The sequence below is a fragment of the Adiantum capillus-veneris genome, unplaced genomic scaffold, assembly GCF_014529385.1.
Source record: "Adiantum capillus-veneris isolate H3 unplaced genomic scaffold, ASM1452938v2 Hic_scaffold_839, whole genome shotgun sequence".
Taxonomy (NCBI): Eukaryota; Viridiplantae; Streptophyta; class Polypodiopsida; order Polypodiales; family Pteridaceae; genus Adiantum; species Adiantum capillus-veneris.
In genome coordinates this window covers 1-71,516 of record NW_028221818.1, presented here as the reverse complement: position 1 = coordinate 71,516, position 71,516 = coordinate 1, and the positions used below count along the sequence as shown (strand labels likewise).

Genomic DNA, 71,516 nt, shown 5'->3' with positions numbered 1-71,516 from the left:
AATCCCAACTGCACAGCGCGAGCAGGTCTTCATACAGCCCGAGCAGGTCACCTTGCTGCCCCTGCCTCTGTTGGACCTGCCATCACTGTCTCCACCCTTGCTGTGTTGTGTTTGTTGCGCAACTACAACTGCTGCTTGCGCGTCGAGAGAGAAATGAAATGAAATGTTATATTAAGGTCTTCAAAAGGCCAAAGTGACCAATGAGACCAGGAAGTTACAATGTGGTGTATCTGATACCAAGTCAGATTAACAAAATAAATTAAACTAGGAATCCTAAACTAAGAGAGAGAGAGAGAGAGAGAGAGGAGAGAGAGAGAGAGAGAGATGAAAATGAAATGAAATGTTATATTAACGTCTTCAAAAGGCCAAAATGACCTATGAGACCAAAAAGTTACAATTGGTGAATCTGATACCATGTCTGAGTACGGAAATTACAAAGTTACAAAGAACTAACACTAAAACACTGAGGAGAAAGGAAATAGAGTGGGGGGGGGGGGGGGGGGTTTGGGGTCCGGATGAAATCTCTCATCGGTCGCTGTCGGATCTCATCGGCCTCCTCCATGGTCAGTACTCTTGGTTGGGCCTCTTGCATGTCGAGCTAGAGTGATCTCTATCTTCTGTTGCAGCCTTCGTTGGTAGTGGGAGACCCCCCGAGGTCGTGGGCGTCTGGATTTGCCAAGCTCAAGGGCTTGGTCAAGCAGCGTACCTCTAGTATGAGTAGGCTTTGAGATCTGCTGTAATGACTGCTCCGTTGGCTCTCCTCTGGCTGGTGTAAGGAAATCTGTGATTCGTCTATGAGACTGTCGTTCCCTGATGTCCTCAGCAAGCTCTCCCTAAGTCTGCGCAACTCTAGCAGGAACAATGCGAGACATCTTTGATCCTTGTATCTCACGACTCTAGAAAAAGGTCCAAAACCTTCTCTAAACAGGCAGTGGAAGCAGCCGCGTATCTCATAGTATGCCGGGCAGTGACATGTGTACTGCAGCTCTGTCTCTGGATCTAAGTTACATAGGTGACATATCCTGGCCCCTGCTGGCACTCTCGAAATCGGCCAGTCTGGATCTGGAGCTGATGTGAGGATGTGCGTATCTGTCCAATAGCGCATCTTATCTCATGAGATAAGTGTGTATCCATGTATGCAGGCCTAGTCACAAAGCCGTCCTCTGTGAGTTGGAGAAGATGCTCTCTGTAGAAGGCCATCTTCGTGCCCAACTCCTGTGTCGGCTGTATCCATGTGCTCCTGGTATCTAGCTGAATCAGATCCTGACGTATGAGTCTGGTGATCTGTAGCCTGCTACAGTGTCACTTCACAGGACAGGCAGTTGGACAGTTAGCTACAGTTGGTTTGGTTCACACTGGACGGACCCTTTGGGCTGGGAGTGACACGTGGCAGGGTACCTACGGTGGTCTGGTGGACATCGTGGCCAGGTCACCACCACCACTCAGTTTGGAGATAGACTTAGCTGGCTGGACATTTATGGGCTGTTGGTGGCTCTTATGGTGGGGCATATCAGTAGTCGTTTTGGGCAGTTCTATCTTATCTTGCACGTAGTTGTCTAGAGGAAGTCTTACACAGAGCACTGCTTCACCATCCCTGGACATCTGAGCCTCGACACCCCATTTGTACCTGTGAGTCCTGGGCTGGAGCTGAGTGTGCTGCCACGCGAGAGTCTGTACATGGTTCTTTGAGCTAGTCGAGTCCACATGTTCTGGTCCCCTGTTGTGTCTCTGTTGTTATCCATTGTTTCTGTGTTGTTTATCCGTTGTTTCTGTGTTTCATTCTGTTTGAGAGAGTTTTCATTTGTTTGAGTGAGATTGTCACGCACATTGCACTGAGGGGCACCCACACTGTAGAGAGCACGACACATTTTCCACGCTACAGGTGCTCTCATTTTGGCGATCACGGTGGGACCTCAACTGAAGTCTCACTCTGTTGAGTAGCTGGTTTCTTCGCTTCGCCTGTGCAGTCTAAGTCTCTCGCCTTGCTGGTTTGGTCCCCTCTCGCCCTGGTCTAACTTGCCCTTGTCTCTGGTCTAGACCCCCTCGACCCTGGTCTAGATGGTCTAGTCACTTGTCTGGTCTAGACCCTGGTCTAGTCCTCCTCGTCCCTGGTCCAGCTGGTCTAGTCCTCCTCGTCCCTGGTCCAGTTGGTCTAGACACTCGTCTGGTCTAGTAGAGTCTAGACCAGTCTTCAGCCAGTTCAAGGTTTTCTTGCCCAAAGCTTGGTTGGTTTGGAGGTCACTGCATGACACATACAAGGAGGTCAGTTGAGCGTCAAAGCCCACTACTGAGCCCTCTGAAGTACTATCACAGAAGACGACCTTTGACACCTTGTAGAAATCCTTCAACCTCATCACCTATACCTCCACATATCACATCACCCATTCCTTCATCAGGTTCCCCATCTTCCCGATCACCTTCTCCAGAAAAGCTCTCACCCGTTCCTTCGTCATCAGGTTCCCCATCTTCGCGATCACCTTCTCCAGAAAAGCTCTCTCCTATTCTGCTACAGCAAGCTATTGTGCAACAGACTCAGCAAGGAATCATGGAGCCACTAGCTAGTGTTTTGGCCAAGGTGAACATCAAGTTCCCTACCTTCAAAGGGCTGTCTTCAGAAGATGCTGACGACCATGCAAGAAGATTTGTATCTCTCTGTAGGGGACGTGGGCTGAACAGAGAAGATGCTTACTTGGTACTATTTCCATCCACCCTGGATGGCCTAGCAGATAAATGGTACAGCCAATTTGCAGAGAACCATTTTGCAACTTGGGCAGCCTTAAGACAGCAGTTCTGTGCAACTTTCAGGCGGTGACTACCAGGAGAAGGTGTTGGATGAGTTGGCCAACATGGTGCTCAAGCCTGAGGAGACTTTTGCGGAGCTTATGACGAAAACTAAGTCGCTGGTGGCCAAGCTTCCCCAACAACCGGTGAATTCATGGTTAAAAAGTGGGTGGAGAAGGCGCTTCCCAAAACTTCTCAGCAAAAACTCCGAGAGAGTCTCCGACCCGACGCCACTCTCGACGAGTTCATCACAGCTGCTACTAGAATAGAGGGAGCTAGGAAGCTCTTCAATAACTCTCCTCAAATAGATACTCCCTCTGTGTTCTCGGAAGGTAGTCCTACTGATCCTTTAACTTCTTTACGTAGGGAACTGGAAGCCCTAAAGCTACAACGAGCTCTTCAGGAGGAGAGGTCCTTCTCTCTTAGACAAGAGAAGCCTACACATAATGAGGCATTGGAACAGATTAAGCACGAGTTAGAAGAGCTCAAGTGTCAGCAAGAGACTAAGGCTATGGTTTGGTGTAGCTCATGCCGTTCTCCAGGGCACCCACCACAGGAATGCCCCCTTCGGGTTTACTGCCACTTCTGTGAAGAATCTGGACATGAGGATAAGGATTGTTACTACCTCAAGGGATTGCGTCAAATACAGCAAAATCTTGGTCTTTCTCTCCAACAAGGGCTAGCACCTGCATCCAACATGGTCTCACCCTACGGCCATCAAAACCAGTTGCCTCCTCTGCTGACAACACCCCCTATGCAGCAAGGTATGCACAACAACTTTGCACCCCACAGTTTTTATCATGCCAGTACTCCTCAGTTCCCCAAAGTTTCTACACCTCAGCCTCAAATTCCATGCAGCAACCACCTCGTCCCCCGTTTCGTCCTTCCAATCGGCCCATACTCTGCTACAGATACGGAGAATATGGGCATTATCAGAGCAAGTTTCCTTTACCCGAGGGGTCCCCTCCTTGTCGTCATTGCCCTGATTCGAAGGATCACTACAGTAAAGATTGTCCCAAGCAAAGGGCATCCACGTCTTCAGGCTCGACTCAGAACCAGCCCGAATTCACCTTTCCAAAGATAAATTTGATTACTGTGAACACCGTGCCTCAACCTTCACCTGCTACTCATGTGGTTAAGCCTCTGCAAAAGGAGGAGCCTGCTGGTGTCCTTACTCGGGCACAAAGAGCAGCTCTTGGTCTCAGTCTACCCACAGGTCCGCCTCGCCAGTCTCCACTTCCTCACTTTGGTCTACCTGACCCAAAGGACAAGTCCTTCCCAATTGCTCAGAGCAAACCAACTTCCTTGTTATCTGACATTGATGGAGCCTTCTTAGAAGCAGTGGCTGACTTGGAACAGATTAAGGTCACAAAGGAGCCCAGTTCGAAGGCGCCAAGCCCACAGCAGAAGCCATCTTTAAAAATACTTTTCAGCAGGTGTCACTATACGACATGCTAAGGCTCGATGCAACACTTAGAAGTGACACCCTGTCAGTCATTCAGTCTCTGTACCCAGGGGCTGGGCCTAGTAGCGGGCACCTCCTTGTACAGCCCTCAGAGTCCTATTTGATTTCCTATCCATTTGCTCCCCTCACCGATTATAAAAGTCCTCGCCTCACTGTATCTATTCATGGGCACCAGCTATCCGGCATCATCGTTAATGGAGGATCTGGAATCAATTTGATGCCCGAATTCACTATGATGGCCTTAGGTCTAAAGCCTACCCGACCTGCTCCTTTCACTGTTACATTGGCTGATCAGAGAACAGTCTACCCAGTGGGCATAGTCGACAAGGTGCCTCTGAAGGTACAAGATTTCATTTTTAACTTGGATTTTGTGGTAGTTAATCTTCCCCAGGTAGAGGGAGGTTATCCCTTGCTGATTGGTAGGCCATGGCTGCGACATACGAAAGCACTTCACGACTGGGGAACCGACGCCATGTGGATACATACTCCTGGCTCTCCAATGCAACAAATTCGTCTCGAAGGAGGTATGGATCCGGTCGTTCAGCATAGCTCTTTGTCAGTAGAGTCCAACCCTGACTTGGAACAGCCGGTCCCTCTTGATGGGTCCGATGAAGACCTACTGCAGTGGTTAGAAGCTACATCTTCGATGCCATGCTACGTAGTCTCTCTTCAACCCTTGACAACAGATTCACCCTCTTCCCCTGATCCTACACTTGAAGCCAGTAATCCCAGTCAGCCAAGTGCGCCAGAACCATGTGGGCCAGTCTCTGATGACCATCCTTCAGAGGGTCCATTGATTGAAACCATCGGCCTGGTGAGCCTATAACCCACCATAGAAGGGGGAAAAAGTCTCCCTTGCAAGAGTTGGCCAACACCCCACTTCCCTCCTTAACCTCCATTCCATTTGAATCTCCACCCATGCCGGAGCACTTTGAGGTATCTGAGGACTTACCATTCGCAGAGCTTCCATCAGGATGGTTGCAGGAAAAGTATGCTGATTTCAACATTGATCAAACGCCAGCTCATAATGTCCAGAAGCTCACAGAGGCGGCACGGTCTTCTATCCTAACGCAGCCTCGCCCACTGCACTGCCTGACCCAGTCAGAGAGGTCAACCTAGGCGGCCCTGACAACCATCAGTCCATCTTGTTAGCCGCTTGGTTATGGGATCATCCCGCTATACTCGACCAGGTAATCTCTTTCATGCACTCTTTCAAGGATGTGTTTGCCTGGTCTTACCACGATTTGGAGGGAATTCAGCAGAGCTAGGAGTCCACACAATTCCTCTGGTTGAGGGGGCTAAGCCAGTCAGAGGACGGGCTTACAAACTGAATCCCAAATATGCAGAAGCAGTCAAAATCGAGTTGGAGAAAATGCAAGAAGCAGGTATTATTGTACCAGTAGAGCACTCAGAATGGTTGTCTCCTATGGTTATTGCCCCAAAGAAGCAGTCTAACAAAATTCGAGTTTGTGTCGACTATCGGGCTCTAAATAAGGTCACAATCCCGGATGGATTTCCGACACCTTTCACTGAGAGAGTCCTCGACGATGTCGCTGGCCATGTACTGTATAGTTTTATGGACGGGTTCAGCGGCTACAATCAGTTAGGAATACATCCTGATGACCAAATCAAAACAGCTTTTGTGACTCCCTGGGGTATTTTCATCTACACTAGAATGTCTTTTGGGCTTAAAAATGCACCGCCTTCTTTCAATCGCATAGTATATCTCATCTTTTATCCTCTGCTTACTGATCACCTTCGCATATTCATGGATGACTTTTCCACCTTCTCGGGTGCTCAATGTTCGACCCCAGTAGAAAATCTAAAGGAGCATCTTGCTCAGCTCTCTGCAGTCTTCCTCAGGTGCAGAGAGGCACGTTTGAAGCTCAATCCGAACAAATGTCATTTTTTGGTCACAGAGGGCACACTGTTGGGCCATGTGGTGTCTGCTTAAGGTTTGGCACCTGACCCAGAGAAGATAGTGGCCATCTTGAAGTTACCTCCTCCCATAAATCCCAAAGGTGTTCAGAGCTTTGTGGGCCACACCGGCTATGATCGCAGGTTTATACGTATGTATGCATAGGTGGCTCAACCATTGACCCGGCTCACCAGTGCTGCTGTTCCCTTCGGTGGTCAACGCCTGAGGCCGAAGCATTTGCATACCTCAAAAAACGTCTCACTGAAGCGCCTATTCTAGTTGCCCCGGATTGGGCCCTACCTTTTCATGTGCATACAGATGCCAGTCTGCTGGCTGTGGGTGCTGTGCTGACTCAGCCCAGCAAAGAGTTCGACTTGGATCGCCGTGTACATTATGCAAGTCGCCTGCTCACCAAAGCAAAGCGAAACTATAGCACCACAGAGAGGGAAGGATTGGCTATAGTGTATGCTCTACACAAATTTCGTCACTATTTGCTAGGGGTCCACTTCACAGTTATCACTGATCACCATGCCTTGCGCTATCTGCTTAATAAGCCACAGGTTGCAGGTCGAGTATGGCGATGGCTCCTCCTATTCCAGGAGTTTGATTTTGAAGTGGTACTCCGTCTTGGTAAGCATCATGTAATGGCTGACCACCTCTCTCGCATTTACACAGGCGAAGAAGCTACTGGGATTGCGGATGACTTTCTAGATAGCAGTCTTTTTAAAATAGATACAACACCGGAATGGTACAGCGAGGTCCTACATTTTCTATCTACTGGGCTGTACCCAAAGAGGGAATCCCCACTGCAAAAGAGGAGATTGCTGTTGAAGTCCAGGCCTTTCACTCTGATTGGGGGCCAGCTCTACAAAGCGGGACCAGATGGTGTTCTGAAGCGTTGTCTCTCGCCTCATGAGGTGGAGCATATTCTGGAGGATGCCCACAATGGTCCCACTGGTGGCCATTACCCTGGTCACATCACTGCTCAGAAGATTCTACAGAGTGGTCTGTGGTGGCCCTACATTTTTAAGGATGCAATAGCATATTCTAAGGTTTGTGATGTGTGCCAGAGATGTGGGCCGAAGCCGAGTAAGCAATCCAACCGTCCTTTGCAGGTCTCGATGGCGTGGCTACCTTTTGAGAGATGGGGTTTGGACTTTGTGGGACCAATATATCCCCCGGCTCAACCAGGTAATCGCAAATATTTGCTAGTGGCTACAGACTATGCAACAAAGTGGGCAGAGGTACTAGCGACAGTAGATTGCACTGGCAATACAGTGGCCAAATTTTTATATGAAAATATTTTATGCAGATTTGGATATCCCTTAGAGATCACCAGTGATAGAGGCAGTCATTTTGTCAATGACATGATCTCAAATTTGCTGGCCAATTACAAGATTTTTCACCGCAAGTCGTGCTCCTATTACCCTAGAGCCAATGGGCAAGCCGAGAGCACCAACAAGGTTCTGATCGCCCTACTACGGAAAGCATGTCATCTCCATCCAGCATCTTGGGCTCAAGCTGTGCACGGTACCCTTTGGGCATACCGCACATCTTTCAAAGCAACAACTAATCACACGCCTTTTCAATTGGCTTACGGTTTGAAAGCCATAGCTCCTTTTGAGTTCAACTCCGGATCCCCTAGAGTGGGCAGTCTGCGTGCAAGTTCGGGTATGGAATGTGCTTCTATATCTCGTCTCACCTTATTGGAGGAAAGACGCCGCTTAGCTTCACATGCTCTGCAAGCGGAGCAACTTCGTCGCAAAGCGTGGCATGATCGCCACCTCAGAAAGCCGAAAATAACGCAAGGCACACTAGTGCTGCTCTATCAGGCAAAATATTTGAAAAAAGCAAAGAAGTTGGTTCCAGCTTGGCAAGGGCCCTTCAGAGTACAGGAGATTTTGCCACAGGGGGCCGTCCAGTTAGTCACTTTGGATGGCGTTTCTTTGCCATTGGTAAATGGCTCCAGAATCAAGTGCTATTACTCCTCTGAGTAAAGGGTCTGCAACTATTCCGCCATCTGTAGGTTCTATGTCCCATCTCTCTACTTCCCACTAGCTTTCCACCAGAATGAATCTGTTACTGTCTAGGGTTCTGCTATCTGTAAGTTTCCGCCTTTCCTCTAAGATATCTTTTCTCCACTAAGTCCTGGTAATTGGGTATTATCTGGAACTTCTACAGTTCAGTCACTCCTCTAATTGTTTCTATCTCAGTGTTATTTGCGGTTAAGTATCAAGGTCCTTCCAGTTAAGCTTTCAGTCAAGCTTCTCGTAGGAGTGGGTTTGTTCAAACTTGGGTTTGTTCAGTTTGAAAAGTGGAACCTGCTTGGAAACTTTGCTTAGATGGCGATTTTTACAGTGAACAAGGTGTAATAAAGAATTTGATGAGACTCCCAATGCACTACTGTCTGTGGGAGGAATATCAAAGACCTCTTGATTCCAATAGCAGCAAAAACCTTTGGTGCCATTAAAATTTCAGTTTTGCTGCAGGGACCTTAATCTACTAATACCCTTCTTTATTTGGAGTCAAAATTTTCCCTCTCTATGTATCTGCTAGAACTTTGTACCTGCAAAAAAAGTATCCTCTCGTTGTATCTACTAACACTTTCGACCTTCTCTTCGCATTTTTTAAATTGTCAACACTTTGTACCTGCTCACACTCCTAAGCCGTTAACCGACCAGTCTCTCAAACCCTCGCCCTACCTACCCCTTGATGCTCGCCCCTCTCCTCTCCCACACCCCTCTCGCCCCTACCCTGTACCCTCACTTAAAACCCCCTCTCGCCCCTATCCTAACCTCTATCCTCACCTCTCGCCCCCTACCCTCTCCTACATCCCCTCTCGCCCCTACCCTAACCTCTCCCCCCTACCCTCTCCCACAACCCTCTCGCCCCCTACCCTCTCCCACACCCCCTCTCGCCCCTATCCTCTCCTCTCGCCCCCTACCCTCTTCCACAACCCCTCTCGCCCCCTACCCTCCCCTCTCGCCCCTACCCTCTCCCACACCCCCTCTCGCCCCTATCCTCCCCTCTCGCCCCTACCCTCTCCCACACCCCCTCTTGCCCCTATCCTCCCCTCTCGCCCCTACCCTCTCCACACCCCCTCTCGCCCCTATCCACCCCTCGCGCCCCTACCCTCTCACCACAGCACCCTCTCGCCCCTAACCTCCCACTTTCGCCCCTACCCTCTACCCCTGCCCTGCTCTCGTTCGAATTTACCCTACCCTAAATTACTCGCCCCAGCCTAACGATTTAGCAGAAGAAATCCAACTTGGTCTGCATCCGATTGGGAAATTTTGCAGGGAAATCTAACTTGGTCTGCATCCGACTGCTTTCCCATCACTTGGCTACTCAGTGCTTTTCCATCACTTGGCTACTCAGCGGCTTTGTTTGTCATCCGTTGTCATCCGACCTCACCAGGGCAGGGGGTAGCAAGCAGGAGAGAAGTAGCAAGAAGGAAAAGAAAAGTAGAGTTGAAGAGGAGGAAAGCTCTGGTTGAAGAATCAGAGAGCGAAGCAGATGAAGTATCTGCAAGCAGCAGCAGCCATGACATAGATGACTTTACCTCCAGTGATCCAAGTGATGAGAGCTACAAAGCAGACTCAGCAGCATCTGATGATTCAGATGTAAATTCCGAGTCAGGTGCTTCCAGTGATCAGGAGGAGCACTCAAAGGTGGCTCAGAAAAAAGAAAAGCAGCAAATCATCACTCATGAAATCAAGAGGCCTGCTTCTTCAAAAAATCGCACAGCATTTTTGTTACATTTTCATATGCAGCAACCTCGACCATCTCTCAGTGAGGTACTTTCGTCTGCTCAGCTACGGACTCTGGGCCTCACAGCATTGGCTGATGCAAATTTACCTGATACTGTTCCAACAGAATTGATACATCAATTGTTGAAAAACTTTCCAAAGGTCCGGGGTCACAAGCCAACAGCTACAAGGCTTTGCCATGCCATGGGTATGACCAACTTTCCAGCTGTGAAGTCTACTACTCGCACTTTCTCTTTGTTGTCCAAGGATGCGACAATTCAAGCATGTTAAGAGCTATTTAGCTCGGATCACCCAAATTATGAGCGAAACATACGGCTTCTCGCAATCTTCAGGTATTACTTTCTGGCTCGGGATGCCAAAGAAGACAAGGTTCAAACAGATATTCTCACTACATTCTCCCACTGCGACGGGCTATACTGTTTAATCCACACTATCCCATGTGGATTCCACCAAATTCTCTTCAGCTCTTTGCAGTCTAGGGCTAAAAGATTTCGGGCCCAAGTGCAGTCTGTGCAGTTAACTTTTAGATGTTTTGCGGCACCTCTCTTGGCATGGATCATAAACATACCTATTAACATAAATGAAGTGGATGAGGAACAGGGAACCTCGAAAGGGATAAGGAAAACCGTGAGCATGCAGGTTGACCCCACAGTCACCAAGAAAAAGAAGATCAAGGCGAAAGTGATGAAGGATACAGTGAAGTCTCTACTCTCCTTGCCAGTTTCTGAGAGCCAGCAGACTAGGGTACATCTTCAGCGTCATACGTCTACTTCTACACCTGGTTCTGCTGTGCCGGCACCAATGTCTACTGTCGCTCCTCAGGAGAGGATGGTCACTTCACCCCTACAGGATCCTCTTCCTTCTTCTCCCATCTTCACTCATACACCGGTCAACATATCACTCGCTCCACCTACAACAACAATCTCGGAGGCACCTACTACACCAAGTGTCCCTACTTCTAGCTCCCCGGCTGTGCCACCAACTGCACCTACTTCTAACTCGCCGGCAGCGCCACATGTGCGTCCTCCAGCATCACATCCATCTGAGGGATCTTCAGGTAGCACCAACTCAACTTCTCTGTTTCAGCTTTCAGAGAAGTTTTTTCAGGACTCCAGAGCTACTATTGCCACCATCGAGCTAGGCGCGGAGCAGCTAGCTGCAACCCACCAGCATCACTCCGCCACATACGCAGCGATGGAGGGATCTCTACGAGTTGCCGAGAGTGCCATCGCAGATCGAGATGCAACGATTTTTGCACTACAGCAGGCATTGAAGATAAAGTCGAGGATTATTGATGACCTAAAAGCACAGGTGCACGGATTTCAAGAAATGCTTATGTATGATAACAGGCCTACCAGGCTCCTGTGAGATATGGATGGACTAGGCCAGGGATACAGGTCCAGAATCCAGCTACCTTTGCAGCGCCAGCAGGTCCCTCTCAGCCCTCTCAGCAGTTCATGGGACACTATCCACAGCCCCAGGTCCAGTACTTCACTCAGCAGGGGTCTCAGGTCGAGATTTCACACATGCAGAGCCAGAGTGTTCCTTGCTGTGACGGTGTTGCTTGTGCACACCGCCATGGGTGCGTTACTAGGCGTCCGGAGTTCACTTCAGGACAGGTGCTCCCATCCGCTGTGCAGCAGATGGCTGCTACAACCACAGGAAACCAGGTTATGCAAAGCACAGTACAGCAACCGCATAGTTACACTATCGATCTGATGGCTCCTCCCGATCCGGATACTTCTGGAGCAGTAGTGGGGACGACACTTTCCCTTGGGTGACAGGACTGTGCTCTTACCTCATCTTTCATTGTACATATAGTTACTTTTGCAGTTTCATTCAGTTTTGGCTCACCGAGACGGTGACCAGTCTTGTGGCGGGCAACCTGTAGCCTGCTACAGTGTCACTTCACAGGACAGGCAGTTGGACAGTTAGCTACAGTTGGTTTGGTTCACACTGGACGGACCCTTTGGGCTGGGAGTGACACGTGGCAGGGTACCTACGGTGGTCTGGTGGACATTGTGGCCAGGTCACCACCACCACTCAGTTTGGAGATAGACTTAGCTGGCTGGACATTTATGGGCCGTTGGTGGCTCTTATGGTGGGGCATATCAGTAGTCGTTTTGGGCAGTTCTATCTTATCTTGCACGTAGTCGTCTAGAGGAAGTCTTACACAGAGCACTACTTCACCATCCCTGCACATCTGAGCCTCGACACCCCATTTGTACCTGTGAGACCTGGGCTGGAGCTGAGTGTGCTGCCACGCCAGAGTCTGTACATGGTTCTTTGAGCTAGTCGAGTCCACATGTTCTGGTCCACTGTTGTGTTTCTGTTGTTATCCATTGTTTCTGTGTTGTTATCCGTCGTTTCTGTGTTTCATTCTGTTTGAGAGAGTTTTCATTTGTTTGAGTGAGATTGTCACGCACATTGCACTGAGGGGCACCCACACTGTAGAGAGCACGACACATTATCCGCGCTACATGATCTCTATCCGTGTGAGAGAGAGGGAGGGTGCATCCAGGGAGTATTGAAACGGAGGTAATCTATCCATGTTGAGACCATGCGATTGAAACCATGCTGTCATCTATCCATACCAACATGCTGTATCGCCTTGTAGAGCTAGTTGTCGAGATGACTCCAGGGCAAGCTGAGCGTATCTGTCCCTGTGGAGATCCCATAGACCGTGTATAAAGGATACTGATCTAGTCAATGCCTCCACCACGAGGGGGGGTGGGTGGGGGGGGGGGGGGGGGGGGGGGGGGGGGGGGGGGGGGGGGGGGGGCGGCTAGCTCGGCTCGGATAATCTCATGTGGTTTTGAGGCCTTAGTCCGAACTACCCGAGCGATCATAGAGACCAGAGGCCTCTCCATACATCTCCATCCATCTGTGTTGCCAGATCTCCCATGGTGGTCTACTGAGGGTCCCCATACGTGAACTCCATAGAGGATAGGTGGAGTCACTAGAGTGTCAAAAAGCCAGAGCTTTGTTCGCGGTTCCTGAAACTGAACCTGCGAACACATCCTCTCCAGTCCTCCCAAAGCTGCGTACGCTCTCGTCAATCTAGTCTCTGATGCTTTCGTTAGCTAAAACACCTTTCCACCAAAGACTACCCCAAGATAAGTATATGTATCTGTGTACTCCACTGTCTCCCAGCCATACGTAAATGTGGGTGCCGACCTCCTGATCCACTATAGTGTGGTGTTGAACACCATAACCTTGGTTTTCCCCATATTGACAGACAATCCATTGTCACGAGCAAACGTATGTAGAGCATCCTAATGACGCTGCATCCCCTCTGGATTGTCAGAAATCAACACAATATCATCAGCATATAGTAACAGCGGAATTCATGTCCCTGTTAGCTGAGCCCCCCTGTCCCCTGACGCTCTACATAGTCCGAAAACTCATCCACATACATCCAAAAAGAGTCGGGGATAGGGGGTATCGCTGCTTTACTCCAATATTCGAGTGGACCATGTCAGACATTCCCTCAGTGGTGCGTACCGGCCTGATCACTATCCTGTATAGAGCCAGAATACCCCATATCAGCTCTGTAGGCACACCCATGTCCTGTAGTCTGCGTATAAGTCTCGCTCTTGGCACTGTATCAAAAGCTTTGCAGACATCCATAAAGCTACAGTAGATCCTCTTGCCATGGTGTCTACCCTCCTCAATAATAGCTCTGAGTGTCGGAATCTGGTCAAGAGTGGAAAAACCTCTCCTGAAACCTGCTTGCCTTGGTGCTCTTATACCTTCTCTCTCTGCCCATCTACTCAGCTCCTGCTCAAGAACGGATGCATACAATCTAGCTAATGTGTGACCAACCATGACGGTGCGATAATTCGTGGGAATCATGGGATCTTCTGACTTGAAAATAGGCACAATCGTAGACATACTCCAAGTCTCCTGGAAGCCTTTATACATGGCTCGATTAAACATCATAGCCAGGAGGTGCAAGCATATCTCTGGCATGGATGAAGTGCTCTGCTACTAGGCCATCATGATCATGTGCTCTCCTTGTCTTCATCCTGTCAATGGCTTTCCTTACCCTCTCGGCAGTAAAGAAAGAACATGTCTCCGAGCATGTCTCTAGTGGGTCCGACAGAGATGGTTGCACTGATGCTGTGTAGAGAGATGTGGCATATTCCCCCCATGTCTCAGTGGAGGTGACCGCTGGTGGTGGTGAATGCTCGTGGAATAGCCTCCATGCTTCGCCTGAGTCTTAACTTATAAAGAACTGATACAGATCCCGCTCTAGCTGAGATAGATAAGCCCTTTTCTTTCGTCGCAATAGGCGGCGAAAGATAATCTGTGACTGTCTATGTGTGGTAATACCCATGAGCACTTCCCTCTGTAATTTGATCCTCGTCTCTCTACACTCCTCATCATACCAACTGTTCTCGGGCATGCTCCCAGATCGTCTGTGTGGGTTGGTTGTGGGGGTATGCCTCTGATGCTGCATCATGGAGCGTCTTTGTCAGTATTTGAGTGAGTTCATCTAGTGGCCGTCCACGTTCCCGGCTCCTGGGTGCATACTACCTGTATATCTGATCCATATAGACAGAATCCGTCTCCCTCATGAAAGTATACCGAGTGTGTGTGGGGACCTCTCCTAATGGAGCTATGCTGAACTAAAAGGTCAGGGTGAGAGACAAGATAGCATGATCAACTGCTACTCCAACTGGCCTAGTACCCACCATGAAATCCTGAAAGAATGGAATGAGACTTCACTGGACCATAACATAATCCACTGTATTGGCACCATGTCGGTGTGGAAAGCTACTAAAACTCCAGCTGTCGAAAATCTTTGTAGGACATTCACAATGGCCAATCTATGTGCGGTTCCCATAAATATCTGCCATATTCAGTGTATTCCTTATATTTTGATAGTCTCGATAGACCCATCTCTGTGACGTCCAGCTCCCTAAGCATCTCCTCGGAAGTATCATAAAATATTGTCTGGTGGTGGGCAGTCCTAGCATTGAAATCCCCTAGTATGATAATGTTACCATCCTTGGAAAACTCCCATATGTCATTATCCAAAATAGCAAAGGGGGATTGTCCTCTAGGGGATGCATATACTCACGTACTAGGAGGGAAGTAACAAATAGCAATGTAGAGGTATCTGCCCGTCTTTGCCCTGAGCCTCACCCACATGTACCTAGCTTGTTCATCCTTGCGTGCTATATATATCAGTGTTTGCAACTCTCCCTGAATAGAACCACCACTTCCCCTGAGTCCCGTCCTCAATGCTTTGATCTGGTTTCCTGTCTGCAGGTTGTCCCCCATCTATATCCTCTCACTTGTCGCATGGATTGCCCAGGTGCTTGATGCGTCTTAGAGTAGAAAATGATCTCTCTCCCCGTGAAGCTATCCTCAAGGGCCCCTACATCAAGACGGATTGACCCATTACAATTCCAGTTTGCCATCTTTAGTGTGGTCCCATAGGTCTCGCACCGTCATGCGGGGCGTCGCTCCAATGTCACCACCTTTCCATCCCTGTAAAAAGCAATCTTCCCCTTTTCCCTTGCTGCTCTAATTTTCGGCATTACTTCTTGCATATGATCAATCTGCGAGAGGGTGAGGTCGTCTCCAAGAAAGATGCCAGTCTTCTTTAGAGTCGGTCTCTTCTTCAAAAAGTCCTTCGCTTCCATGGAGGGGAATCGGAGAATGAGTGCCCTTTCCTTCGAGGTTTCTCTGTTGCTCCCACTTTTCTTAGTGCCCACTCTCGAAGCCCTCGTATGCGTCTGCTCGTTGATCCCCACCAGAGTCATGAGTTCTTTCACCTCTTTATCCACATTATCTTGGTCGTTGATGCTACATATCCTTACGTGTAAGGCCCGCATACGTCTCCTTTGCTCCTCTTGTAGTGTCAAGTTGATGATGGTTGGTGTTGGGGTGTGGGTTATTTCCTTGCCTTTTCCTTTCTTCACAATCTCGATCCATTTTTCAGCCTTTTTTGCTTTTTGTTGGGTCTTTGTGATGACATCTACCCACGAGGTTGTCATTTCTTTTTGTTGCTCCCCACCTTCTTTGATGGCCCGTACTTGTTCCTTAATTGTGTTAAGCTCTTCAATGACAGAGGGTTGAAGCTCTCCCTCTTCGAGGACATTCTACGATCGTGCCTCTGCAAGCTCTTTCTTGAGTAGTGCAATTTCCTCATCGTGGGCCTTCACACGATCCTGGAGTGTATGTAGCGTGCTTTTCTGTGCTGCCACGTGTGCGTCGAGTCCGTTAATAGTACCTAGGAGGTGGCGGTTGATCTTGTTGATGGACTTGCTCAATTCTTCTTTGCATTTTTGAATGGCATCCTCACCGGGTCATCCTTGCCATTTTGCTTTCTCATGATTGGAAGGCGGCAACAAGAGATAGAGAGGAGTGAAGAAGAGGTTTTTTCTATTTTTTTATTTTTTATTTTTAATATAATTTATCCCTCTCTCTCTCTCTCTCTTCTCTCTCTCTCTCTCTCTCTCTCTCTCTCCGTAGGGGATGCAACGTCACTTGGATGCTTTGCATAGGTTTGCCCAGGAAAGTGGTCTGTCTGTCAACCTTGGTAAAACCAAGGTGATGGTATTTAATACCACCCCACAGTGGATCAAGAGGTCAGCGCTCGCATTCACATACGGCCAGGAGAAGGTGGAGTATACAGATGCTTACACTTACCTTGGAGTGGTATTTAGTGGGCCAGCATTTTCATTGAGAAGGGCAGCAGAGACTAGATTGACCAGAGCCCATGCAGCATTGGGTAGATTGGAAAGGATGTGTTCACAAGTTCAGTTTCAGGAGCCTCGGACGAAGCTCTGGCTCTTTGACACTTTGGTGGCTTCTGCATTGCTTTATGGAGCTGAGATTTGGGGACCTTCACTGGATCATCACGGGAGGACTGGCCGCAGTGATGGATGGGGGGACATGGAGAAGCCTCTGGTGTCTATGATCTCGCGGCTCATTAGAGCCAAGGCTTCAGTACCACGTGCTATTGTACGAGCATAGCTAGCTCCCCCACCACTAGTGGTTGAGGTGCTCACCAGATCTGTCTCTTTCATACACCGCATGTGGGAACTTCCCCAGAGATAGATATGCACGCCTTGCTCTTGAGTCCTCTCGACAGTTAGCCATGCAGGGGAGATGACATCATGGTTTCAGGTGCATGGTTTCAGCATAGACAGATTGCCTCCCTTCCAGTACTCATTGGATGCGCCCTCTGTGACTCTCACATGTCCGAGATCACTAGGCTCATTCGCTAGGACTTGACTCAGCTAGACACCAAGAGGACATGGATACAGCCAGCACAGGAGCATCTACAGAGAGCATCTCCTCCAGCTTACAGAGGAGTTTCTACAGAGAGCATCTCCTGCAGCTTACGGAGGAGTTTCTACAGAGAGCATCTCCTCCAGCTTACGGAGGATGGTTTTGTGACGAGGCCCAGATACATGGACACCCACTTGTCTCATGGGATACGATGTGCTATTGGCCAGATATGCACATCTTCACACCAGCTGTGGATCGAGACTGGGAGATACAGCGGAGTACCAACAGAGGCCAGGACATGTCCCCTGTGTGACATCGAGCCTGAGACAGAGTTGCACTACACATGCCAATGCCCCGTCTACTGCGAGATACGAGGCCGCTTCCATTGCTTGTTCAAAGAGGGCTTTGGACCATTCTCTAGAGTCATGCGGTACGAGGATCAAAGATTCCTGGGTCTGTTTTTGCTCAAGCTGCGCAGACACATAGAGAGCCTGATGAAACGAGAGGCTAGCCAGTCTCAGAGACAGATCACGGACTTCTTTAGAGCTGCCATCGGACACCCGGAGGAGTTACTACCATAGCAGAGCTCGTCGCCTTACACCAAAGGCACAGTGATCGACCGAGCGACTGAGCTGGGGAGATCTAGACGCCCACAACTGCGAAGGACTACACAGCGTCGACGGAGGCTACATCAGAGGATTCGGGTCACTTTGGCTTGACATGCACGACGCCCAGTCAGACTACTGACCATGAAGGAGATTGATGAGATCCGCCAATGACCGATGCTGGATCTCCTGTGATCTAGCTATCCCAGCTAGCTGTTTAGTTGCTTAGTTCACACCTAGCAATTTAGAATTCATACTATTTTATTTTGTCATTCTATCATTTTGTCATTCTGTCATTTTGTCATCTTGTTACTCTGACTTTGTATCAGATCCACCACATTGTAACTTTCTGGTCTCATAGGTCACTTTGGCCTTTTGAAGACGTTAGTATAACAGTTCATTCATCTCTCTCTCTCTCTCTCTCTCTCTCTCTCTCTCTCTCTCTCTCTCTCTCTCTCTCTCTCTACGCGGACAAACTCTCTCTCTACCCTCTCTCTCTACGCTATTCATCTGTTATTCTTCTTTTTAAAACTATTTCTCTCTACACTTCTCACTTCTCTCTCTCTACGCTCGCAAACTTTCTCTCTCTATGCCACTCACTTCTCTCTCTCTCTCTCTCTCTCTCTCTCTCTCTCTCTCTCTCTACGCTTGAAATATCAACTCTTCTCTCTCTAGCTTCTTTTTTCCCTCTTACTCTCTACACAAACTTTCCCCCCCTCTCTCTCTCTCTCTCTCTCTCTCTCTCTCTCTCTCTCTCTCTCTCTCTCTCTCTATACGCTAGGCAGCAAGGGGGGAGTGGCACTCTCTCTTTCTCTACGCACGGGAGCGCGGCACCTTCCCTCTAGGCACGGGCAATAAGGGGGCGGAGCGAGGGGGGCAATAGAGAGGCAGAGCTAGAGGGGGAGGGGGGTGGCTGCAGAGCGAGAGAGCGTGAGACGGGGAGGGGGGGGGGGGGTGTAGAGAGAGTGCACGCGACGGGGCAAGGCGGGGGCAGGGGAACAGCAGGGGAGAGAGAGCAGCGAGCAGCACGGGAGCAGGCGAGCGAGAGCAATAGGGGAGCGGGAGCAGCGAGCAGCAGGGGAGAGAGCGCACTCAACACAAGGATATCGACGTTGAGAGAGAAGAAGAAGAAGAAGAAGAAGAGAATTTTTAACGTCGTGGGAAACTATCCCAAGAGACCCCAAGGATCTATTCGACGAGAGTTGAACTCAAGACTTGTTATTCAAGAGGGAAATGGCATAACCAATCTACCGCACTTGGGTGAGAGAGAGAGAGAGAGAGAGAGAGAGAGAGAGAGAGAGAGAGAGAGAGAGAGAGAGAGAAGAAATGAAATGATATATAAACGTCTTCAAAAGGTGAAAATCCTGTGAGACCAATTTGTTACATACTGGTGAATTTGATACCATGTTTTGAGTACAAAAAGAAAACATACTAGCTAGAATTGTGTGGGTATGACGGCGTTGTCCACTGTTTGCCGCCGTGGTTCACAACCAAGACGTCAAGGGGTTCCTGCAAGGCTGCAAGGCAGCGTTTTACAACGCCATAGCAAAGAAGGGGAGGAGGTAAACGGTGCCGGAAACGCCAACTGTTCTTCTCTGGGCCGCCTTGCTCGCCCAAGCTCATAGATCACGCCGCTGTGATACCATGTCAAAGTCGGCGATGCAGAAACGTAGAGACAAGGGGAGAGGGAGAGAGGGGAGAGAGAGAGAGAGAGAGAGAGAGAGAGAGAGAGAGAGAGAGAGAGAGAGAGAGAGAGAGAGAGAGAGAGAGAGAGATAAAATGTTATATTAACGTCTTCAAAAGGCCCAAGTGACCTATGGGACCAGAAGTTACAATGTGGTGCATTTGATACAAAGTCAGAGTAACAAGATAACAAAATGACAGCAATGACAAAATGACAAAATAAAATACTATGGAATCATGAACTGTCAGGTGTGAAACTAAGCAGCTAAACAGCTAGCTGGGATAGCTAGATCACATGAGATGAAATGAAATGTTATATTAACGTCTTCGAAAGGCCAAAATGACCTATGAGACCAAAAGTTACAATTGGTGAATCTGATATCATGTATGAGTACGGAAATTACAAAGTTACAAAGAACTAACACTGAAACTAAAACACTAAGGAGAGAGGAAATAATTCTGAGGTTGATTCGGGATTGAGACGAGATAAGGGGGGGGGGGGGGTTGGTGGGTTCAAATGAAATCTATCATCGGTGTCGGATCTCATCAACCTCTTTCATGGTCAATACTCTGGTTGGGCGTCTTGCATGTCGAGCTAGAGTGATTTGTATCTTCTGTTGCAGCCTTCATCGGTGGTGGGAGACCCCCGAGGTCGTGGGCGTCTCGATCTGCCTAGCTTAGTGGCTCGGTCAAGCAGCGTACCTCTAGTATGGGTGGGCTTTGAGATACGCTGTAATGAGTGCTCCTCTGGCTCTACCCTGGCTGGTGTAAAGAAATCTGTGATTCGTCTTTGAGACTGTCTTTCCCTTGATGTCCTCAGCAAGCTCTTCGTAAGTCTGCGCAGCTCTAGTAGGAACAATCCAAGACATCTCTGATCCTTGTATCTCATGACTCTAGAAAAAGGTCCGAAACCTTCTCTGAACAGGCAGTGGAAACGGCCCCGTATCTCATAGTATGCCGGACAATGACATGGGTAGACACACAGAGAGAGAGAGAGAGAGAGAGAGAGAGAGAGAGAGAGAGAGAGAGAGAGAGATGAAATTTAAATGTTATATTAACGTCTTCAAAAGGCCAAAATGGCCTATGAGACCAAACTGTTACAAAATTGTGAGTCTGATACCATGTCTGGGTACAAAAAGACTAAAACAAAAATACTACTACTACTACTAGAATCCATCCTCATCTGCACTCTAAACGTCGAGAGAGTATGGCTCGAATCCTCTGCTGTAGTCTTTGTCGATGCTGTGTAGCCCCTCTCCTCAATTGTGGCCGTCTGGATCTTCGTAGCTCTAGTGCTCGGTCGATGAGAGTGCCGGTAGTGGACGAATGAGTGTGGGCAGAGCTCTGCAGTGATGGCTGCTCCTCTCGCTGTCCCATATCTAGTGAAAAGAAATCTGTAATCCGTCTCTGGGACTCTCTCTAGCTCTCCCCAGTAAAGCGTTTTTATATTTGTGTCATTCAAGTAGATATAGCCCAAGACATCTTTGATCCTCATAACTCATGACCCTAGAGAAAGGACCGAAACCCTCTCTAAATAAGCAGTGGAAACGGCCCCGAATCTCATAGTACACTGTACAATGACATATGTAATGTAGCTCCGTCTCTGGCTCTAGCTGGCATAAACAGCATATCCTGTTGTCTGCTGGTATCCCTTTGAATCTACCAGTCTCAATCTCCAGCTGATGCGAGGATCTGACCAATGCCACACCGCAAACCATGAGACATATGTGTATCCATGTAGCTGGGTCGAATCACAAACCCATCTCCTGTGAGGTGGAGAAGATGCTCTCTATAGAAAGCCATTTTCGTGCCCAACTCCTGTGGCGGCTCTATCCATGTCCTCCTGGTATCCAACTCGAATAAGTCTAGTTATCTCCACCCGTGTAAGAGACATCGAGGGTGTCTGAAGAGAGTCCTGGAAAGGGGGCAGCCTGTCCATGGTGAAGCCCTGCGTTTGAAACCATGATGTCATCTGTGCTTACCAGCATGAAGTGTCCCCCTGAAGAGCTAACTGTCTGGAAGACTCAAGGGCCCGTGTAGCATATCTGTCCCTAGTAGTGTCCCACAAGTTGTGCACAAAGGAGACTAATCTGGTAAGCGCCTCAATCTCCATAGGAGGGGTAGCTAGCTCTGCTCGAATGATAGCGTGGGGTACGGAGGCCTTGGCTCTAATCAGTCGAGAGATCATAGATACCAAGGGCCTCTCCATACGTCTCCAACCATCTTGGCCTACAGAAGGTCCCCATATCTGCACCGCATACAACATAGCTGAGGCTACTAAAGTATGAAAGCCCGAGGTTCCTGGAACTGAACCTACGAAGACATCCTCTGTCACAAGGCGGGCACCACGTGCTAGTAGAAAAGAATAGACTGAACAGACTTTTAGCACTTCAATAACAACTAAACTGAAAGAGAGAGACGACACGCGACACGGAGTGGCGGGATTCCACCCCAGAGAGTATTGGCTCCAAACCTTGGCGCCCCTTTCGGTATTTCTTTATATTGCATCATCAAAGTACAAGCCGGTACTCTAGACTTTGCACCTTCTCCAGGAAGCATGCCAGAGAATGAGCCCTAGCCTCATATTTAAAGGCCCTTGGCCTGAAAAGCAGTTATAGTGAAAAGCTTCCAAAACTCAAAAGCTTCTGGTCCAAAAGCAAAGCCAAAAAGCTACAAGCATAAACCACGGAAATCCGTACAGCCTGCCACGTCATCATGCCAGCGCAATTTTCGAAAATCAGCAACGCTGTTGCAGTTTTAGGGTTAGGGTTTTCAGAATTAGGGTTTGCAGGTTTTAGGGTTAGGGTTTTCAGAATTAGGGTTTCAGTAGTTAGGATTTCTGGAATTAGGGTTTTAGCAATTAGGGTTTCTGGCAAAAATTAGGGTTAGGGTTTTCTGCTCTCGGACAACCACGTCATCACTTCGTGACACTTCTTCTGTTACTTGTTCTTCTTAGGGTTTAGGCTCCTCGGCCACATCTGTAAGTTGGTTGCATTCTTTAGGCTTTGACACGTCAGCAGTTTGTTACATCCTCTCCATGCCTCCCAAGGCCGCATAAGCTCTAGTTAGTCTAGTCTCTGTTGCTCTTCCCAAAGAAAAGCTCGGCCCAGTGAAGACAACCCCAAGGTAAGTGTATGCATCTGTATCTCCTGACCATATGTGAAAGTCGGTGCTGATCTCGTGATCCAATGTGGTGTGGTGTTAAACACCAGAACCTTGGTTTTACCAAGGTTTATAGGCAATCCACTATCCTCTGCAAAACTGTGTAATGCATCCAACTGTCGGTGCATACCCTCTGGTGAGTCAGAGATCAACACAATATCATCAACATATAACAACAATGGGATCCACGTCCCTGCCAGCTGGGCACCTCTATCACCCTCTCTGTCAATGTAATCAGACACCTTGTCAACATACATACCAAATAGAGTAGGAGACAATGGGCAACCCTGTTTCACCCCAATGGTGGAGTGAACCAAATTAGATATCCTCTCCGGGGTGCGTACATGTCCCATCACTTATCTGTATAGAGCCATAATCGCCCAAATCAACACTATGGGCACCCCATCTCTTGCAGTCTGTGCATCAATCGAGCTCTGGGTACCATGTCAAATGCTTTGCGGAAATCCACAAAGCTACAATAAATCCGTCTCCCATGTGACCTGCCCTCCTCAACGATGGCTCTAAGTGTCAGAATATGATCAAGGGTGGAGAAACCCCTCCTAAAACCGGCCTGGCCCTTTGCTCGTACACCCTCACCCTCTGCCCAATTACTCAACTGCTGCTCAAGAATGGATGCATACAACCGTGCCAATGTGCCCAACCATAATAGTGCGGTAAGTCCAAGGCTTTGTAGGATCACCTGCCTTGAAGATAGGCACAATAGTAGACAACCTCCAAGTCTCAGGTAACCCCTCACATATGGCACGATTGAACAACACTGCAAGAACCTCTACCAACATATCTCCAGCATGTATAAAGTGCTCTGCTACTAGACCATCATGATCATATGCCTTGCTGGTCCTCTTGTCAATGGCTCTCTTTACCATCTCAGTGGTAAAGAAGGTGCTAGTAGGTGGGCATGGCTCCATAGGATCTGGAAGGGGGTCCTGTCCAGGAACTGTATATAATGATGTCGCATACTGGCCCCACTATTGCTAAATTGGCTTTATCTGATATAAAAATAATTCTAAATGAATTATTGGATTTATAAGTGAGGGTTTTCTCGCTTGGAACACCAGGAAAAATAATTCTAAATGAATTATTGGAATTCTAAGTGAAAGTGTTTTTCTCAGTGGAGACATCCGAGTACAGAATATTCCTAGTGCGGCATTCAGAGTAATGACGGGAGCATTGTGAAAGGGAATATCTGTAAGGCCACTAGGAACGGGTACTTCTGATGTGTCACATCGGATGGGTGACAGGGAGCATCGGGAAGAAGTATCCGACCATCCGGGAACGGACATCTCTGATGCGTCATAGGATGGGTGACATAGAGCATCGCGAAGGAGATTGTACCGTAAGTTCGGTAGGAAAGGACTAGGTGATGGGTATTCCTGATGCGTCACAAGGTGGGTGACGGGTGCATCGGAAAGGGGATATCCATAGTCAAGAGGAAATTTTGAACTGTGTTAGAATTGTGCACAAGGAAAAGCAAGCACTTGAATGAAGATGGGTTCAGAGGAAACTTTGAGGAAAAAATGGATGCTTTCTGAGAAAGCGGGATTGCTTTTCGGGAAAGCAGATGCTTTCCCACGAGGATGTCTATGTCTGCATTGCAATTGTGCATGTGATTGCATCCAGGGACGCCTGGGAAGTGCTGTGAAAGCATTGTTTTTAACTTATAAGGTTTTATTGAGTTTTGGGCAGTTTCAGCCTATTTTTAAAATATGCCGGCCGCTCACTTAATAAGTGAGCAGCCATCTGATAAATAAGGCAACAGATCAGCCAGCGTTTTCTCTTTCTCTTTTTCCGGCAAAACAACGAAAAGAAAAAAAACGAAAAAAAATAAAAATAAACGGCCGCGATCACTACGCGAGCAGCTATCTTTGCCATGCCAAGGAGCTATAAAAGCATCACAGCTCTCTTCCAGAGGGAAGACCAATCTTTGCAAGGAGGAGATGCTGCTGCAGATTTCAGCCGTAAAGAAGACGTTGCGAATGATGCCATGGCTGCCCCAAGTGTACCAAATGTCGCGAAGACCAAGTGCGCGAGTTCCCTCGCGAAGAAGTGCCTACGAAGCGTGTTTCCATCGCGACAAGTTGCTGTTTTTCTCTGTTTTCAGCCCATAAACGTCGTAGATGGGGCTGATTTACGAGAAGGAACCCGAGAATACACCTCTTTTGTGTGTAGGATTGGAAGAGAGGATTTTCTATGTAAAGATCTCTTCCGGGGAATTGCTTTTCGAGAACCAAGTTGCGTTTCGAGCGTCGAGACTTTGAAGGTAACGATTTTCATGTGAGTATTTGATGGCAGTATTTGATGGCAGGTGTACTTCCTCTTCGGGAGGGAGTAGGAGCAAAGGAAGGCATGAGCCTCTGCAGGAGAAAAGCGCTCTGAGGAACTAGAGCCAGATCAGCCCAAGGGTTTCGTACCCAAGTTTGGGAAGTAGATCCACAGATCGGAGAGAGGTAGTCTCTCGAGTTGTGATCCGGAAGTTGAGATTCCCAAGTAAGGACTTCGCGTCTGGGAAAGCAGAGTTGTTCTGCGGGAAGAGGACTCTGGAAACAGAGTTGGAAAAGAGAGTTGCAGGGATGTCATGCCTTGAGTCTGGAAGGTGAGATCTAGAGGCGAGAACCTTGGTTCTCAAGGATTTGAAATAAGGAACGGAAGTTCCTTGAAATAGGGTTTTGCCCTAGGAATCGGAAGCTGAGGCTTCCGGGAACCATCAAGTCTTATTCTAGAACGAACGTGGTAATACGTTCGGTTCAAGTGCTTGTATAGACTTCTCCTTAGTAATAAAGATACTATTACGAGGGGGGGGGGGGGGGAACAACCTATCTTTTGGTCCCCAGTACTGTGCCGATCTTCTCACTCTCTATCTCTCTCTATCTATTTCTCTCTATATCCTCTGGCTTCAGTAATAAGTGATAAATCCTATTTATCCGAATGTATTTTATATTGTTATGCGCTCCCGTTTGTGACACCCACACATCAGGAGAAGTAATCACTGGGGGAGGGAGTGCTCATGAAAGAATCGCCATGTCTCTCCTGAGTCTCTACTCAAGAACAACTGATACAAGTCTCGCTCTATCTGGGCCAAATAAGCTTGTTTCTTCCGTGGCACAAGGCGCTGGGAAGCATTTCGAGACTGTTTGTAAGTGATGACTCCTAAAAGAAGATCTCTCTGGAGCTCTCATCTCTCTGCACTCCTCATCATACCAACTATTCTGGGGCATGCTCCCAGAATGTTGCCTCCGACCCGGCTGAGTGTGTGGGTATGCCTCTGATGCTGCACCATGCAATGTCTCAGTCAGTAAAGTGGTGCACTCCTCCACTGAGAGACCAGGACTAGCTGTGCATAGATGGCTATAGATCTGCTCTGTATAAACCGAGTCAGTGTCTGGTGTAAATGTATAACGGGTATGTGACCTATCTCCTGATGTCTGGGCTGTACTATACTGAAATGAAACGGACAATGTCAAAAGAGCATGATCCACTGCTACACCCATTGGTCTGGCTCCCACGATGAAATCCCGAATACAAGGAATAAAGCTCGGCTGTGCCATAACATAGTCCACTGTACTGGCCTCGTGTCTGTGTGGAAAGCATGTGAAGCCGACTGCTCCAGGAAATCGCTGTAAGCCATTAAGTATGGCTAACCCATGTGTAGTTGTCATCTCCGTGAGGTATCTCCCATACTCCGTCTGCTCTCTATCATGTGAACATTTGTCAAGCCCCAAGTCACCCACATCCATCTCTCTAAGCATCTCATCTGAAGTGTCGTAGAAGACTGTCTGAGAGTTTCCTGTTTGGGCATTGAAGTCCCCTAGGAGGATGATATCACCATCCCTAGAAAACTCCCATATATCATCATCTAGTATAGAGAAAGGCGATTGTCCGCTGGGTGCAGCATATACTGACGTACTAGGGGGGAAGTAACATATGGCAATGTATAGAAATCGGCCTGTGTCAGCTCTCAACCTCACCCACATGTATCTAGCATGATCATCTCTCCGTACAATATGTAGTAGTGGCTGTAACTCCTCCCTAAATAGCACTGCTACTCCTCCTGAACCTCTACTCCCATGCTGATCTCGTGACTGTCCTGTGGGTTGTCTCCCATCTGTATCCCACCACATGTGGCATAAGCTGTCCAAGGGCCTGATGAGTCTCTAAGAAGAAAACAATGTCCCTCTCTCTGAAACTGTCCTCAAAGGCACCAGCATCCAACCTCATAGATCCATTACAATTCCAAGTAGCCATCTTCAGTGTGGTCTGATAGGTCTCACACCATCATGTAGAGTGCCGCTCTACAATCACCACCCGACCATCTTTGTAAAAGGCCGTCTTTCCCTTCTCCCTTGCCGCCGTAATCTCTGGCATTACCTCTCTCATATGCGCAAGCTGTGAGGAAGTGAGATCATCACCGAGGAAAATACCTCTCTTCTTGAGAGTAGGCCTCTTTTTCAAAAATTTATTCTTCTCTTCCAATGAGGGGAAGCGTAGTATGAGAGCTCTCTCTTTTGAAGATTCTCCCGAGCCACCACTCTTCTTGCCCACTCTCCATGTATTTGTGTGTGAAGGCTTGTCCACCCCCATCATAGATGTGAGGATTGTGACCTCTTTTTCCACATTGTTTATGTCTTTGAGGCCGGTTACCCTCACATGTAGAGCCCGCATCCTCCTCCATTGTTCCTCTTCGAGGGCCATGTTTATAAGAGTGGGTGTACAAGGAGCTTCCTTACCTTTCCCTTTCTTGGTGACCTCAATCCATTTTTCGGCCTCTTCTACTTTCTTTTGTGTTGCGGAGATGACCGCGGCCATGACTTCTTCTCATCTTCCTTGATGACCCGTATTTCTTCTCTCATGGTATTCAATTCTTCCATCATGGATGTAACAAACTGCTGACGTGTCAAAGCCTAAAGAATGGAGCCAACTTACAGATGACGTGGCTGCCCGAGAGTAGAAACCCTAACCCTAACCGTAAGGGCAACAGACAGATTTCCGAATTTGCGCTAACATGATGACGTGGCAGGCTGTACGGATTTCCGTGTTTACGTTGGCAGCTTTTTGGCTTTGCTTTTGGACCAGATGCTTTTAAGTTTGAAGGCTTTTCACTATAATTGCTTTTTAGTCCAAGGGCCTTTAAATATGAGGCTAGGGCTCATTCTCTGGCATGCTTCCGGGAGAAGGTGCAGAGTGTGGAGTATCGGCTTGTACTGTGTTGATGCAATATAAAGAAATACTGAAAGGGGCACCAAGGTTTGGGGCCAATACTCTCTGGGATGGAATTCCGCTACTCCGTGTCGCGTGTGCTCTCTCTCTATTTCAGTTCAGTTGTTATTTAAGTGCTAAAAGTCTATTCTTTTATATTGGTACGTGGTGTCCGTCTTGTGACAGTGGTATCAGAGCATCAGGCGTATGCTTTTCTGAAAGCATACCGGTCCGACAAAAGAGCAGACAGAGCTTTTTGGAATTTTATTTGAGGTATCGTCGCCCTCCAACCCGGACTCATCAGCCACTCCCACCCTTACTTCATCGCGCATCGGGCGCGCTCCCATCTTCACCGCAGTGTCTTACAGGGCATAAGCCAATTAAGAACCCAATACTTGGAATTCATGGATTCAGTAGAATATTTGCAGTTTCTGTTGAACGAGCTTCATGACATTTTTCGCGGCATCCTCAGCAGAATCTTCAGATGCTGCAAAGTTTTCAACAATTTTTGAACTACATGTTACCCCCTCTGATGCCCCAGGTGGTACCTTCTCCTCTGGCACCAGAAAGTACGAGAGCTTCCAACTGGCAACCTTCTCAGCCGATTGGGGGAGTCTTCAGGAATATGGTGCAGCTATCTGACCCTGATCCAGTGCAACCGCCTTTGCCACCGCCATTGCTCCCACCTCCACCACCACCGCCACCAGCTACAATGTTTGGAGCCCATATGGATACCCTTATTATCCATACCCAGGACATGCGCCTAACCAACCCAAAGATTTCAAAGATGGTGGCACGATAGTCAAATTTTTCACTTTTTCTGGGGTGAAAGATCGCAAGAAAGCATTACAGTTCCTACAGCAATTCGACAATATCTATGCTTTGGGGAACTATACAGAAGAATCCAAGATTTCTCGAGCAGCTGGATTTCTTAAAAATAATGTTATGCAATGGTGGAGTTCAATCACGACACAACCGCATGCTCCAAGGACCTGGCAAGCTTTCAAGACAGTTTTTGCACGTAGTTACATGACTTCGATGTTTGAAGTCCGGATTTTGGCAGAGTGGGGCAACTTGAAAATGCTTTCCACCGAAACCATGGACGACTATGACCAAAGGTTTCTCGACGTGTACCTTCCGGTGTCCTTCTTTAAGTTCATTCCCTTGGAGGACCAATGCGAGCGCTACACCTTGGACTACCATCACCATTGCAGGAATATTGTCTCTCCAAGCAAGTCTCTACCATGCAAGAGCTTATGGACCATGCCGCGGCTGGCAGCTTTTTGGCTTTGCTTTTGGACCAGATGCTTTTAAGTTTGAAGGCTTTTCACTGTAATTTCTTTTTAGGCCAAGGGCCTTTAAATAGGAGGCTAGGGCTCATTCTCTGGCATGCTTCTTGGAGAAGGTGGAGAGAGTGGAGTACTGGCTTGTACTGTGTTGATGCAATATAAAGAAATACCGAAAGGGGCGCCAAGGTTTGGGGCCAATACTCTCTGGGGTGGAATTCCGCCACTCCGTGTCACGTGTGCTCTCTCTCTATTTCAGTTCAGTTGTTATTTAAGTACTAAAAATCTGTTCAATTTGTTCTTTTATATTGGTACGTGGTGCCCGTCTTGTGACAATGGATGGCTGAATTTCTCCTTCTTCGAGCCGTCCACTTTTTGATGCAAGAAGTTCGGATTGTGGCTTCTTGTGAAGCCGCTTGCTCTTCGACACGAGAAATCCTTTCGCATAGGTTTTTCTTTTACTCTTTCCATTCCTCCATCTTTTGAAGAAAGGTTGCCTCCCATCTCTTTTTTCCACTCCTTACACTTCAACTTCAAGTGTTGATATCTGCTTGTTGGTAATCGAGAACTTCATGTTGAGAGCGAGGCGGGCTATAGCCACTGGAGAGGCCATGTGAATGGGGGCCAATGGGTAGACCAACGGAGGGAGACCACGAGAGAGAGAGAGAGAGAGAGAGAGAGAGAGAGAGAAATGAAATGAAATGTTATATTAACGTCTTCAAAAGGCCAAAGTGACCTATGAGACCAGAAAGTTACAATGCGGTGTATCTGATACAAAGTCAGATTAACAAAATAAATAAAATAAATTAAACTAGGATAACAAGATATAAATACTGCGGACGGGGAGAGAGAGAGAGAGAGAGAGAGAGACTAAAATAACCAAAAAAATGCAAGAAACTCTAAAAAATAGCAAGAAACGCTTGTGAAACCCTTAAAAACAGAGAAAATCAGCTTTGAAACTTTAAAAAACAGCAAAACACATATTTGAAACCCTAAAAAACAGCAAAAAACAGTGGCGAAACCCCCAAAAGCAGTACTAAAAACAGCAAAAAAGAGGTGACGAAACCCTAAAAACAGTGAGATAGTTCATGAGAGAGAGAGAGGAGAGAGAGAAAGAGGAGAGAGAGAAAGAGGAGAGAGAGAGAGATGAAATGAAATGAAATGTTATTTATTTTTCTAGTGAGGCTGATCTTCTTAACCAACTTGTGGGCGCTTTGAGTGCTCAAATTGGTGATGACTCGTCAGTTGTACGGCAACTTTGTGTGAAGGGCCTAATACAGGTAAGAGAGTTTTTTTGTTGCAGGTTGATCTGATTGTATTGTGAAGGCAGTGATAACCACATTGGGTTGTCAAATGTTATTTTCCAGATTCCAAAGGAGGAAATACTAAATTATACAGCACAAGTTCTTAGTGTTATCATCGCTTTGATTGAGGATTCTGAAGAGAGAGTAGCTGAAACAGTGGTTCAAGGGTTGATTGTGGTAAAAACAAAAGCACTTCTGAACCAAAAAAAAAAAGTCTTTCCTTTGAATTTTTTATATTTACAGGTGGCATCAATGGTGTAATTGAGATTTTGAATGGTCGTTAGGTCCTTGAGTATGCGACGGAGGATACAGTGGCCCCAATTCTTCTGAGTTTGTGTGGACGTCTGCGAACGCTTCAGGTTTGTAACAGTGGTTTGGTGGAAGCCTGCTTCTGGCAGCATGTTTGTTCTTGGAATTGCTGAGACCTTTGGATGCTTTAGTAGAATGAGGTTACTCCCATGGGTTAATTAATGGTCTGAGGAGTTGGAAAAGGAAGAGGGTACTTTTAAGAGTAATTTTTCTGCTGCTGCTAGTTTTGTATGGTTGTGGGAACTTCAATTCACCATCAACTGGTGTGCGTGTTTCCAGCTACAAACAAATGTAAACATACGAGCTGCATCCTTTGGGGCATTGGGAGTCCTTACACGTTTTGGTGCAATACAACATGTATCTTTCATTGAGCAGGTGAGTTTTAGGTTCTGAAGTTTTGACAGAAGTTCGTATTTCTTAGTTTTTAGCCATGTATAATACTCACAAAGTTTTTTACAGGTTCATGCAGCATTGCCAAGGGTAGTTTTTCATCTTCAAGATGAGGCATTGTTAGTGTGTCAAACCTGCAAGGTAATTCCCCTGGTCAAAAAAGGTTAAGACAGTTTGCTTGTTAGAGGGTTTTCTTTATCATGAGAGGTTTGATCACATGCATTCAAAAGGATATTTTCCAACTAAGCTCTCCCAAATGGCAGGCTACCTTAAAACTTCTGCTCTCTTACCTGGGAATGGAAGAAGCATTGGCTCTTACAAATTCACGAGCATTCAATTCGATTTACAGGTGATGGTTTCAAATTCTGAAATAGACTTTTGTTTTCTCAGCATAATTTGCAATGAACTCTAGCTCTTTTGAGCAGGTCCGATTATGAGAAGTTTCTCAAGGATTTCGCGAAAGTTCTTGTAAACAGTCAGATGGACAGGACAGATAACTACGTCATAATCGCCATTCAGGTAACCACAAATATAAAAGTAGACTATTTATTGGGCAGAAGTTTCTTAACATCAATCATGAATGGGAACTTTCTTCTCTTCATCGGGCAGAATTTTGAAAGTTCTTGGCCGGAAATTCAAGCCAATGCAACCTTTTTTGCGGCATGCCTTTTGTCTCAACTAGTCGACCACAAAATTATGGCAGTACATCTACCTCAGGTAAGAATATTATTGCAACCAAAATACCATCCATTGGTTTTTTGAGTTGATAACAATCACGCCTTGAAATGGATTTTACGTATGTCAAACCAAGTTATATAGTTTGAAGTACTCAATTGGAAAACATGGAGTCATTGGTTAGTGGTGGACAACAATGAGCCTTTGTAGAGAATCATTCGGTACATGTTGTTATGGATGTCTTCATCTCTTATCCTATATACATGGTATTTTCTGGTGATGTCATCTCGAATTCAAAAATGCAGAAGCACTACATAAGTACATGCCCAATGTCATATGAGATACTAGGATTGTCCATTCTTTTTTCTGCAAATCTGTATCTGTACATGTCAATGTACTATTATACTAAGATGATTCATTCCCTTCTCTGCGAAGGTTTTGGACCCCTTATGACTTTGGTTTTATAGATTATTTGGTCCTTCCAAAGGATTTTATTGTGTGCGCATGTTGCACTCTTTAATTTGCATGTGCTTTTCCCTTTCTGTCCCCAGAATTGTCCTCCTGCCATGTGTGTGTGTCCATGTATGCCTTACATGAAATTTCAGCAGCTGAGGTATAGCACTTCTGTTTGGTGTAGGTTGTTGGATCACTCGTTCGCATGGCAGGGAATTCTCCAAGCCCTATTGTTCGAGCGTCTTCTACAAATTCTTTAAGCCTTCTTTTGAACAGCATACATTGATTCTTTTCATACTTACAAGTTTTCTTGGGCAGAGTGTACAGAATCGAGCGGATCCATTTCTCAGCTTGTTCCTTGTATCATTTTTACAAAGTAGGACAAAGTTAACAGTGTATGTACATGCACGGGAATCTAACCATCAAAATGGGTCCGTACTTCTTTTGTAATCACAAAAGAACTGTTGGAAGAAGCAAAACACCGGAACAGATATTGGGTTGTATTTGTAATGTATGAAGATGCTTATAAAGTCATTGTTTTGTTTGATTGTAAGTATTCTGTTAACTACTGATCAACCATAATGATTTTACATAAAAGGGCCGCTGTTTCTTAGCAGGTTTTGCAAGGCAAATAGCACATGAAAACGTAGCTATGTGATTCAATGTCGTGCTTATGGACTCCATTCTTTGTTGTTTTGTAACTGTGCAAAATTTTCTTTTTACCAACATTTCACCAAAGAGCTCAAAATTTTAGTTTTGGCTTGCACAGTCAAAGAGCTCGATAAACCACATTCTCTTACATTCTAGTGTCTACCAGCAGCTCTCAGACAGCTTTCTACGATACCTCAGAGGAAATGAATGATATGGGATTGGCCAGGTGTTTGCAGGATGAGGAGCACACTAGACATGGGGGATATCTGACAGATATGGGGACTGCACTAGAGATTTCCAGCATCGAGTGGGTTCACTTGTTTTCCTCATAGACATGGGGCTAGCACAGTGGATTATAACCCTCTGTTCAGGACTTTACAATCGGGCCCAGGCCTATTGGGGTAGCAGTAGATCATGCCCTCACATTTACCATCTCTTTTCAGTTCAACATAGCTCGATTGGCACAGACATCTACGTATACCCGATACACTTCGGAGATTGATTCTGTGTACATAGATGGTGTTTATAGTCGTTTATGCACAGAGGATCCGAGGAGACCTCTAGAGGAGCTCACTTATATATTGACAGAGACACTTGAGGATGTAGCAGCAGAGGCATACCCACACACTGAGAATAGCTGGTATGATGAAGAGTGAAGAGAGATAAGAGCCCGACTTCAGAGGGAGGGACTTCTAGGAGTCATCACTCATAGGCAGTCACGGATTGCTTCTAGGCATTTGGTGCGACAGAAGAAGAGGGCATTTCTAGCTCAATTAGAGCAAAATTTATACTTGTTTTTTGAGCAAGGATTCAGGCGAGGCATGGTGACTCTTCCATGAGCATTCTCCCCACCAGTCATCACTTCTACGGAGGTATGGGATCAGTATGCATCATCTCTCTACACAATCTCGGGGCAGCCACCTCTTTCGGATCTGCAAGAGCCATGTCCACACACATTTGCTTTCTTTACTACCGAGATGGTAAAGAAGGCCATTGACAAGAGGAGGACCACGAGAGCATATGATCATGATGGTCTAGTAGTAGAGTATTTTATACATGCCAAAGATCTGCTTGCAGAGCTTCTAGCAGTGATGTTCAACTACGCCATGTGCGAGAGCCTACTTGATACTTGGAGTTTGTCTACTATTGTACCTATCTTCAAGTCGGGGAACCCTATTAAGCCTCGGAACTACCGCACTAGCATATCCATCCTTGAGCAACAGTTTAGATGGGCAGAGAGAGAGGGTGTACGGCCAGCTGGACAGGCGGGTTTCAAGAGAGGTTTCTCTACTCTTGATCATATTTTGGAGGGGAGATCACATGAGAGATGGCTCTATTGTCACTTTGTGGATTTCTGCAAAGCGTTCAATACAGTGCCCAGAGCTAGATTGATGCGCAAAGTGCAAGAGATGGGGTACCCACAGAGTTGATTTGGGGGATCATGGCTCTATGCAAGTCAGTAATGGGGGCATGTACGCACTCCAGAGGGGATTTTTTATTTGGTTCACTCCACTATCGGCGTGAAACAACGCTGCCCGCTATCTCTTACACTATTTGGCATGTATGTGGATCAGATTTCTGACTACATTGAGAGGTGGCAGAGACATGTATCCCACTATTGTTATATGCTGATGATATTGTGTTGATTCTAACTCCTCGGAGGGGATGCAGTATCACTTAGATGCTTTGTATACATTTGGTCATGATAGTGGATTGTCTGTTAACCTGGGGAAAACCAAGGTTATGGTGTTTTAACACCACAATACAATGGGTCAGGAGGTCAGCACCTACTTTTACATAAGGCCAGGAGATGTAGTATACAGATGCATACACCTATCTTGGGGTAGTCTTCAGTGGTCCAGTGCTTTCATTGAGGAGAGTAGTAGAGACTAGACTGACGAGAGCTTATGCAGCCTTGGGAGGATTGGAGAGGATGTGTTCGCAGGTTCAGTTTCAGGAACCTCGAACAAATTTCTTGCTTTTTCACTCTAGTGGCTTCAGCTATGCTTTACGGAGTTCAAATTTGGGGACCCTTAGTGGACCACCATGGTAGAAGTGGTAGCACTATTGGATCGAGATGTATGGAGAGGCCTTTAGTCTCTATGATCTTTGGGATGATTCGGGATAAGGCCTTATTCGAACTAGCTGCCCCCTCTCTCATGGTCAAGGCACTTACTAGATCAATATCCTTTATGCATAGTTTACGGGACCTTCCCAGAGACAAACATGCTTGGCTAGCCCTTGAGTCATCCCGACGGCTAGCGTTACAGGGGGATACAGCATGCTGGTATGGGCAAATGACATCATGGTTTGAGTCACATGGTTTCAGCATGGATAGACTGCCTTCATTCCAGTACTCCTTGGATGTATCCTCCCTATCTTTCACACGGACAGAGATCACTAGACTCATATGTCAGGATCTGATTTAGCTAGATACCAAGAGCACTTGGATAGAGCCGACACAGGAGTTGGACACGAAGATGGCTTTCTATAGAGAACATCTTCTCCAACTAACAGAGGATGGATATGTGATCAGATCGGCCTATATGAACACTCATTGATCCCATGGGATACGATGTGCTATTGGTCAGATGCGTACATCATCGCATCAGTTAGAGATTGAGACTGGCAGATTTAGGAGAGTACCATCAGAGGCCAAGATTTACCAGTTGCGTCATATAGAGCTAGAGACAGAGTTACATCACATTTGTCATTGTCTATCACATTTGTCATTGTCTGGTATACTATGAGATAAGACGCTGCTTTCGTTGTCCATTCAGAGAGGGCTTTGGACCGTTGGCCAGAGTCATGAGGTATCGGGATCAGAGATGCCTCGGGTTGTTTGTGCTAGAGTTGTGCAGCCATAGGGAGAGTCTCTTGAGGAGATCAGGTAGTGGGAGACATTCAGAGAGGGAAATCACCAACTTCTTTAGAGCAAGGACTTAATCGTCAAATGAGCAAGCTTCATAGAAAACTTCAAAACCCACCTATACCAAAGGTATAGATGTTGACAGAGCCACCGAGCTCTGGAGAGTGGGGACGCCCACGTCTACGAGGGCGACCACAACAACGATGGAGGCTCCATCAGAGGATCGTGACTATTCTAGCATGATATGACAGACGTCCACCGGTATTGCTATTTTCAGAGGTGAACATTGACGATGCTCTTCAACGACCAATGCAATACTTTCTCGGGTGACGGTTGATGTCGGGCATCCTCAAGCATTGATGATGATGATGATTTTAGTTTTTCACTTTACTTCATTTTTTATTTTGTACCCAGACATTGTATTAGATCCACCAAGATTGTATCAGTGTGGTCTCATAGGTCATTTTGGCCTTTCGAAGACGTTTATAACATTTCATTTCGTCATCTCTCTCTCTCTCTCTCTCTCTCTCTCTCTCTCTCTAAGGGGGTTGATACCACGTGAAAACAGTAAAAGAACAGACTGAACAACTTTAAGCACTCCAAAGAACAACTGAATTGAAAGAGATAGGCAACACACAAGACGGGGAGTGGCAGAGTTCCACTCTGAGAGAGCATTGGCCCAAATGTTGGCGCCCCTGTCGATATTTCTTTATATCGCTTGAATTCATGACAACATCGGTACTCCAATCCCTGCACCTTCACATGGAAGCATGCTAGAGAACGAGCCCACGGTACATATTTAAAGGCCCTTGGCCTATGAAAAGCAGTTACAAGAAAAGCTTCAAACTCAAAAGCATCTGGTGTCAAAAACTGGCATTAAAAGCTTTCGAGCGTAAATCACGAAAATCCATGCACCTGCCACATCAGCATTCGCTAGCACAATTCGTGGAAGATTGTACAGTCAGCCATGTCATCAGCATAAAATGTGGGCGTCCGTACAACTGTCGCGTCATCATCAATTTCGTAAGGGAGAGTGTGTGTGTGGTCCTGCATTATTTTGATGCCTTAAGGTCATTTGGGCCCCATCGGACGCGTCCTTGTGTCACAAACTGGTGATGTGGCTATTCCTAGGCATGGGCAGCCTCAGAAAAGGACCTCCGCTGGCAGTTGCTCCCGGAAATGCGGATGTTGAATGCTGACGTGGCGGGCACTGTACGGACATGCCGAAAAACGCAGATAGGTTGACACGTGGCATCCCGTAAATCGCGGCGCTTTTTGCGGCAGATTCTACGGCAGTCTTGGTGCAGCTTTTGGATTTTGCTTTTTCTATGCAAATTAGAGAGAGAGAGAGAGAGAGAGAGAGAGAGAGAGAATATGCTTTTGATTTTCAGCTTTTGGGCTGTGCTTTTAGCATCCTTTGTAAACTCTTTAAATTGGTAGTTTCGGCTCTCACTTCTCAGAGCATCTGGATGCAGAGTCTAAGAGTGAGTCCCAGCTATTCGCTTGTACTTTGAGTTGCAGATTAATACAAAAAGAAATACCGAAAGGGGTGCCAGTCTTTGGGACCAATATTTCTAGGCACAGAACTCCGTCGGGCCAGTGTCGAATCAATTGTGAACTCTGAACTGTTTGAAGTGAATTCTTGTGGTGTCGCGGTAGATTCTCGACTTGAAGTGTCCAAGTCTGTTACAGTGATATCAAAGCGCGGCCGATTTCTCTTCTACTGGGAGATCCGATCCTTTTTATGTGGCACTTATGGCTTTAGACAGAAATCAGTCGACTCCCTCTGCATCCAGAGATGCGGGAGGAGAGCACGAAGAAGATTCATGCGAGGAGTACGGCCCGCCTCGGCCTACTTCGGCGGAGCTTGAAGAGATGGAGCGCCGACAACTGATCGACGCAGGAAAGATGATGATAAATTTTGCGAAGGACCCGAAATTTGCAAAATTTATGACTCAGACCTCCTTCCACCAAGTGTATGCACAGTGGCAGCGGACCACTAAACCACCCCCCAAACTAGTACTCAAGAAACCCCCTACCCCAAGGATGTTTACTGAGCAAGAATTAGAAGAGGTGGTTGATGCACGTATTTCTCAGCTTTTTGACGCACAGAACAAAGCAGAAACACACGACAAAAAGCAGCAAAAAGGAACTGACTTCCCGGGTTATTTGGTTCATCAGTTTGCTTTTGCGTCGACTGAAAAGCAGAAGAAGCATGTGCGGTTTGAAGGATTGCCTAGTTCTTCTTCCTCTTCTTCTTTTGAGAGTTCTTCTAGCTCTTCCGATTTGAGCAAAGAAGAGTAAAAAGCAAAAGGGCAAGAAAAAGGCAAAGAAATCTAAATCTCGCCCAGTTTCAGACAGTTCTACAGAGGACTCGTCTTCAGATAGTTCGGACTCCGACGATCGCAGATTCTATCCAAAGAAGAAATTTTTTTACAAAGCCAACCAGTATGACTTTCTGGAAGATAAAAGCAAGAAAGTCCGAGAGTTCAAAGAAGATGGACAGTTAGTTAAATTTAACACTTTTTTTGGTTTTCAAGATGCTTCAAAGGCTTTGGCCTTCATACAGCAGTTTGACATAGCTTTCTCTGGAGGGCGTTAACTCAAAGCACTCCAAGATTCAGACAGCTACTTCCTATTTCAAAGGGAATGCTCAAACTTGGTGGTTCACGCTTCTATTGAACAGGAAAGCGCTAGTTAAATGGTTGAAATTTAAAAGGCTTTTTATTTCTTCTTGGTTGACTAGAAAGTACGAACGCGACGTACGAACTGCTTGGAACCATCTTCAGATGACCAAGAAGGATACTTTGGACGCATATTGCGAGAGATTCTGGAGCTCTTTTCTACCAGTCTCTTCATTTAAGAAAGATCTCGTTCAGAGAGCAGATTGAGCGGTTTACCTTGGGTCTTTCTACAGAGATCCGAGATCACTTCTTAGAACAAAAGTCAAATTCCATTCAGTAATTGATGAGTCATGTGAAACGGGGTTTTTCCATTCACTCTGGCAGTTTGACCTACCCTACAGATGAAATCATGACACAAAGGAATGAACAGACTTGGAGCAATGAAAGTAGAAAGAAGAAGAGTAACCCAGAAAAGAAAGAAAAGGATGCATGACCCAAGCTTACTCTTTCATAGAGAGCTCTTTACATCAAAGAGGGGAAGTGCTTCGGATGTGGGGAAACTGGGCATATCTCTGCAAAGTGCCCTAAAAAGGCATCGAAAGAACAAAACAACAAGGATGAAGACAGGCCAGAGAGTTCGAGAGCAGCTGAGGATCGTGGAAGAAAAGGCAAGATAAAAGTAGGACTGGTTCCAGATTGCATGGGTACTAACCCAAGCACGATTGATGAGAGTACAAAACTTTGCCGAGCTTGGGGCAAACTGAAAGACCAAGAAGCCCTGGTTTTCTTTGATGGAGGAGCCAAGACCAACTTCATTTCACCTGAATTGGCGGCGGAGCTCGAGAGCACACCCGATCGGATGGGACCACTAGCAGAGGCAGTTCTAGCGGCACCCGACAGGGACGTACCCTTTACACTTGTCATTGGCAAACTTCGGTTGCATTGTTAGGGGTATTTGGGGCATGAGGACTTCTACATAATGCCTTTGGAAGGTTGTGATGTCCTCTTGGGAATTCCCTAGTACCATAAAAACAACGCCGTGGTCGACTATCGGGCGAGAGAAGCGACTTTGACCACAAAGAAGGGTAGAAATATTGTACTTGATGTGAAACTTAAGGGCGAGTCTGTCTCTATTGTATCGGCTTCGGCCATTTCAAAATTAATGAAATCCAGTCTATTTGTTTACTCGATCTTCTTGAGAGAGATGAATGATGAGAATAGGACAAATATTTATGAACTTGATAAAAAACACCAAGATTTTCTCCACTCATGCCGATTGCTTCTCAAAGGGCCTGCCAAGCGAGTTACCATCCGCTCATCCTGAGGATCATACCATTACCGAACCGGCTACCTTATCGTGTGAACCGAGCCTAGAACGAAGAATTTATTAACCAAGTGAAAGACCTCTTGGAAAAGGGTCTTTTCCAGCCTAGTACTTCACCGTATTGCTCTCCAGTGTTGTTGGTTTTGAAGAAAGACGGATCTTGGAGAATGTGTATCGATTATAGAGCTCTCAACAAAATCACCATCAAGAACAGATTTCCGATTCCTAGGATCGATGATATACTTGACAGATTACAGGGATCCTCGTGCTTTAGCGGGATCGATTTGAAGAGCGGATATCATCAGATCCGAATCGCGTTTGGAGACATCTACAAGACAGCCTTTCGGACGAGTTCTTGGTGATGCCTTTTGGCTTAACCAATGCTCCTGCGATATTTAGCCGGATGATGGACAGGATTTTTCGAGAGTACAGACTATTTGTTTGCACTTTCTTTGTCGATGTCATTGTTTTCTCCAAGGGTGAGTTAGAACATAGAGAACATCTGCTTCAAGTCTTTTAGGCATTACGAGATCACAAGTTGGTGATTAATGCAAAGAAAAGTGAATTTTTCCTACCAGAGATCCACTTTTTGGGACACATTGTCTCGGCGGCGACAGGAGTGCAGATGGACCCGGCTAAGATATAGACTATCCGTGATTGGCCCGATTTGAAGAATGTCCGTGAAGTTAGAAGCTTCTTGGGCTTGTGTTCGTACTACAAGCGGTTCATTAGAAAGTTTGCAGAGGTTGCTTCCCTTTTGCATAGTTTGATACAAAAAGGAGTACCTTTCTCCTGGGGACGCATAGAGGTGACTGCCTTTCAAACTTTGAAAGAGAAATTGACTACAGGACCAGTTTTGACTTTGCTGGACTTGCAGAAGTCATTTGAAGTATATTGTGATGCTTGTGGTCGTAGTCTGGGTACGGTCTTAATAAAAGAAGGCCATGTTATTGCTTACGAGAGCTGATTGTTCTCAAGGCCGGAGTTGACAACACAGATTTATGAGAAAGAGCTTTTGGCGGTTATCCATGCTCTTACTCAGTGGCGGCACTACCTACTCAAAGCGGATTTTACTATCTTTACAGACCGTCAGAGTTTACGCCATAGTTTTTTCATGCGGCAACCATGCGTCTCATTCGGGTGTGTATGGAAGCCTGATATAAGCCCGATTCAGACCCCCCAAAGATTCCATACGTGGAATACCATACGGCACTAAAAAAATTAGTGTGTGTGTATATATATATATATAATAGCAATTAAAATTAAAACACTAGACTCTAGAGAGCAGCCCAAAGCCACATAATGCATTAAAACATCATAGAAAATGTAGAATCTAGCTAAATCAAGGAGTCGGGAGCCTAGAAACAGGTCAAGATCTTTGATCAATAGATACGTCAATGGATCATGATCATACTAGATGGCAAAATATGGAGCCTCCAAAACCAACAAGACTGTATATTGAGTACTCCAAAATTCAAATGACAAAACATAAATAGAGCCTAGAGGGTGGAGTCCAGCCGCTCGATGCTAAATAGTGAATCCAAAACATAAGTAGAGCTAAGAGGAGTCAGGACCGAGGCTAGAGCAAAATGCAATGAGCTCTAACTCTCATCAAAGGCCACCTCCTCATCATCACCCTCATCATCCTCATCCTCATCCTCATCCCAAGCCTCATCCTCAGCAACGAAGCATGAAGTCCCAATATCATTGGGCATGCTAATTGGAAGACACTCCATAACATCATCAGTGCTCTGTGCAATAGCCTCCTGAATCTCCTGCAACTCAAGCAAGCGCTCCTCATCCTTCTCTTTGTTAAGCATCTCCAATGTCACCTCCATTCTCTCATAGCTGCGCTCTTTGATCTTGCATAAGAGCCTCAAGTTGGTGTGTATGTAGACGAGCTTCTTGGTATGAGCAGGGTAGCCTATTTCTTCTCTTGGTGTGAATGAGAGAGAAGGTGCTCCAATTTATCTCACATGGAGAGGCACATGTCCCTTGAGAAAGCACCTTAAGTGCAAGAGTCTGCAATGTGGGCGTGCAAGCCCCAAAAGTCTCCCACCATTTTACACCATCTTGCGTTCTCTTTGGATCCTTTGCAATAGGATGAGCAAATGACTTTCTTTCAGTGAGGAAAGTGTCCAACTCATCAATGAAGGTACCCTGCATGGTTAGATCACCCTTGGTATACCTGTCCAAAAATGTCATCCACCCGTCATGAACCTCACTATCATTGAATTGCCCTCTTCCTCGCCATATAGGATGCAACAAGTATCCCACAGCATGCAATGGTGTGTGCATCATATTCCATCTATCAACGCATAGGTCCTTGATCTCTTGCATCCTTGTCACATCAATACCTTGCATGTTTTGAATTTGCTCAACCATGCGATCCGTATCATACACAAGCCCCATGGTGGCTCCTTCCCTATCAGCCAAACGAAGTATCTTCAAGATGGGAGCACAAATCTTCAAAATCAACTTGGCCTCTTGCCAAAAGGATGCATTAAACACAATGTCCGAGACCACTATGGCCTTTGTAGTCCTGGATGCCTTCATTTTCACAAATTTTGCATCAATCATAAGCCTACGCACACCTTGTATACATCTCTCATCCACAAGACTAGCCAACATGATGAAGTAGTAGGTAAATCGAGTGGCCGATGGCTTCAACAATTCCTTCTTGCTAAGCATCCGAAACAATGCCAAGACAGTGGACTTCCTTGTGACAAATGTGACAACCTTTGTTGCATCTTCAAGAATTTTTGCAATCCAAGGGAGCTTCCCAATATCCTCAAACAAGAGGTCCAAGCAATGGCATGCACATCTCGTGAAAAAAATATGTTTCCATTCCTCTTCCACCATTTGCCCGGCCCCAACACAATTAGTTGCATTGCCCATGCATACCTGCACAACATTGGAGGGTCCTGCCCCAATAATCACATTCTTAAGCTACTTGAAAATAAATTCTGATGTCTTTGTCTCCCCAGATGTGTCCATAGATTTCAAAAACACAAAACCATGTATAGAGCATGCAAGAAAGTTAATGATAGACCTGCGTCTAGTGTCAGACCATCCATCACATACAATTGTGCATCCATGTTTTTTCCATTTCTCGCGCACACCCATGATCTCATGACCAATGCATTTGACCTCATCATTTAACTTTGTAGTGCGCAAAGGTAAATTTCCCTTTCTTTTGAGGCTTCAATTGTTCTACATACTGCCATTCGGGACGCTTCACTCGGCCCATATGGATTCTGCAAACTTGCAAGGTGCACACTGCAAACCTTGACAAAGTGGAGGCCTCACGAGTAACGGAGGGCGTAGGTGAAGAATCAACCGCGCATGGGAGAGTGTGTGGGCACTGGGTAGGGCTCTCGGCTCGCAGTCTTCTTGACTCTCAAGCTTCGATCGGGACTGTGTGTGTAGAAACGGCAGCACTGCAGTTTTTAATAAACTCGTGCAGAGGCGTTTTGGGGCACATTTGAGAATTTGGGAAAAATTTTGCCAGCTCGTCAAATGCGCCTTGCTCACGTCCGGAAACCGCAATCATGGAGCAACCATACGCGGACGCGCCCGGAAGCCCGATTGCCCAATCGGACGCGTATGAAAAAAACTAGGGTTTACGCTACTTCTTGTCACAGAAGCAGCTATCGGAAAAGCAGATGCAGTGGGCGAACATCTTGTCACAATTTCTCCAGATTGTCCATGTCCAGGGACAGAAGAATTTGGTGGCAGATGCTTTGTCTCGGAAGCCGTTGGTTCTAGCTATTTCCGCGATACATCATAGGAGCTTCAAGGATATGGTCGATCAGTATGCCACAGATACAGATTTTTCATATATTTTTACACGGATACAGGATGGGGAGACAGTAGCGGGATATTCCATTTGGGATGGCTACTTGATGAGGAAAACCATGTTGTGTGTTACACAGCCGTTGAGGGAAAAGGTTATGACCAAATGCCACCTTTTATGGGTCACCACGTTGAAAGGGGTAGAAAGATACTTCTTTTGGCTGACACTCAAGAAGGATGTGGACGAGTTTGTGTGCAGGTGCTTGGTATGCCAGAAGGTCAAGTTTGATAGGCATAAAGCACAGGGATTGTTACAGCCTTTGCCCATACCCACCCGCCCCTAGGAAAGTATTGCAATGGATTTCATTTTTTATCTCCCGAGAACACAGAGTGGTCACGATGGTATCTAGACTGCTATTGACAAATTTAGCAAGCAGGCTCATTTCATTCCAGTGAAGAAAACAGTCAAGCCGAATCACTTAAGAGAGACTGTTTGTGGCCCAGATCTTCAGATTACATGGCATGCCCAAGACGATTGTCTCCGACAGGGACCCCAGATTTACGAGTTTGTTTTGGAAGGCAATTTGGGAGAACATTGGCATGCAGTTGCAGTTCTCGTCATCTTTCCACTCGGGCAGATTGACGGGCAATCCGAGATTGCCAATTCAGTGGATCTAGATTTATTGAAGTCTTGCATCTCAGATCAAAAGACTCAATGGGAAAAGTATTTACCTTTGGTGGAATTTTCCTACAATAACATGATACACTCTTCGACAGGGAAGGCGCCATTTGAGATTATTCAAGGTGCTATGAAGGTTCCACCCTTCCTAAGCACGAAAGATAATATTTTTGAAGCCGATGAGTGTAGCGCAACTTGGACAAAACTTTTGCCAAGGTCCGCGAGGCTTCGTAGAAATCTCAAGAAAGATAGAAAAAGGAAGCAGATTGCTATCGTCGGGATCTGAAATTGAAGGAGAATGATTGGGTGCTCTTACGTTTTGAGAAGGCATGCCTGAGAAAGAAAAAGAGAAAGGAGAGGCTTTTTCCAAAGCTTACTATGCGATACTACGGACCTTTCCAGATCTCCGAAAAGATAAATGATGTCTTCTTCCAACTGAAGCTGCCCAAAACTTGGAGGATTCACAATGCTTTTCATGTGAGTCCCCTGCGGCCTTTTAGAGGCGATGTGCCTGAAGATGGGGAGCGTGATCAGAACCCGAAGTGGAAGAAAACGAGGAGATCCTTGTTCCATAACAAATATTGACACATAAAAACAGAAAGATCAAGGGTAAAGTGATAAGGCGGTTTTTGGTTAAATACAAGAACTATCCTCCATTGGATGCAAAGTGGATGGAGGAGGAGAGCAGATACTCCTCAGATTGTGAAACTTTACCTTGAATCTTTTGGTTTAGCATAGTCTATTCCAATTGGAACCCCAAATTCAGCTTGGCCGAAAATCTGGTGCAGTGGGTATGCATAAGAGGGGAGTTACTCCGCTCCTTTGTCAACAGATGCGAGGAATTTTGAATACTAGAGTCATTGATGTCTCTTTGAGCTTTAGGGATACTGAGAGCTGACAATATTTTGCTGTAATGACTTTATGAAATGGAATTCCCGAATATGAAACTAATTTGTTCTTGACTTGTTTTAAGTGCAGGAACTGATAGACGAAATGACTGCAGCATTTTGGTCTAAATGATCTCGATAGACATGGTTGCAATAGAGATTAGTCAATCAGGCATCTATGAGGTCCTTCGTGGATCTAGATGCGGTTGCTAATTGCATTGCCGATAAATCATAGTCTGAGATCCGAATGAATGTTGAAGTGATTTGTCATGTGATGTCTACTGATGTCCTGTGATGTGATTGTCAATTGGTACATGTGCTAGATGTGTCTTCCTAGTGCGTCGGTACTAACAGTCAATGTGTACACAAAGGTGCCCGACGGGTAGGGACATCAATTCCATTGTTGTTATATGTTAATGATATTGTGTTGATCTCTGACTCATTGAAGGGTATGCAACGACATTTGGATGCATTACATAGTTTTGCCGAGGATAGTGGTTTGACTGTAAACCTTGGTAAAACCAAGGTTATGGTGTTTAACACCACACCGCAATGGATAAGGAGATCAGCACCTGCATTCACTTATGGTGAGAAGATTGTGGAGTACACAAATGCATACACTTATCTTGGGGTAGTCTTTACTGGGCCAAAGTTTTATTTGAAGAGAGCAGTAGAGCCTAGTCTCACTAGAGCGTATGCGGCCTTGGGAGGATTAGAGAGGATGTGATCGCAGGTTCAATTCCAAGAACCCCAAACAAAGCTTTGACTCTATGATACCTTGGTAGCTTTAGCGATGCTCTATGGGGTTCAAGTTTGAGGGCCCTCTGTGGGTCAGGATGGGTCGAGAGGTACAGAGAGGGCCTTGGTATCTATGATCTCTCGGCTGATTAGAGCCAAGGCCTCCGTGCCACATGAGATCATTAGAGCGGAGTTAGGATCCCCCATATGGAGAAGAGGCGCTTACCAGATCAGTCTCCTTTATGCACAACTTATGGGATACTACCAGAGACAAATATGCCAGATTGGCCCTTGAGTCCTTCAGACAAATAGCTTTACAGGGGAACACATCATGTTGGTATGCACTGATGTCATCATGGTTCCAGATACATGGCTTCAGCATGGACAACTTGCCTCCCTTCTAGTACTCCCTTGGTGTACCATCGTTGTCTCTTACACGGGTGGAGATTACTAGACTCATTTGCCAAGACCTGACCCAGTTGGACACGAGGAGGACATGGATAGAGCTGACACAGGAGTTGGGGCACGAAGATGAGCTTCACAGCATGGATGGAGACTACAACAGAGGATTCGAGCCATACTATCTCAACATCCACAGTACATATGAGATTGGATTCATCACCCCTTGTACCTTTCTCTTGTATTGGGCACCAATTGTATCAGTGATCAAACATTCCCCACAGTGCCAGCTAGTAGCACTTGTAGATTCAGTACTCAGACATGATATCAGATTCACCCTTTGTAATGAATTGGTCTCATAGGTCATTTTGGCCTTTTGAAGATGTTGATATATCATTTCGTTTCATCTCTCTCTCTCTCACACACACACACACACACACACACACATATTTTTGGGAGATGATCTGGTATACGATGTCAAAGAGGAAGGGAAGGTTGCTTTTTATCAAGGAGGAAAAGTCATATCCTCGAGCAGTGTTCCAAATGACGCCATGAAACCTATGAGACCACTCTAAAGCTAGCTGTATAGAATTGTATTGGAGCACTTAAATTAGATGCGGGTATCTTTGAGATGACATTTAGAGAGAGAGATCATTTTCTATACAGAGACGCGTCAAGTACTGGACGGGTCTTGATGGCCATATACTCCGAAGAGAGAAACGTCATTTATGGCCATGGATGAGAATATCTGGAGTTCCCAAGAGACAGAGATGTGATACGCCTAGCGCTACTACTGGCGATCGTTAGGTGCCCGTCTATGATACTTCAAAGGAGCTATTAAAGGAGGTTGACTCATATGATTTGGGCATTGTGAGAGCTTCACGATGCATGAGAGGGATTGGCTATGGTAGATATATATTGGAGATGGGAGGAGTACATGGATTGGCCATTCTTAATGGCCTAGACAGATCTCTAAGGTCTGGAAGGGTTACTTGTTATCCTTTGTGGCATGAGGCTTGGGGGAGCGCAATGGATTATATTTTGGCCCTTGTAGTTGCTGATCACTGGTATCCATCATTTAGACTCTATTGCTCACTCTCTCTAGAGGTCACTTGAAATACACGTAGGTTTCTCTGTCATCGGTTCACTAGAGAGACAAATGGGGTGTACAGGGTGTAGATCTTTCGATTATATGTGACACAGACACCCACTTCGAGGAGCTTACACACCAGTTATGCCAGGCTATAAGTGTGCGGTAGTGGCTTTCCCACATTCTTGTGGGCCTGTGGCTTAGGGAGATGAGAGCATACCTCTGTTCTTCAAAACAGTTGGTATCATGATGAATGCAAAGAGATGAGAGCTAGTCTACAGTGGGAAATTGTCTTAGGGATCATCACCCATAGCTAGTCACGGATTCGTTTCCGACGCCTTAGAAACAAGCTTTTCTTGGTCAGCTAGAGAGAGACCTTCATCATTTGTTATGAGTCAAGATTCTAGAGGCTTAGAGACTACTCCACGACTACACCACCCCATCTTGGATTATCTCTCTTGATACATGGACTTAGAATGCAGTATGCAGATGGGCAGTCTCTCATTCGAGCCCCACCAGAGCCTTGTCGTCCGACTTCTATGTTCTTTAATAGAGCATGGTGTGAGATGCTATAGATAGGCCTTGTACATGTAAGGCTCTCCAGAGATATGTGGGCAGCATTGTTGGCACATATATTTAACAGAGCTTTGTGTGAAGGCTTTCCTGAAAATTGGACCCAATGCCATTGTGTGGATACGTAAGTTGGGAGATTCTACCCTTTCCACCAACTATTGTACCATCTTGATTGGCCACACACTGGCTAAGCTATATGCCTCCATGATTGAGCATGAGATACAGAGATGGACGGAGAGGATGCAGATCATGTCTCAGAGACAGGCTGGTTTCAAGAGTGGATACTCCACTTTGAATAACATGATGTTACCATATACATGTGGTAGTGATGTGTGTGAACACACTAGGACCGCTGGGAAATTTTTTTCCCTCTTTATGAGCCTCTTTATGAGGTTTTTTTTTCCCGTGCATTGTATATACGCTCATCACTCTAGGGCTAGCTATCTTTCCATTGCACACTAAGTAATACACTTTCTATTGTGTGCCTTGAGTTTCCTTCGTCTTCTCCAAGCTGCGTGTGTTTCCTTGCAAACCTAATTCCAACAATTGGTATCAGAGCAGGTCACATTCTCTCAGGCTTAGTCTCAAGCGTCGCCAGAACACCCTTGCTCGTTTTCTCAGATTTCAACAAGCTTTGGCAAGCGTCAGCAGGTCGATCAAAAATTTCATTTGGGACTCATTTCGATCTCAATTTCTACTACAATCAGGTCTGCACAGGCAATTTCGTCATTTTGTGCAAAATTTTTGTTAGTGCCAATTACTGCATAACAGGTCCCATACAATCTACTGCGGGTTGTGCTATATAGCACGTGCTATTCTCACTCAGTTTCTCCTCATTTCAGAAAGTTTTCATATCAGGTGCATGTATTTTTCATGGCTGACAATAACATAGATGTGTTCAAGATGTTTGTTGTTAAGGACAGGATTGAATGGGAACAATTACCCTATGTGGGCTTCCATGATGCAACATGTACTTGTATCAAAGGGAGTTTGGAACATTGTGCAGGCCATTGATATACATCTTGGTACTATGGATGCAGACGATGTTGAGGATGCTCTAGGTTTTGTTGCCAGGGTTGCTGTTGTCAGATCTGTTTTGCCTATTGTTACCATATACATGTGGTAGTGATGTGTGTGAACACACTAGGACCGTCGGGATATTTTTTCCCTCTTTAGGAGTTTTTTTTTCTCGTGCATTGTATATACGTCCATCACTCTAGGGCTATCTATCTTTCCATATTGCACACTAAGTAACACACTCTGTATTGTGTGCCTTGAGCTTCCTTCGTCTTCTCGAAGCTGTGTACGTTTCTCGACAACTCTAATTCCAACAATTGGTATCAGAGCAACTTGCGTCCTCCCCGGGCTTAGTCGCCAGTTGCTCCAGCACACGTCTACTCACTTTCTCTGATTTCAGTGAGGTTTGGCGAGCGTTCTCAAATTTCTGATTCGGGCTCATTTCGGCCTCCGTTTCCACTACAGACAGTACTGCACGGGCTATTTCGTCATTTTGTGCAAAATTTTTGTCAATGCCGTTTTTTGTGTAACAGGTGTCTCACAGTCTTTTACGGTTTGTGCTATATAGCACGTGTTGTTCCCGTTTCGTTTCTTCTCTTTTTTCACATCAGGTGCAGCATTTACGTGGCTGACAATAACACGGATGTGTTCAAGATGTTTGCTGCTGAGGACAGATTGAATGGGGATAATTACCCTCTGTGGGCTTACATGATGCAACATATCCTTGTGTCAAAGGACGCCTGGAATATTGTGCAGGACATTGATGTACGTCCTGGTTCTGAGGATGTAGGCGATGTTGAGGATGTGGTAGGTCTTACTGCAAGGATTGTTGCTATTAGAGTTGTGTTGCCTATGGTAGAACAATCTCGTTGGGATATAAGGCTCATGCATTGATTGCGTCTTTTGTGAAGCGCACCATTGTTCCTCACATTCGTTCAGCAAAATCTGTAAAACAGGCTTGGGATATTTTGGCTAGTTTTATGCAAGTCAAAATGAGGCTAAAATTGCTTTATTGCGTAAAGAGTTGGAGTCGAAGATTATGCAAGAGGAGAATGATATGGACATTTTCCTTACTAGTGTCAAGGATATCAATGAGCAACTTATTTCTGCAGGTGAAGTCATTTCAGACAATTCCCTTGTGCAGACTGTTCTTGATGCCTTACCAGATTCTTACCAGACTTTTGCTAGTACTTGGAGACTTATGACCCAAGGAAATCTTGAAGTTGTCAAGATGGATGCATTATACACATTGTTGTTGCAAGAGTCACTTTCCAGAAAAAACAAGTCTAGACAACGTGCAGTTGAACAGGCTTTTATTGTTTCTCAAAGAAAGGGTGGTAACAACAATGCAGCCACTTCTTATGGTTCTGCTGCGAGTGGTAAAAATTTTGTTCTTAATGCTTTTGTTGGCAGCAATTCTTTTGGAAATTCTGGTGATAAGGGCAAAAAGAAGACGCCTTGCAATTATTGTAAAGTTAATGATCACTTGATCAAGCAGTGTCCTAAGTTGAAGGCCAAAGAGGCCAAGAAGAAAGAGGGTGGTTGCACTGCAAATGTTGGTTCCACTACAAATGCAGCCATTGTTGAGTCTTCTGTGAAAGGAAACTGTGATGCTGATGTTGATGTAGAATGGGCTTTTAGCGCAGGCTGCACTTACAATCCTACTGTCCATGATGCATGCATGTCAGTTGCTGCAGATTCACATGTGGTATTTCGAGAGTGGTGCTACAAAATACATTACCTCACATCGTGAATTGTTCACCTCTCTCGAGTCTGTCCCTCATGAGAATTCAGTCACTTGTGTCAACAATGCCTCTTATCCGGTCCAGGGAGTTGGAAAGATTGTGCTTACTGTTGCAAATGGCAGTTCTTTTACACTTGTTAATGTACTTTATGTACCTGGGATCAAGAAGAATCTTTTGTGTGTATCATCTGCGCTTGCTAGACTTGGACTTGTAGTCAAATTTGTGGATGACAGATGTACAATTCATAATCTTAGTTTTGGTGATAAAATTGTTGCATCAGGCCTTTTGTGCAGTGGGATGTATGAGCTCACTTTGTATGACAAGTGTGGATAAAATTTTGCAAATTCAGTTGCTGATTCAAGGGCTATTTTAGATGCAAGACTTTGGCATGCACGTTTTAGTCATTTGAATTTTGTCAGTTTGCTGCGTTTGCAGAAATCTAATATGGTTTCTTCTTTGTCGCCTCTTGAAGCACCTCTCAAACATGTTTGTGAAGGCTGTATTTTGGGTAAGATGCAGCATTCAAAGTTTCCAAAGGATGGTTCAATTACGGCCACATGCAGGTTGCAGCTTGTGCATAGTGATGTTTGTGGGTCCATGCAAACTCCGTCCTTGGGTAATTACCTTTACTTCGTCACTTTCATTGATGATTACTCTTGACATGCATGGGTATTTTCGCTTAAAGCGAAGTTCAAAGTTTTTATGTGCTTCAAAAAATTTCTTTCTATGGTTGAAAATTTCTCGAAATGTACTATACCCTCCGTGCCGATGGAGGGGGGGAGTATATGTCTCATGAATTTAATGCATTTCTAGCTAGTCGTGGGATAAAACACCAATGTACAGTGTCTTATACACCTCAGCAAAATGGTGTTGTTGAGAGGAAAAACATGTCACTTACGAAAATGGCACGATGTATGGTCAAAAGTCAAGCTTTATCGTTTTTTTTTTGGCTTGAGGCCATCATGTGTGCCACTTATGTACTAAACAGGTGTCCTATGAAAGCCCTGCAGTCTATTATTCCATATGAAGCATGACATTATAGAAAGCCTTCTATTGAGCACATGCGTGTTATTTGCTGTTTGGCATATGCTTTGGTGTCACAAACACAGCATAGAAAATTGGATGATAAGGTTGTCAAATGTATTTTCGTTGGTCATAGTGCTGAAAGCAAAGGTTATAGGTTATATCATCCGCAAACAAAGCGTAATGTGGTTTCACGAGATGTAGTGTTTGTGAAAGATTCTATTCAGTCCTTGCTGTCATGTATTAGAGACAATAATGTAAGCTCACGAGACATTTATGACACTTTGTTGCCTCTTTTCAGTGGTGGAAATACGAATGTAAGTTCCAATGAGGCAAATGTACAATCTATGGAGGTTTCTGAAAATGTTATAGATTAGTCTATTACTGATGCAGATGTACATGATGTACTTGATGAGCAAAAGGTTGAAAATGAGCAGGCTAGAGGTAAGCCAAAATGGCTGGTGCATATATTGCCTGACAGTAAATTGAATGCACCTTTGTCTAGTCGTACTTGTTCAGGCTCTCGCCATGCATCTTATGCATTAGATTTTTATGCTTTGGCTATGTCTAGCTTACATGATGTTGACAAACCTCTGTCTTTTGATGAAGTACAAAATTCAAAAAATTGGATGACTGCCATGCAATCAGAATATGATGCACTTATAGAAAATGACACATGGACTTTATGTGATTTGCCTCCTGGCAAAAAGGCCATTGGTATAAAGTGGGTTTACAAGTTGAAACGCAAGCCGGATGGTGAGATCGATCGCCATAAGGCTCGACTTGTTACAAAGGGTTATGCACAGCAAAAAGGTATAGATTATGAAGAGACTTTTTCTCCCACTTGTCGTATGACTACTGTGCATTTTCTATGTGCATTGGTAGCTCATTTTGGTAGGGATGTACATCAATCAGACATTGTTACTGCTTTCTTGAATGGTGACATATTTGAGGAAGTTTATGTAACACAGCCTCACGATTTTGTCAAGAAAGGACAAGAGGACAAAGTGTGCAGATGTAAGAAGGCTTTGTATGGGTTGCAGCAATCTCCTCGTGCTTGGTATGAGAAAGCTGACACTCATTTGGTCAAATTAGGCTTTCGTAACAGTCCAACGAAAAGCACATTGTATGTAAAGCGTGAGGGTGATGTACTCATTGTGGTTCTTTATGTCAATGATTTGTTGATCACTGGACTAAATGAGAGACATTGTTTAATTTAAGGTTGATTTGAATGCTACTTTCAAGATGAAAGACTTGGGGCTGTTGCATCATTACTTGGGTATATAGTTTAAGCAGTGGGATGGTAGTATTGCCTTGTGTCAAAAAAGTTACATTGAGACATTGCTATGTAAGTTTCGACTTGATTATTGCAAACCTATTGCCACTCCCATAGAAACAGGTTTGAAATTGAGTTTTCATGATGTTGGTAATCCTGCAGATGTCACTGTTTACCAAACTGCTGTTGGATGCCTCATTTATGTATGCAACACGAGGCCGATATTTAATTTGCAGTCTCACAGGTCAACAGATTTATGCATAGCCCAGGGTCTAAGCATTGGCAGGCTGTCAAGAGGATCTTTCCCTACCTTAGAGGCACTTTACATCTTGGCTTGTTTTATCCGAAGGGGGGATCATTGCCGCTCAGACGCCTTATGACTGATTTGGGTGTTGGACTAGACACTGCCAACACTATCAACACTGACAGTCAGAGCGCATTGGCAGTTGCGAGAAACCCAGTTTTTCATGCTCGCACAAAGCACAGTGAGGTGCATTACCGCTATATCAGGGAGAGGCTCTCAACAGGAGAGATCAGCTTGGCTTATGTGCCAACACTGGACAACCTTGCAGATCTTTTCACAAAGGCACTGTCTCATGAGACGCTTGAAGCTTTCTGCAAAGCTTTGGGCTTACTTCCCTTTATGGACTGATCATGCCTTGAGGGCATGGCACTTCCCTTTACTCATGTGCCAGCTCTCGTTCACCGCATCACTCCGGGGGGATTTGTTACCATATACATGTGGTAGTGATGTGTGTGTACACACTAGGACCGTCGGGACATTTTTAGGAGGTGTTTTTTTCTGTGCATTGTATATACGCCCATCACTTTAGGGCTATCTATCTTTCCATTGCACACTAAGTAACACACTCTCTATTGTGTGCCGTGAGCTTCCTTCGTCTTCTCCAAGTTGTGTATGTTTCTCTGCAACCCTAGTTCCAACACCTATGGCTGATAGGCTCGTTGGGATGTAAGAGATGCGCAGGCTCATGCATTGATTGTATTGTGTGAAGCGCACTATCACTACTCACATACGTTCAACAAAATCTGCAAAACAGGCTTCGGATATTCTAGCAGGTCTTTATGCAAGCTGCAATGAGGCTAAAATTGCTTTGCTGCGTAAAGAGTTGGAATCAAAGATTATGCATGAGGAAGATGAAATGGACACTTTTCTTGTTGGTATCAAGGATGCTAATGAGCAACTAATTTTTGCAGGAGAAGTCATTTCTGACAGTTCACTTGTGTAGACTATTCTTGATGCTTTGTCAGATTCTTACCAGACTTTTGCTTGTACTTGGAGACTTATGATCCAAGAAAATTGTGAAGTTGTCAAGTTTGATGCATTATGCACATTGCTGTTACAAGAGTCACTTTTTGAAAACAAAAAGGACTAGGCAGCGTGCAATTGAACATCCTTTTATTGCAGCTCAAAGAAAAGATGACAACAGCAATGTAACCACTTCTTATTATTCTGTTGCGAGTGAAAAACTTATGTTCTTAATGCTTCTGTTGGTAGCACTTCGTCTGGAAATTTTGATAATAAGGACAAAAAGAAGATGTGTTGCCATTATTGTAAAGCTAACGATCACTTGATCAAGCAATGTTCGAAATTGAAGGCAAAAGAGGCTAAGAAGAAAGAGGTTGGATCCACTACAGGGTCCAATACAAGTGCAGCGATTGTAGAGTCTTCTGTCAAAGGAGATTGTGATGTTGATGTTGATGCAGAATGGGCATTTAGTGCAGAGTGCACTTATGATCCTATTGTCCATGATGCATATATGTCAGTTGCTGCAAACTTGGTCTTGTAGTCAAATTTGTGGATGACAGATGTACAATTCATGATCTCAATTTTGGTGATGAAATTGTTGCATCTGGCCTTTTGTGTCGTGGATTGTATAACCTTACTTTGTATGATAAGTGTTGATAAAATTTTGCAAATGCAGTTGCAGATTCAAGGGTTGTTTCAAATTCAAAATTGTGGCATGCACATTTTGGGCATCTGAATTTTGTCGGTTTGCTGCGTTTACAGAAATCTGATATGGTTTTTTCTTTGCCGGCTCTTGAAGCAACTGTCAAACATGTTTGTGAAGACTGTATTTTGGGTAAAATGCAGCATGCTAAGTTTTCAAAGGATGGGTCTGTTCGTGCTACATGCAGATTGCAACTTGTGCATAGTGATGTTTGTGGACCTATGCAAACTCCGTTCTTGGGAAATTACTTGCACTTCGTGACCTTCATTGATGACTACTCCACGCATGCATGGGTATATCTGTTGAAAGCTAATTCCGAATGTTTATGTGCTTCAAGCAATTTTTTGCTATGGCTAAAAATGTCTCAAAATGTACTATGGACACCCTCCGTTCCAATCAAGGGGGGGGGTATATGTCTCATGAATTTAATGCATTTTTGGCTAGTCGTGGGATAAAACACCAATGTATAGTGCCATATACGTCTCTACAAAATGGTATTGTTGAGAGAAAAAACAGGTCTCTTACGGAAATGGCACGATGTATGGTCAAGAGTCAAGCTTTACCACATTCGTATTCGCTCAAGGTTGTTGTGTGTGCCACTTCTATACTCAACAACTGTCCTACGAAAGCGTTGCATTCTATGACTCCATATGAAGCATGGCATAATAGAAATCCATCTATTGAGCACATGCGTGTTTTTGGTTGTTTGGCTTACGGTTTGGTACCACAAGCACATCGCAGAAAATTGGATGATAAGGCTGTCATATGTATTTTTGTTGGTTATAGTGCTGAAAGAAAAGGTTACAGGTTGTACCATCCGCAAACAAAGCATATTTTGGTCTCACATGATGTTGTGTTTGTGAAAGATTCTGTTCAGCCTTTGCTGTCATGTACTAGAGATAGTAATGTAAGCTCACATAACATTTATGACAGTTTATTGTGTCATAAAAACTAATATCTAATTCTTCCAAATGATTTTCTCATGTTAAACTGATCATTTAATATGGGGAAGTACCAGGGGAGTAAAAGCTAGAATATTGGTAAGGCTGCTAGGTCGGTCTCTGTAGGGATCCAAAGGGGGATAGTCTACAAAAGAGCAATGTGCATCAATGGAGCTTAAAAGACCTAAGGTTCAGCTCCTTAAGAACTCCATAGGCCAAGGTTCCAAAAATTAACTAATAAGTCCAAATGGTCAAAGCTGGGAAAATTGGATGGTGGTGGGAAGACTCAAAAGTCTTCCCACATCCCTATCAAGGAGGGGGCAAGCCCTAAGAGTAGGGGAGGAGAGAGAAACACACACACACTCCAAATCTTCTCCCAAAGGGAATACTGGACACATGACAGACTCCTAGCTCAATTGCCCTCAATCTTCTCTCAAATCCTATTGGATGGCCATAGAGGTGGACCAATGAGAATTAGGCTAGAGTAAAATTAGTCTAATTAATTTTAAAATGCTTGATAAAAGAACAAATAGAAATTAATATCCCTAGAAGATTATTGGACAGTCTACCAAAGGGGTCCAATGAGCATCAAGCAGCCCAATGGCTTGCTTGATTCCTATTGGCCAGAAGACTAAAAGATCCAATGAGAGTTTAATAAATTATTTTAATTATTTAAAGCTCTCACAAAAGGGGAAAGGGGGACACATGTCACAAGGCTATCAATTATGCTTCTAATTTGTGATTGGCTAAGCTTTGCAGGAGCCAATGGGAGGCTAGCAAGAGTAGACTCCATCTCCTTCTCCAAGCATTGAGAAGTAGAGGCTTACACCAATAACTCTTGGCTGTGGAATGCAAATCCAACCAAGAGCCAAGCTTCAATGGCATGCTCCTCTCCTCTACCATGCTAATTACTAAGCTAAGCTATGCTATTAGAGTGATTATGTGAGGAGAATACTTCTTTCTCGTAAGATACATCTTCCTCTCAATCATCCTCATTTTCTGCTAGTTCTCACTATTTTTTAAGGTGTGTGAGGTCTTGGGACTGAGGCTAGGGACACTAGGTGTGTTTTTCAAGCATAATTTGGTGCATGAAGCTTCCATCTTCATTGCACCAACGAGTTTTGTCAAGGAACACAAGAATTGTATTGTATAAAAGTCTCCTTTGATGGGAGAAGCTAAGCCTTTATGGAGGGGAGACCGGCACCATGTAAATCCGGTCCTCAACTGTTGTCAATTGTTCTATTTCTCTGTATTTTCAAGTATTTGTGCGCGTCTGTCGCACGTGTCAATGCAAGGGACTTGCCGATACACTGTGTGCGAGCCACAAATGGCTCCAACTACGCAGCTAGCCTAAACTAGTAAGCTCAAAGATGACGATGGTGTCACTCACCGCTCTACACTTGCTGTCGTGGAGGATTCATCGCCACAAAGAAGAGGGAGATGCCGCTAAGCCACGCTCAACCGCCTCACCGTCGTTGTGCCGCCGTCGCAATGCTCGATCTCTCTCTCTCTCTCTCACGCGCACACACACACACAAGGAGATGAAGAAGAAGAAAATGGAGATGGAGAAAGAGCACGCTTCAATTGCACAAATGAAAGAATGAGTGAATTTTAAGTTTAATTGACTTTTATATGAGCTCGCCTCATTCACACTGGGCGCCCATGCTTAGCCAACTAATCCCTTGAATGTTCCAGTTAGAGTGCGCCTCTCAGCAGCGATCACTCTTACTCTTTTACTATTGGACCAACAAGCCCGACACCTGACTCTACCAAATAAATAATACGGCGTCCGTCTTAGATGATAGGAATATGCGTGAGGGTTAACATGCCCCCCTTTCTGATGTAGATTCCATCATCGGAAGCTATTGATTTGAAGCTCGTTCGTCGAGGTGAAAGAGCATTTGAGATGAATGTCCTTAGCCTTCTTGAGTCACTGCAAAATCAAACAACATTGGCACAATAATTGCATTCTCATATATAATTAAAAAGCATATACAGTTGTAGACAGACAATTTGATTGGTAACAAAATTTTAAACCATTTGTCAACAATAAACATTAAATTGTAATATAATCAAACGCATAAACAGTTGTAAAGGTAAAAAATTAAACAAATTTGGGATCACTAATTTAACGATCGAAAGGCACTAAAGATCGACTATTAATACCATGGACAAGCTTCTCAATTTTCTCTGGTCAGTTAAGTTGTTTAATCGTGAGAACCAAGTATTTCATGTCCGAGGGGTGACTAGAGGCTATACCTAGAAGACCTTGTAGTTAAGCTACGATAAAAGGAATTGCTCATGAAATCATCGTCTAACTTATTTCCTTTTCTTTGACCCCCCAAAGTCTTTTCACAGTGATTCAATTTTGATATGCATGCTTATTTTGTATGCATTAGGTGTTTTGCTTTTTAAGGAAAAGCGTCCACACTGGGAACCTCTAGGACTCTAGTACCATAGGCGATACATGTGAGTGGAGTACCAAATCAAGGTGATATTTCTCTTCCAGCTTAAGATTTTACATTGTGGCACTTTGATTTTTTTTCTTTGTTCGTTTTCAGCATTTTAATTTTGTAACTTTGGGGGTCATATAACACTGTTATCCTCCCCAGGCTCATCACACTAGTAAACTCCCTTTATAATACTTAAGCTAAAGATCAATAGGGACTAAGCCCACTAGAAAGCCCTAGTACATTTCACACAATGCTGTCTAAATCGGATTAAGAACCTAAGTAACCATAGATTATTAGGATGGCATTCTTCATGGTATTAAGAGAAGATCTCTAATGTCTAGCTTGGTCAAACTAGCTTCGTCGGACTGCTTGCTTTTTAAACCTAAACTAGTGATTATGACACAAAAATTACATTGAATTTAATGTTTGATACTAAGCAAATGCGTTGAATGTTATGCTACCAATTACAAGTAAAGCAGACAAACATAGATGCAAAAAAGATAAGGAGCCATGCTAATAGACAAGAAACACCTATTTGTGTTGATGATCGCGCTTGATTTGAAAAGTGGATGAGAGAAAGATTCCATGAAGGTCCAAATTCTTACCACAGCAACACGTTCTTGTACACACGAGGAAACACAAAGAATACCTTTAGGAGGCACATCAATGGGAAGAAAGAACTTTGCTAATCACTAAACTCTAAAACAAAAACACTCCTATCGTACTAATCCTACCTACCCTCCATCACTCGAGTGATGAGGATCAAAGGTGTTTTATGACATAGGTTTCTATTTCAATGTACCGGATGTGAATGTGTAAGTTTGGGTCAATGTTTTGACTTTTATTGTGCATACTCGTTTGCTAATTGATCTTGCTCTTTACTTTTTTTCTTTTTTGTGAGTATAAGGCTTTTTATATACATTCCCTAAGATTGGTGATTGAGAGGTCAGGGAAAGAAGCGTAAGAGGGAAATAATTCAATAGGCTGACGTAAATGAAGACTTTCCCCCTTTCTTGGGTAGGTCATACTGTTTGAAATCTGCTTGTCACCCTTTGAAACCAATTGTTCCAGTTGGTAATAGGTGAGGATTTTTTCCAGTAGTTTTCTATTACCTTAGGTGCCTCGTCGAGTTGCAAGGGTGGTAAGGTACTCTCCCAAGATCGAACTTGAAGTGGTTCATCAGGTGATTCTTGAACACTGGGAGGTGTGGATTCTTTTGTAGATTTATGGAGGTCCACTATTGTAGGTGGAGGCTGTGGAGAAGCTTTTACCTCTATGGATGCATTACATGAGGAGCTGGAAGCATCATGGGACTCCTCCCTTCCTGAGCTAGGTGGAACAAATCGTTCTTTCTTTGGTACCCAAACTAGCTCTAGAGTGGGTGTGTAGCATTCTGTGTTTTTTTTCTTTTCACAATCATCGATTCGTTTTGGAGCTACGGGATTTGGCTCACATGAGTCAGGTGATAGGTATGAACACAATCTACGTTTTGACACCAATATTTGATCATTTCCTTGATAGTAGCCTTGGGCTTCCAATAGTCGTTTAGGAATCCACCGCCAAGTTTCCTTATATTTTTTGGGACGAGTGGGACGTTTCTTACAAGGCTTCTGTTTTTTAGCACTAGCTATGGTTGCTTAAGAAGATTTAGGGACCCACTTGTATGTTTTCTTTGTTATATGAGGATGAGTCTTGTTAGAAGCTATATACATTGCTTCTAGTACATTTAAGAGTATGAGTGGTGGCATTTCATCCCCCTCGGGTGTTACCCAGGTCGTCCCCCTGTTTCCCCAAGTGTCTATGGTTGCTGCCAGGTGGACCATCCACATTTTTCGACTCAGCCATCCCAGGTAGTACATCCATATAAGGAGAATCTTTCCCAACATCAATGTCCGCTTTACACGTGTAACAATACTGCAATGGGACCGAGTGAACTGTGGTGTCAGATCTATGATCAATTATAAACATGTTTTCTAGGGGATGTGCTCGACTAGTTATAAGATCCACTCGAATGACAGAATCTTGGAACCGCAGGTAGACATGGTTTTTAGACCAGTCATGCACCATTTTGCTTCCCTCATGAGAGAACATCCTAAGATCATCTCCGATGTCATAGTGTGTTTGGAGAAATCCATAATAATGAAGGTAATTCTTATTTTAAGTCCAAAAACCTTGATCTTGAGATCTTCTAGCATCCCAATAGGTTTAAAAATAGACCCATTGGCCATCTTCACTACTATGGTTGTGGTCGCAAGGTGAGGTCTTCCCATAGTTTCTAAACAATTTTTAGTCACAATGCTAACCCCAGCGCCACCATCAAAGATTTCCTTCACAGTTAATCCATTAGTAGTGATTGGTATGGTCGCATTGGATTCATCACCCTCAAAGTATTGTCCCAACTTGTTAACAGATATTTCTATAACAAGGTTCTTATCTAGGTTGGGTTGTGGATCTAAGTGTTCCTCCTCTATTGGCATCTCCCCAACTCCATCCATCTGTGCAAATTGTGGTAGCCCAAACTTCAGTTCCCCATTGAGGAAACCTCGAAGAGCTGAGACTAGCTCAGGGTCTTTATATAGTTTGGACATGATAGTGGTTCTAACTTCTGAAGACATGAAATCCATCAATTTGGCAATGTTTAACGGCACCTTTTGGGCTTCAGTCCCTTGATGTGGGAAGATGGGATCCCCATTTCTTCGATAGGATCAGGTAGTCCCTCTGTAAACATTCTTTCCATCAAGAAGTGAGTACGTCCACTTTTCCATGACTTTAAGTCACTTTCTTCTTGGATGACACTAGGTATGGCTAAGGGTCTATGGAATTGGTGAGGTTGTTGTTGCGCATGGAACACGGTGTCTGTAATCTGGATCTGTCTATGTGCTAGTTCTAGATCCCTTTGGGTATCTTCTATCAAACTCCTTAATTGCTTGACCCGCTCGATCTCCTTTGTAGGGTGTGGATAAGTTCCTATCTTCTTCTTGGATCCTGGCCATTGTGGATCATGAAGATCTTCCTCATTGATTTCTATCTTAGTGGTCGTTTTGGTCTCCATGGTTTCACCTGAATCAGAATTCTCTTCAGCGTCGTTCATATATACGGGGTTGTCACCAGTCCCTATGTTGGTCTTTGAACTGGAGTCTGACTTCGTTTCTTTTTGCGATCTCTTCCTTCGTGTTTTCTTCTTTTTCTAAGATTAAGCAATTGATGATTTGTCTCTTTCCTCAAGGATATAATTTTATTTTTGGAGCATTGATCGTGTGAGTATGTTTACCGGTACCATAGGTGTACTTTGTGATGGCTCTTCGGTAACCTCAATCAAGTTTAATGGCGTAATCTTCGGTGCATTTGGATTATTTGGATATTGGGCAATCAAATGATCTATGCCACGACAATTACACATGAGTATCGGCATTGTAGACGTGCTCGCTTGATTGGTTTGCATTAGTGTGGCGTCCTTTTGTAGCCTAATAGGACACTCGGCCACACGATGTGGACATCCACACTCATAGCATTGAAGAGGTGGTCCCTTAGCAGTGTAATTGATATTTTGGCCTCTTGCAGCAAGAGTAGCTACTTGATAGATAGGTTTGACTTGTCCCCAATAGTCCTCCATGTAGTATTGTGGACTTTCTTCAAGCACATCCATCCCATAGGCAATATTAGGATCTATACCTTCCTCACAGCCTTCCAAACAAGCAATAGATGACTCACAACCCACTTGATTCACAGAAGTGATTCTTGGATGTGGTGGTTACGGTCCTAGCACTGGAGGTGGTAAGGGTGTTGTTTGAACAACATTTTGGGCCCTAGGGACCATGTGTTGTGATGTTTGTTCAATGCAGGCACTCGAGGTGTGTTTGTCCATGCTAAGGTTGGTCTATTGGCCATCGCGCGCTTGAATACTATGAAATCCTTAGCTTGATGACCATACCTCTCATAATCATTGCAGTTCCCATTGAATTTTACTCTAAAAGTAGGGCATTCACTGGTACTATACGGTCCATAGCATACTGAGCACCATTGTTTCTCCCTTCTTGGATATATATGATTGTTTGCAGAGCACGATTGTCTCTAAGACTCTCTTGAATAGCCTTGGTGAGATCTGCTAAATTCATCTCAGATATCTTTGGCTCCTTAGCAATAGGCTTTAGGGTCATTGGCTGATGCCCCGATGCTTGTGAGCTAATAGATTTAGACTCAACAAACACTCTTTCTCCTTGAATCATTAAATTATCCTCCAATTGGATCTCATTGGTGGTGACTGCTTCCCAAGTGGTGATACCTCTAATGACTAGGCCATTGTAGATATCCTCATATCGTAATCCCGTAATGAATCTATCAAGCAATTGATTATTATTGAAGCTCTCATTTGGATTACAACGAGAATTCAAATGCTTCAAGTGACTAATAAAGTCTCTCACCGACTCTCCTTCCTCTCGTTGGGTTTTCTGGAGCTGAGAGGCTACACCCCAAATCACTCCCTCTCGTATGTATTCTTTTAAGAATAGTCTCCTAAGAGTAGAGTAAATTGTGTTTTCTTCTACCCTTAGGGTTCTATACCAATCCCCAGCCTTCCCACTTAAGGTTGGGCTTAAAGCATTAGTTTTATTCAAGTCATCATGTTCTCCTAGAGAATCGTATATTTGTTCAAACACTTCGATATGCTTTCTCACATCCTCGTCTCCACTAAATTTTTGTGTGAGCTTGGCTATTTGTACTGCCTTATGCATATTCTCAGCAATAGATCGATCGATAGCTTGAGCAAACGTTGCCAAGTCACCCAAGTGAGCAGGAACCGTGGGTGGAGGTGCTCCAGAGACTACATGTGGAGTAGGTATTGGCATTGGGCTTGGCACGTAGGAAGCCCTTGGGTTCCACGTTTGGTACGTTGTTGTGCCATGTGGCGGTCCAAAGTTCATATGTGTGGCCCTAGGCATAGCAGACGTCGGATGTGACATGCTAATGCTAGCCGGTATGGTCCCATGGAATAAGAGCTTGGGTGTTGTGGTTGTGGAGCATAGGTAGTTAAAACAATGGGAGGGATAGGAACTACATGAGTACGAGGATCCATGGGTGTATACAATTGGTACACACTTGTAGGTATTGTTGCAGGCATTGAGCTACCATGTAGCAGTGCTTTACTAACAAATGAGGTCCATGGCGTGTTTCTCGGCATGCCCATCATTGGGGTAGGCATGGTAGCCGTGGTGTCATCAAGAGGATGAGCTAGACTTAGAAAGGTAAAGCTATCACTTGTGGGCTTAGATTGCACCGAGACCCCTTGCGAAACAACATATGGAGGATCCATCGGAGTTACCAAGGGAGTCTCCATTTGCGCTAAAGTTGGTTGTTTAGCCTTCTCTGTATCCAAGAATCTCATGAGACCCGTTGAAGGCATGTGGATCCCCTTGTTCTGTCTCTCTAGCTCAATGACTCTATGGATAACCTCACAAACTCTTTGTTGTTGATCCTCCATACTAGTAGCACCCGTTGTGGATTGTAGAACATCTAACCGACCCACATGATAGGTGTGACCTGTATAAAGGTTGGTTAGAGTTTCCGTTTGTAGTTCGTACTCCCAGTTCTCATTTAAGAATGCTCCATCTAGGCTTGAGGTGCTAAGGGTGTCCTTTGAGCTAGATGCAATGTTGCTCTCTATGGGTTTGCCCTTAGTGGTTGCTAAGTCAGGTGCAATTGATTGCTCTGCTAGCAAGGATATTGACATAGGAGCTTTCTCTTTTACCTCTCTTCGTTGCTCCGCCTTGCGTAAGCTCTCAATTTCCTTTTTCCTAGCCGCAATGATAAATCACTCAACCTCTTGCACTTTGGCAAGGCTTCTACCATCAGGTAATATAAACTCGGAGGAAAATAGCTCTGAAGAGTCAGGGGGTGCAGTGAATGGAGTATTCACGTGCACACTCTCTAAGAGAATAGGGTCTACATTATTCATGAATGGAGACTTTACTTCCCCACCCCCCTCATTTACATCATTATCTCCATGTTCGGACTGAGTGGCTCTACTAAAGGTTTCCTTCAAACGGCTAAGAACGCTCGGCCCGGACCGTGGACCCATGTCATGCATGTCTTAGCTTGAGTTATCGAGATTAGGCATTGGAAAACCCTCCATGACGTCGTAGTCAGAGGAAGAGTCAGTAGCTGCTATGTTTGGATCTTGGTTTGTACTACCTTGGGTCTCCGCCGAGGGTCCGGAACCTAAGGTAGGTGAATAATGCGAACTCGTGTAAGTCAAAATTCTCTCTGGTTTCTTCATCTCTAGCATACAACTAGAGTGCAGATATATGTGCCTTTGGCACCCTACAAGCATCGGCGAATAACCTCGAATATTAACCGATTCCTTTTTTAGACGTCCGTTTTCACTCATTTTTTGATGTTTTTTAATGATCGATTTTTTTATTAGAGTATGTGATAGCTTGAAACAAGCGTATCACTCAGAGGGTTGTGGTGTGATTTACATCACAACGTTCGGTTATCTGAAGTTCCGTTGGTCCTCAAAAAGGTCGATTTTTAGCTACATGTGAGGCTAAAATACGTAATTTTAAAGGACTGAGGCCTGAGCCTGAGCGTGAGCTTGGGCTTGGTTTTGAGCTTGGGTTTGGGGGATATTCCTGATCCCGGTCCTACCTTTAAATTTTTTTATTTTTTTATTTTTTTGGATAACATCGCAACGGCCGCGATGTGCGCGCAAGCACACACACACCTAACCTCCCTACTTACCACTAATACAATTACTATTATACACTAATATACTACTACAGCAACTCACTAGCTAACATAACTACCTACTGTACTTTACACAGAACTAACATTAATGACCTTAATACTAACACCTTATCACAAAGAAAACACAGTACCTTTCAATTCTTTATTAACAAAATAATACACAGTAGCAAAACAAACTCCTCCTTCTCAACACACACACCTTCCTTCTCTACCTTTCCTACAATTGAAATTTCACCACAAAGGAGCACAGAGTGCCATTCAAGCTTAGTGTATGGCATTTTCCCAGCAGCGGCGCCAAAAATGTGTGCGTTTGTCGCACGTGTCAATACAAGGGACTTGCCGATACACTGTGTGCGATCCACAAATGGCTCCAAGTATGCAAGTAGCCTAAACTAATAAGCTCAAAGATGACGATGGTATGCAAGTAGCCTAAACTAATAAGCATGCAAGTAGCCTAAACTAATAAGCTCAAAGATGACGATGGTATGTCACTCGCCGCTCTACGCTTGCTATCGTGGAGGATTCCTCGCCGCGCTCAACCGCCTTGCCGCTGTCATGCCGCCGTTGCAATTCTTGATCACTCTCTCTCTCTCTCACGCATACACACACACAAGGAGATGAAGAAGAAGAAGATGGAGATGGAGCAAGAGCACTCTTCAATTGCACAAATGCAAGAATGAGTGAATTTTAGGTTTAGTTGACTTTTATATGAGCTCACTCCATTCACAATTGGGTGCACATGCTTAGCCAACTAATCCCTTGAATGTTCCAGTTAGAGTGCGTCTCTCATCGGTGATCACTCTTACCCTTTTCCTATTGGACCAACAAGCCCGGTACTTGACGCTAACAAATAAATAATACGACGTCCGTCTTAGGTGATAGGAATGTGCGTAAGGGTTAACAATATTGTTTATGCTAAACTAGCTAGATGTAAATTTCTTTGTTGATTTTCTCAAATTAAGTACTCTCTCTCACACTCTCTCTCTCTCTCTCTCTCTCTCTCTCTCTCTCTCTATCTATCTATCTATGCTCATTAGGAACTTGTTCTTAATGGAATGCTCACTATGTTATCAATTTTCGCTATATTAAATGTTACATTGGTATCAGAGCTAATTGTTTCTCTTTTCTTGCTCAAGAAGAGACGTCATTAAGCTTTCTACAAATGGTTGGTGTTATTAATTGCAAAAGAGTAAGTCGAATAGGGATTTTTCATCCTTGAAGCACGTCTGCTTTATGCAGTTAAGAGAGATACCGTCGAGAGCTATCGTCTTAATAATGGAGTCCTTCGGGGCTTGCCTATGGCTTAACCGTTATTGAGCTATTAGAAGCTTGACAGGAATTGGCGATGTCTTGGCTCTGTTGAATCCTCTCTTCTATTCCTTGCAATTAATAATATTTGAGCCACGGGTATAGATTCTTGAGTGCTTATCTTTGAAGGTAAAGAGGAATAGCAACTAGGGCTTGAAGTACCAAAGTACAATTAAAAATTTACACCTAAAATTTGCTAGTATGACTGACAAGGGAAAAGAGACTCAAATGAATGTTGATAGCTTTGATTTTGTGAATGAAAGAGTAACTAATGATGCCCTATGCTTGTAAACTATCTTGTTTCTAGGCTTCAACAAGCCCTGGGCAATCCATCCCTCCAAGGTGAAGTGCTACAATAATTGCGTACCAATGGTATTCTCCAAACTCTCACCAAGAAGAGAGAGTACCTAGGAAATCTCCTGGTGAGACTTCCAAAAGAGGACTCTCTCAGATAAGGGAAGAAGAGGATCCGTACGAAAGGCTCAAAAACTTACTACTCAATGAGGCATCTCCCTCCCAAAGGAGAACCCAAGTTTTAACAGTAGAGCGTCCATGAAAGAACAAGAAAGAAGCGAGTCTCCTGCCACCTCGACGGAGATGGCTCCACAAAGACAGTAGGCAAAACGCTCTCCAGCATCCCCTAAACAAAGAAGACCATCGCATACTCCTCTTCACCATGATTCAAAGAGAGAAAACAAGAGAATGAAAAGGCCAGAAAGAGGTCACCCTCTCTTCTCCATTATTCAAAGAGAGAAGAGAGAAAACAAGAGAATAAAAAGGCCAGAAAGAGGTCACCCTCTCTTCTCCATCTTCTTCATCCTCTTCCTCTTTTGAAGAGAGTGATGGGGAAGACAAGGAGGAACAAAAGGAAGAAAAAGGTGAGAAATAAGTCACCCTCTTCTCCATCCTCCTCATACTCTTCCTCTTTTGAAGGAAGTGATGGTGCAACTCTTGAACCACCCAAAAGAAGAGGCCATAGGAAATCATATGCCGCTTGGAAAAGGTTGTCCAAGCTCAAAAAGTTCAAAGAGGGAGGGAAGAACATCTCTTTATGTACCTACAATGTCACATTTGGTGTTATGGACAAGGTTTTGGCCTTTATCCAACAATTTGATGTGGCACTTGGAGATGAGGGTTTCACAGAATCCTCTAAGCTACGTCATGTAGCTATGCATTTTCAAAAGTCCGTCAGGCAATGGTGGTCTAGCCTACGAACAAACGGTGAAGCTCCACGAACGTGGAAAGCTTTAAGAGCTTCCATCATGAAGCAGTTTTCGGCTAACGATGCCAAAGAAAAAGTACTCACCAAATGGCGAAGCTCGAAGCTCTCTCCCTACGAATCTATCTACAAATATGTAGATAAGTTTTGGGATTTACATCCCAAAGCCACTGTCATAAAAAAGATGGATTTTGGAGAGCAAAACCAAAATTTTTTTGTGGGTTTATATGAGGATATGACGGAGTATGTTAACTCCCAAAGGCCACGCACCATATCTGCGGTCATACACCATACCATGGCGGCTTCAAGAATCAACTTCTAACAAGGGGCTAAGAGCAATCTTAAGCCCATGGAAAACAAGGATCGTAATGAGCCTAAGGGGAAGGACAATGTCCAAAAGTCTCTCAAAGGCAATGTCAACAACAACAAAGCCAAGGAGAAGGGAGTTTATAAAGACAAAAATAAACTCTCTCCTAAAGAGCTAGAGCGTTATCGAAAAGATAACTGTTGTTTCAAGTGCGGGGAGCAAGGGCACACCTATCGTGCTTGCCCCCACAAGAATACACGTAACGAGCTACCTTGGTCAAAATTCAAGAAGAGGATGCTCATCACAAAGGATCTCCGCTATGTCATGCTCGGGGAAAGGTAAGAGAACATGATGCTCTCATTATCTTTGACCCTGGTTCTACTCACAATTTCATATCCACAGAGGTGGTCACCAGGCTAAGCATCCAAGCCTATGAAATGGGAGATGTCCTACCTGTCGATGGTGCTTTCAAGGGGCAAGAAGCCTCGGTCACTCCCTTAATTGGAAAATTGAGGCTCCGTGTCCAAAGCTATGTAGACAAGGAGGATTTCTTCATCCCTCCTCTCAAACATGAGGATGTAATCCTAAGGGCACCATGGTTTGATTGCATGGCTGCCAATGCTAAATTCCCTGAAAGATAAATCTATTTTAGGTACAGGGAAAAATATATGTACATAGATACTAAGGAGTTGGGTAGTACCATACCCATTGTACATAAGCAAGCTTTCAATAAGTCAATAAAAAGCTCTATTTCCGTCTACATGATTTTTTTTAAAGATTCTCAAAATGAACCTAATGTTTTAGCAAAAGAAGATATAACCAATCAAAAGGAATTAGAGTTATCCAAGTTCCTGAAGAGATTCCAAGGTGTTTTTATTGACGACATCCCTTGTGAACTACCTCCCAAACGAGGGGATGACGACCATGCAATTGAACTTCTTCTAGGAAGATCACTGCCTAATAAACCTTCTTATCGAGTTTCCCAAGCTCAACAAGAGGAGATTATGCGGCAAGTGCATGAGTTGGTTGAGAAAGGCATGGTTAGGCCTAGCTCATCTCCATTTTGTTCACCACTGTTATTAGTGCAAAGGAAAAATGACACATATTGTATGTGTGTTGATTATAGAGCACTAAGTAGGATCACTATCAAGAATAGGTTTCCTATTCCACGGGTAGAAGACCTATTTGATAAGGTACAGGGGTTGACCTACTTCAGTAGGATTGGCCTAAAAAGTGGCTATCATAAAATAAGGATAGTTTATCAAGACATTGTAAAGACCGCATTTTGCACTATGTTTGGTCTTTACAAGTACATTGTCATGCCTTTTGACCAACCACATTTAACCGTTTGATGGAGAAGCTATTCAGGCCTCACTGAAGCTTTACTGGAGTGTTCTTTGATGATATAATCATCTACTCTAATTCATTAGAGGAACACAAGCAACACCTCCAGGTAATATTTCAAGTTTTACGAGAGAATAAAATTTATATTAATCAAAAGAAAAGTGAATTTTTCTTACAAGAGATTCAGTATTTAGGTCACATTATCTCTCAAGATGGCATCCAAATGGATCCATCAAAGCTAGAGGTAATAAAAGGATTGCCTAATCCAAGGAATCTGCATAAACTAAGAAGCTTTATAGGTATGTGTACATACTATAGATGCTTCATAGAAAAGTTCTCACAAATCGCAAGACCATTAGATGACCTAACAAAGAAAAATGTTAGGTATATATGGTCCACCAAGGAGAACAATGCTTTTGAAAAGATTAAAGAGAAGCTTATCTCTCAACCTATGCTTACACTGTTGAATCTCTCAAAGCCATTTGAGCTCCAATGCCACTCCTGTGGTGATTGCCTTGGAGCTATTTTACTTCAAGAAGGGCACGTCATAGCCTACAAAAGGTGAAGGCTCGACCTTGTTGAGCAAGCTCTAGGGATATATGAGAAGGAACTCTTAGTAGTTCTACATGCTCTAGACTCGTGGAAGCACTATTTTATTCGGGACTCCTTTCATTCTACAAACAGATCACCAAAGCCTTAAGTACTTCATGACGTAGCCCAAGATCTTCGACAAATAAATAAGGTGGGAAAATTTCCTTTCACAATTCTATTTTCATATTGGTCACATTGCTGGCAAGCATAATCAAGTGGTCGATGCACTCTCAAGACGACCGAGAGTGAATGCGATATCCATAGCAACTCACAATGATATATCTTCTATGATAGATTAGTACGCTATTGATCCCAATTTTATAGATGTGATTTCAGCTCTTGCACTAGGGAAGAAGGAAGAACCATTTACCCTACAAGATGGTTATCTTCTCTATGGCAAAGACTATGTGTTACTAACTCACACTATGTGAAAGACTGTATGAATCTCATGTCCTCCTTATGCTGGACATAGAGGCATCAGTCTACCCAAAAAGGGATTGAAACTACTTCTATTGGGCTACCATGAAAGCAAACATACAAGAGTATGTTCCAAAATGTATGGTATGCCAAAAGACGAAGTTTGATAGAGGGAAGTAACCTGGATTGCTTCAACCTTTGTCAATTTTAAATTCACCATGTGAGAGCATATCCATGGATTTTATCTTTGGATTTCCCAAGTCTATCCATGGGAATACTGGAATATGGATGATAGTAGACGGTTAGCAAACAAGCACATTTCATACCTGTCAAAAAGACTATTAAGGCCCATCAAATGGCAACCCTCTTTATATCAAAAATATTTAAGTACCATGGCTTGCCAACGTCTATAGTGTCGGATAGAGATCCTAGAATGACCAGTAATGTTTGGAAGGGTTTCTTTGAAAATTTAGGTACAAGGTTAAACTTCTCTCAGCCTATCACCCACAAATGGATGCCAAAGTGAAAATAGCTAACCTAACAATTCTTGATCTACTAAAAGCTTATGTCACAGAAGTAGATTAATAGTCCCAATGGGAGAAGTACTTAACTTTAGTGGAGTATGCTAACAATAACACTGTATTTACATCACAGAAAAAGCACCTTTTGAGGTGATGGAGGGAAGATAAAAAGCCCCCTCCTACTTAAGGTACATGGGACGATCTTTGTTGCTGCAAATGAATATAGCCGAGACCTGCAAGAATCTTTTCAAAAGATTAAAGATGCTATATCCATCTCTCAAACAAAAGCAAAAGACTGCTGCTGATAAGCACAAAAGAGCCCTAACCTTTAACCAAAATGATTGGGTCTTGCTTAAGTTCTCAAGGATCGATTAGGCACACAACAGGCAAAAATCTACGAGACACAAAAGTACTATGCTAAGTTAGCAAAAAGTTTACTATGGGCCCTTTCAGATTCTTAGGCCAATCAATGAGATGACCTATCAACTTAAGTTGCCCAACCATTGGCTCATACACAATGCTTTCGATGTGAGCCTACTAAAGCCTTACAAAGGAGAGCCACCTCAAGAAGCAACCATTGAAGACCACCGGAGATCGAGGAAACAAGAAGAGGTACTGCAGCTCGAGTCCATTCTCCGACATGAAGAGAAGGTATTGAGAGGCAATAAGACTATTCAACGATATCTTATCAAGTTTAAAAAATTATCCTTTTGAATGCTAGATGGATGCAAGCATATGACATCGGACAACC

General features: G+C 44.6%; 2 protein-coding genes across 2 annotated transcripts; one reads left to right on the top strand and one right to left on the bottom strand.

Moving 5' to 3' along the window:
• Positions 1-30,292: 30,292 nt before the first annotated feature.
• Positions 30,293-32,742, top strand: LOC147416542 (protein SHOOT GRAVITROPISM 6-like; the record flags this gene model as incomplete). The annotated part of the gene is made up of 9 exons (XM_086508275.1): positions 30,293-30,412; positions 30,500-30,613; positions 30,721-30,795; positions 31,025-31,120; positions 31,205-31,276; positions 31,399-31,484; positions 31,561-31,654; positions 31,745-31,852; positions 32,448-32,742. Coding segments are annotated over 9 exons (867 nt in total), but the record flags the coding sequence as incomplete, so codon positions are not given.
• Positions 32,743-41,332: 8,590 nt separating this feature from the next.
• Positions 41,333-42,629, bottom strand: LOC147416541 (uncharacterized). Its single transcript, XM_086508273.1, has 2 exons — positions 41,739-42,629; positions 41,333-41,593 (listed from the first exon to the last, which is right to left on the bottom strand). Exons 1-2 carry the CDS (start codon positions 42,627-42,629, stop codon positions 41,333-41,335), a joined length of 1,152 nt encoding a protein of 383 aa, XP_086364399.1.
• Positions 42,630-71,516: the final 28,887 nt, after the last annotated feature.

Excerpts from the sequence above, each read along its gene's own strand:
- LOC147416541 (XM_086508273.1), bottom strand. The coding sequence starts at position 42,629 with ATGGGCAATGCAACTAATTGTGTTGGGGCCGGGCAAATGGTGGAAGAG. Across the intron at positions 41,594-41,738 it reads TGCAGACTCTTGCACTTAAG|ATCAAAGAGCGCAGCTATGA; the intron begins GTGCTTTCTCAA and ends CTCTTATGCAAG.